Raw genomic sequence first — 72,089 nt, 5'->3', positions numbered from 1 at the left:
ATCCCTTGCCCATGGTCACCCATGTATTAAGTGTTAGAGCTGTAACAATGTAGTACTTACACATTCAGAGAGAATTACAGATCTTCCTACTGTGTGTGCCTAAATTCCTTCATTTGGTTCAGTGGGATCTTTCCAAGTAATTATGGCAAGAGGGTATTCTCAACACAGAATATAAATGTGCCTCCAGCTTTGTATGCACTCATTGAACCTTTGCTGGGTCTGGATGCTATTCTTGGCTGAGGCAGCTGCTTATATCATCCAATGGTAGAAGAGCTGGCATTTCCTCCAATTAGCAGAATTCTGTCCTCATTTAGAAGGTCCAGAAGGTCTCTTGTGCAGACAGGCCACAGCGTGTGATTGACAGTGGTTAAAATTAGGACAGGGTGTTTTCCTCCCATGCATTGATGCAAAAAGACTTTTGTCTAAGTTACTCAACATTGACTTCTGCTGAGAGGCTCATAAGCAACCTAGAGGTACCTGGCCAATAATTTGAAAAGCAAGTGTAGGTGTACTTTTCTTTCTGCCATAGATGTATCCTCCAAAAGTGATGTGCTTCTGCCTACTGAATTTCACTTGAGTAGTATTTCAAATGCATGAGGTCAGTCATTTAAAGAAATCCTTTGATGAATCCTTTTGTAAAGAATCATTCGAGCTTCAAGTATTTATTGAATGCCTGCTATGTGAAAGGCTCTGTGCAAGGCTCTATGGGAGATACAGAGGCTTATAAAACAAAGTCCTTTCCCTTAAGAAGCTTACCATTGTCATAATGGCATAGTGGAAGGAGCCCTGGGTTTAGACTTTTCATTAGAACATTTCAAATTGAGTTCTGGTTTTTGTTTTTGTTTTTGTTTTTTGGCCTCGTGCTCTCTCTGTGTGACTTTGGGCAAGTCATTTATATTTTAGGCCTCAATCTCCTCATCCGTAAAATGTGCAAATTGTTTGCACTATCCACCTCTCAGAATTATTATAAAGAAAGCACTTTGTAAATACCAAAACTGCAGAAATGTGAGTTGTTAGTGTTGTATTATATTTGTACAGGCAGGGCTGTGCTGGTAAATGTCCAGCAACTCACTCTCTAGAAAAAAAACACGTATGCAGGACTCACATTTAAGCTTACTCTGCATTGTTAACATTTTCTCCATCACTTTCTCAGTCTAGACAATCAGCGAAACAATAAATCAAGCCCTGATTTGTAGCATTTGCTGATTTCCAAGGCTCACACTGAAAATTTGAGCAATTGGCTGGGCGAGCCCTGCTAGCTCCAGCTCATCTTGGGTACATGTGACTTCTTTGATGCAGAAGCTCCCGGTGAGCAGGCTCCCTCTACCAATGCAGATCAGCAGCTGTTCTGCAATATTATTTTAGAGATAGCCAGTATGTGTCAGTATCAAGACTTGAACTCAAGACTTCCCAACTCCAAGGGACAGCTTTCTATCTGCTACTACCCTTTCTTACTATTATTAGTTGTTGTATAGTAGTAGCCATTGTTGTCATGGTAGAATATGGTCAATTTAGGGATACTAGCCTGTAGTATTTCCAAAAATGCTCTGCATATAGTAGACTCTTAATAGCTACTTGTTTAATTGTTGGTAGAACAAAAAGGCAACTATTTTTTGTTTTGTGAGGCAATTGGGGTTAAGTGACTTGCCTAGGGTCAGTCACACAGCTAGTAAATATCATGTGTCTGAGGCTGGATTTGAACTCCTCCTGACTACAGGGCCATGCCCTATCCACTGCACCACCTGGCTGCCCCAAAAAGGCAACTATTAATCAAAAGCAGTCTATAATTACCATATGAGTACTATAGACAAGTAATATAGGAGTTTAGGGAAGGGGACTAAAATTATGTACTGAGGTAATCAGGGAGGGCTTCATGGAGGAGGTGGGATTTAAGTTGGTCCTTGAAGAATGAATGATAGCTCAATAAACAGAGAGGATAGTATTCCAGTTGAGAGAACCAACATGAAAAAAAATGTGGAGAGAAGAAAGCATGAGGGTGAGTTTGGAGAATACTGAAGGGAACAATTTGGCTGGGAAAAATTTGGTTCTTGTAGGGGAGTAGTGAGGCGTAGGGCTAGAAGAGTACTTTGGAGACAAATTACAGAGGATCTTGAATGTCAGGATAAGGTATCTGAACATTATTTGGCCAGGGAGTCATTGCAGATTTTTGAGTAAGAGGGGGACAGAATTTAATCCTTTCCCTCCTCTCCTTTCTTCTCTTCTTCCCTTCTCATTCCTCCCTGTCACTCCCTACAAATTCTGCTACATTGAATGTTACTCTACATGCTTCACTCGATGTGCATCATCTCCAGGCACGGACCATGCAGTTTCTGCTACTGGCATTAGGTGAAGAGTTTGGCCACGAGGCTCTTGATAATGCTTTTTCAGTTCAAAAGCTAGAGGCAGCTGTATCAGCCATGGACCAGTAAAAGGCCTTCCTTTGTGTATGCGTGTGTGTGGGGGAGGGGCAGAGCAAGGGAGATGGCAGGGAGAAGACAGAAGGGGAGAGGAGCTGGAGTGGAAAGTCACTGTTTTCTCTCCCCCCTTTACAGAGTGGCTTGTCTTATGTCTTTCAGAATCTTGGCCTGAGAGCCCCTGATGACAGCTTCTTTAGAATATAGAATAGACCATGGTCTTCCTCCTAGGAAGGTATTGCCCTCAGGCTTAATGTTTGCCTTGTACTAGATGATGTGGTCTCTGGGCTTGGGGTCTCTTTGGACAATTTCACTCTAGATCACAGTGAGCATACTGTTTACCTACTATTTTAATTGCTGAAAATAGACTATAAAGCACAGGGCAATTAGTTGCCACAGTGAATAGAGTGCTGAGCCTAGAGTCAGGAAGACTCCTTTTCCTGAATTCAAATCTGGCCTCAGACACTTACTAGCTGTGTGACCTTGGGCAAATCACTTACCTCTGTTTGCCTCAGTTTCCTCACCTGTAAAATGCTCGGCAGAAGGAAATGGCAGACCACTCCAGTATCTTTGCCAAGAAAACCTGTAGTCTGAAACAACTGAACAACAATAACAAAAAACTACAAGCTCAGAAGGACCATTTGCCAAATAGCTGTCAAATAGCTTTGAGGTTCGGGATTCCCCATTTTACTGACTTCTGATCTCCTCTGTTCTTTGATGTAAATGAAGAGTAGGGAAAAGAGATAGAGATATACTTCAGCTCAATGGACAAGGTCATCTTCACTGCTCCCTCCAAAGTTGCCAATGACATCTTAATTGACAAATCCAATGACCTCTTCTCCATCCTTAATTCTCTTTGACCTCTCTGTAGCCTTCGACACTTGATAATCAGCAGATCAACAATTGTTCTCAACCTTCTTCTTGATATTCTCTTCTCTCTAGGCTTTTAGGACACCGCTTTCTCTTTGTTCCCTTCTACCTATCAGATAACTCCTCATCAGTCTCCTTTTCTGGATCCTCATTCAGATCTTATCCTCTAACCATAAAGATCCCACAGTGTTCTGTCCTGGGCCTTCTTCTCTCTCTATTCTACTTCACTTAGTGATCTCACCAGCAACCATGGATTGAATTATCTTTTCTCTGCTGATGACTCAAACCTACTTATTTTGCCCCAACTTCTCTGTTGACCTCCAACCTTGAATCTCTGTTGCAAACTTGCAAATTATTAGACATCTTGACCTGGATGTGCAGTGAACATCTTAGACTCATGTCCAAAACTGAACTCTGAATACTGTTGAGGTCACCACCATCCTCCTAGTATCCCAGGCTGCAACCTAGGTGTCATTCTCAGCTCTTCACTATCTCTCACCCTCCATATTCAATCTGTTTTCCAAGGCCTGTTGGTTTCACCTTTGTAACATCTCTGGAATATATTCTTTTCTCTCCTTTGATTACTGTGACCATTTTGGTGGTGTTATCTTCCCCCTTGGGTTGTGAATTCCTTGAGGACGGGGGCTTTCTTTTGCTTCTTTTTGTCCCTCGTGCCTTATCACAGTTCCTGACACACAGTAGGCATTTAATAAATGTTTGTTGATTGATTGTTGCAGGCCCTCATCACCTCACTTTTGGACTACTGCAATAGTCTGCTAGTGGGCCTGCCTCAAATCTATCCTCCATTCAGCCATCAAAGTGATTTTTCTAAAGCTCAGGTCCAACCACATCACCTCCTCTCCAATTCAACACACTCTAGTGTCTCCCTATTCCTCCAAATACAAAATCCTCTGGTGTTCAAAGTTCTTCATAACTTAACCACCCTCTACCTTTCCATTTTTCTTACACTTTACTCTCTGTTAGCTACTTTTTGATACAGTGATGTTGGCTTCCCGGAAGTTCCATGAATAAGACATTCCATTTTTTGGCTCTGGGCATTTTCTCTGGCTGTCTCCCTTGGCTGGAATGCTCTCCCTTCTGATCTCCACCTCCTAGCTTCCTTTAAGTACCAATTAAAAGCCCACCTTTTCCAGGAAGCCTTTCCCAATTCCTCTTAGTTCTGGTGACTTCTATCTTTTAAAATTATGTTCTCTTTATCCCGTACACAGCTTATTTGTATATACCTGTCTTGCTGTCTCCTCCAATAGATTGTGAGTTCCTTGAGAACATGGACTGTTTCTTGCCTTTTTTTTTAAATTCCCAGATACAAAGCACATAGTAGATACTTAATAAATGTTTATTGACTGACTTACTGCTTAGTCATATTCTTGATCTTTCTTGTGCAAAATATGGCCAGCCCAAACCTAAAATCTTTGTGCAGTCTTACATTATATTATACTCATTTTGCAGATGAGGAAACTAATGCTCAGAGAAGTGAATCGACTTTCCTAAGGTCCCACAACTTGTAAACTTGTGGGATAGTATTTGAGCTTAAGGCTGATCATTCTCTCTGCCTCTCTGTGCTGCATGTCTTTATAGCTTGCAAACTATAAGGAGTAATAGGAATGTGACTCATTTAAAAAAAAATTCTATTCCTATAGTATATTAGAATTTAAAACAATAATCACAATAGCTCATTTCTGTAACATTGTGTCATATAGAATAACAATGCTAATTGAACACGTTTACATAGAATTTACATACATTTCCTTTTTTTGCTTCTTACAATAGCCCAGTGAGGTAGGGAGACTATTATTTTCTTAATTTCATAGATGAGGAAACTAAAGGCTGCAGAAGGTAAATGACTTACCCAGAGTCATGGGGCTGGTAAGCAGTAGAGACAGTCATCTCAGAGTTCTGTCAATTGACTGATTCCAAAGTATGCTAGTTTCTCAGTTCTACATTATTATTATTATTATTATTGTTATTATTATTATTATTATTGTTATTGCTACGATTACTACAATAACAAAAACTGCCTTTTCCTCATTCATATTGTTATCTAGGTTTCCTTAATATGTGTGAGGACCATTCTCATAAAGATTTTTTGGAGACAGATCAATTAATCAGTCAAATCAAGTACCTCCTTTGTGCTAGGCACTGTGCATGTAGTGTATGGTGAAATCCTTGGTCACCTTTTTGGGTAATCACTGCATGTGGTCTCTTCCAATTCTTTTCAAAATTTTCCTTCTTTGAGTTATCTTGAAAATTTGATTATCAGTGCCTTTAAAATTACATTGTCTACAACATGGATTTCTTCTGTGTCTATTTACTCAGGGCCATCCATTCTTCCCATATTCATCTTCTTAAGGGCTTTTTCTGCTTCTTAAATTAAACATCAGGCACTGAAGTGCTAGAAGCCAAATGTGATCATTCCACTCTCATTGATAATGAGAAAAAATAACTGAAGAAACACTGACAATTCTACTCCATTCAATGCCAATTTGTTGCCTTCTTTCCAGTTTCAGCCACACATGATCTCAGGGTGACTCAGCTTACCTAGTTGGATTTCATATCAAAGCAGATATTTCTTCTTCTCTACTGCTTTTCACTATAACAGGAGGCAATATTGCTCATGTATCATGTCACCTGGGCTTTTTCCTATAGGGTCATTCTGAAGGTAGTAATATTTAAGACCATGCTTTGATTATATACACATTAGAAAAAACAAAGTGGATTAAAGACAGCACAGCTTTTAGGAAATTTAAGGATGATACCTAAAATGAAGTGGGTAGATTTCATTAGACAATTGGATTTCTCTTTGTGTCCTTGTATCTTTTTGTATCTGTGCATTGTGTTTTTGTCTGCCAAATAAATAAAGGTTATTTTGGAGGGGGATAGGAAAAGAGAAGCAAAATCAAAGTTATGTTTTTGCCCTTTTTTTCCTCTGTTGATCATTATCCTACTCTGCCCAAGTAGCAGTCTTTTCCCTTCTGTAACAACAGAAATAACAATTGTTAGAGAACACAATGGGCTTAGGAGTATGTGCTCTTTTCCTCTCCACTAAGGGGCTCCTCTTAGCACTGGTTCTATGAAGTGTAGATCAAGTTCAGTCCTGTGGGAGCTGCCCCCTAAAGGGAAGTATCAGGACCTTTTTCTCACACTCTTTGGCTCTTTATACCCCAACGACATAGTTCTGGGAAAAATTCTTAAAGCTTAGATTTGGTTCACATCTAGGGAGGGAGGAATATGAGGGTACTCAATGCACAATGTAAATCAGGTATAGGAGGGCTACTTGTTTCATCAGCCATTTTAAATGCCTAATAAAAGACACAAGTGACCATTAATAATGATTTAAACAAGCATCAGTAATAGCTTAATTGCTGTAGTATTTTCCTAAAAGGTTGATAGTAAAAACACAAAAACACAAAACAATTTGGGGGACCATAAATAAACATTTTACTTTCACATCAGCTCTGCATTATCTAAACTATTCCCTCTAGCTCCAAAACTTTGGGCAACTCAGCCCAGGGGGTTGGGCTTATCCTCTTGCTTGTGGTCATCCTGTCCAAGAAATAAGCTCCACGTATAGTGTAATTGGCACTGACTGGGTGATTTTAGAGCACCCAACCTCTCAAACTCACCTGATTAACTCCAAGGCTGGAGATGTCTACCATGGGGTTGCTTTTTAGTCACCTATATTCAGGAAAGAAATACAAAGCAGAAGAGGAAGCTAGGGCTTTGAGAACTGAGACTGGGATTGCTTCATTCTAAAGTGCCTGAGTCCTTCCATACTGACCCAGCACAGGTGGCTGACAAAAAATAGGGCAGTAGAGAATATATTCCTCTTACAGATATCTTTTGAAAATCTTAGGTAGATTACAGAGCAATTAATAGAATGTTAATATTCACAGGGCTTTTGAGTCAGCCTCTTCACTTTACAGATTGGGAAACAGGCTCAGAGAGGTGAGATGGCTTGTCTAGATTTACATAGCTAATTAATGGCAGAGACAGAACAATACTGACTTGTAACAAGGGGATGCAAACATATTTTTCTTCTTCCTCTCTTCCTATACTCCATAGCTGTAGATATCATTTGACTGAGATGTGGGACTTTAGTTGGAAGAATGGGATGATGGGACTTTCAGGTTCTGGGGCTTTGTGAACTTTTTATTTGGCAAAGCTACAGGCTACTTCAAACTTGTTCTAAGGAGAGACGTAAAAGTAACCTTTCCTTTTTCTTCTTATCCACCTCAGTTCCCTAGGGTAATCATAATACCATATGATAAGTTATATAATAGCATCCAGGCTTGAACACAAAGCTCTAGATCTAGTTACAACCTGGAAATAAAAATAACAATAATAACGGTGGAAACTGCAGTGTGTCACTGCAGGTCACAAAAATTTAACACCAAGTTACATAGAAAAGATAGTTAAGATTATGTAACCAGAAGCTTTCTATTTTTCTTCAACTGACAGATGACAAAAAATCCCTCTACTACAAATACAGAACTCAGAGTGTCCCTGAAAATTCAACAAATATTTATGTATTAGAACTGGAGCATCATTATAGACAGACAGAGCAAGGTTGCCCATAACTGCATGAATTAACACTGATCCATAAAAATTTAAGAACACTGTATCAATGTCACCACATTGTGACCTCCAAACTACATGGCACAAAAAGCATTTAAAATATATAGAGATAAAGTAAAAAACTAAAATAGTGTTGGATCAGAATTGGGTCCATATCATCCCCACCATCCTGTCTGCAATTGGACTTCTTCCTAAGATGCTTTTGATGAGTCTACAGAAGATGAGCTTACATTTTAATACTCTTATTTCATTGGAAAGTGTGGCCATTTTTCTACTTGTGTAATAGTTTACACAATAAAATAATAGCAGGATAGTGACTTGTACCAGGACCATTTCTATCTGACTTCCATAAAAACACAACCAGGTAATCATTACCAAGATACAATATCTAGGAAGACACGACCTGGTTGCTAGAATTATGCGTTAGAAGCTGGCTATATGTCATGCACTGACAGACAACAATCCCCATGCAATAAATGAGGACTTGTACAGCAAAATGTCTTGGAAAAATCAACTAATAAACTGTACAGGAAATGGAACATCGTTGCAGACCAAATTGTTGCCCACAGCAGCCTGGTCTTGATATTAATCCATTAAAAAAAAGAACATTTTATAGATGTTCATCAGCTACTCTACTTGGTTTCAACTCCATGAACATCATCATGCCTCCCCCTGGATATGATCAACACCTGAAATTTCAGCATGTCGGAGATTGATTCCGAATTGAAACTCATCTTCTCCCCAACACCCTCAGTTGTCTCTCCCCTCTGACTGGAGAGCTGGAAGGCAGAGTAAAGCCTATAAAGGCCTACCTTTATAGAGGTTTCAAACCATTCCAGTTAACTTCATTTACTATCAACTGCTAAGTTTCCAGTCCATGAAAATCATACCTCTGCATTGGGTACCCTCTGGGGGGCCCTGTCCCTCCTCTCTCCCCACTCCCCTTCAGCTTTCTTTTCTCTATTGTCTTTCCTCATTAGGTTATAAGCTCATTGAAGGCAAGAACTGTCTTCCTTTTTCCTATTGTACCCCCAGCACTTAGCATAGTGCCTGGCACATAGTAGGTGCTTAATAAATGTTTATTGACTATGATTATATGATATCATATCACATATATGAATAAGAATATTTATATCACCTATTTTATGTAGTACCTCAGAATTGGACAGTAAGGAGGTTCCCACCTATTGGAGAATGGCTAAAAAAATTATGCTTTTTCATTGTAATAGAATATTATTATGCCATAAAAAATGATGAAATGGATAATTTCAGAGGAGAATGAGAAGACCATTATGAATTGATGGAGGGTAAAGTAAGTAGAACTGGGAGAACAATTTATGCAGTGATAAGAGCATTAAGGAGAAAAACAACTTTCAAAGACTTTAGAATTCTGATCAGTTCAATTAAATTAGAATTAAACCATGTGTACAGAGGACTAAAGAGTGAACACACATCTGTCTCCTACTAGAGAGATGATAGACTGAACATGAAGATTGAGACACTCATATTCACATTTTTGCATATAGCTAATGTGGGTTCTTTTTCCTGGGCTGTGTGTATTTATTATGAGGGCTTTTTTTTTTTTTGGTGAGGCAATCAGGGTTAAGTGACTTGCCCAGGGTCACACAGCTAGTAAGTATCACGTGTCTGAGGCCGGATTTGAATTCAGGTCCTCCTGACTCCAGGGCCTCTATCCACTGCGCCACCTAGCTGCCCCTATTTTTCATTTTTTATTGTTTGTTTTTTTGGGGGGAAGTAGGAGGGAGAGATAATAAATGCTTATAAAAATAAATAATTTTAAAAATCATCTTAGAATAGGATGTGCTACACATTATCCTCATCACCCTGTCTGCTGATGAAGTTGTACTGAGGATGCTTTCAGCAAGCCCACAGAAGATAAACTTAAATCTTAATAATTTTACTCAACTACAAAAAGCAGTTACTTTATCCATCCAAGGAATAGTCCAGAGAACTTAAGGATAATGGCAAGATAATGGCTTGTGCCAGGACCATTTCTGAACTATGATGAATAAGATGAGAATGATTTTCTGAAATAATAATAACAATATCCATTATTGATTATAGTTTACTTTTATATAGTCTTTAATGGTTTAAAATGCTTCATATGGATTTTTTATACATACAATTGTGCTTAGTAATAGTTAATAATATCATATATCTATGTGGTTTACTATGTGGCCTCAAGAAAATTTCTTTTAACCATTCAGGGCCCAAGTTCTCCAATTTATAAAATGAGGGAGTTGGATTAAGATCACCTCTTAAGGTCCTTCGCAGTCCTCATGTTCTGTAATCTGAGTAACTTAAGTTTTAGCAATAATAATTAGGATTTATATAGGACTTTAAAGTTTGCCAAACACTTTACAAATATTCTCATTTTATCTTCACAACCTTGAAAGGTAGGTGCTATTGTTATTCTTATTTTACAGGTGAGGAAATTGAGGCAGACTGGTTAAATGACTTGCCCAAGGTCATGTAGTTAGTAAATAGGACAGATTTGAATTCAGGTCTTCCTGACTCCAGGCACAGTGCCCTGTCTACTTCTCTACCTAGCTGCTTCCCTTAACAAGCTGATGAGGAGGGTAGTATAAGTATTATTATCACCACACTAGTGTCACATTAATAGCAGCCAGTGTTTTGGCTGATGAAGGTTCTGTTAGTCCCATTACCCTGGCTAATGGCTCTGTCATCTGAATAGGAGCCCCCCCCCCCCGACATACGCACATATCATCATGATTCTTTCTGGGGGAGGTCAGACTGAAGAGCTAAGTGAAAGGATGCCTTTGGAGGTCCTCGTGGTTTATAGACTCTCAGTGTAGGAGATCAATTAGCTTAGCTCCCATGGTTGCCATGGCTTTTTGAATCATTTGGAAGTTCATGGAAATCCTTAGATGGGACAGGGAAAGGAATTGTGTCACATTTTGAGGCAGTACTACAGAAGAGCCTTCCTAATGGCATCATGGAGTGGTTAGGATAAAAGGCAGTATGACCCTGCAGGGTCTGATATCATCATATTTAAGAAGAAGGAAAACAAGGAAAAAGAGAAAGAAAAATAACCTAACAAGTCAAGCTTCTCTGCCTTTCAAGGCTGTATGTATTTCCAGATGACTATAGCTGTGAACAGCTCCCTTCATCATGAATGTCACATCACGTGGAGGCCCCAGCCCTAAAGATGCTATAACAGGGTCAGGAGAGTCACTGGGGAGAAGAAGATAGTGCTGTGGAATCTGTGAGTCATTCTCTAGCTATTTTCTAGTCATCATTAGAAAACAAAATGTTAGCTGGAAGGGACCTGGAAAATCTCTTAAGTGAATTAAACAAAGCGAAATCATTGAGCAAACAAATTAGCCACACCCCTGAGGTTGTACGTAGTTAAACATGGTGAATTCAGTTTGAAGGAGTCCAAGCTTAGAAGTGCTTTGTGGAGGACACCCTTGAGAAGAATATTTCCTTCTCTCCCACTTTTCTCCACTCCCATACATTGGCTTTGGTGTCTAGCAGCAATCTTGTCCCAAGGGAGATTCCCTATCCTATGATTCAAATAATTCTGTTTAAGAGTTTGAGGCACATCTGAGGGAGCAGAAACACACATTCCAGATAGACATAGATACAGAAAGGTAGTCACTTATGGCTGAAGCTGCTTTGAGGAACGGGATCCATGGAGAAGAGAGATGGCTAAATAAAGAAACAAATACCAGGAACCTAGGCAAGCAATCCACTGAATTGAGATGCTGAATCCAAGGTGCATGACTTGTGGGAGCACTGTATGCAGAAACAAAGTAATTCCAGGCCATGAAGTGCCAAGAGTCATGATCTGCATTTGGCACACGTCTATTCTATAAAATTATCTCACTACCACTGTACTCTAAGTTTAAACCCACTATTTCCATAGATGTCGTATATACTTTTGGGAAAGTATACTCTGGGTTTATGGGGGTAATATTTTGTAGACATTCTTACAATGTCATTAGTAAATACCTTTGCTAAGACCTAAATGTGGCTACTGGCTGATTGTTAATAAGAAACACATTGGTTGGGGTTCATGAGTTATAGTGTTAGGAGTTCATACACACAGGATTATGCCTAGAATCAAAGCAGCAGGTCAGTCTCTGTAGACCCAACCTGTGAGTACAAGAGCAATTTGGGGAAATAGCCCAGAGAGGCTGCTTCAAATATTTCTACCATGCCTTGAGTTTTACAGTGTTCTTTCCTTACAACAATTTTGAGAGGTAAGTAATGCAAGGACTGTTATCCACATTTTACAGATGAAAAAATGCAGGCTCAGAAAAGAGAAGTAATCTGGACTAAACCACATAGCTACTAAGTGAGGGATTATAGAATTTTAACCCAAGACTTCTAATTCAAAGTCCAACTGTCCACTACAAGGAACATAGAATGTCAGAGATAGAAAGGACTTTAAAGACCACCTAATTTAACCCTTTCATTTTATAGAGGAGTAAATCAAAGTCTAGTGAGAAAGACAATTTGTTCAAGTTCTGATCATAGACTCATAGAGTGAATTGAAAGAAGCTTTAGATATCATCGAGTTGGAAAATGCTGGATTTAAAGGAGGAAGACATGAGTTCAAAACCTACTTATTATCTTTATGACTGGGTGAGTCATTTAGCATCTCTGGGACACATTTTTCTCATATACTAAGTTATATATAAAGTAGAAGTGAGGTCAGGGTTGGACTAGTTGATTTCTAAAGTCCCTGTAAATGCTTAATCCTAGGATCCTCATTTACATTTATAGAATATAAGCTCCCTGGGGGCAGGACTTTTAATTTTTTTGTCTCTGTATCTCTAGTACCTAGCACACTGCCTGGCACATAGTAGGTGCTTAATAAATGTTGTTGATTAAATGATTTTATATATAAGGAAAGTAAGACCTAGAAGATTTAAAGTGACTTGTGCATGATCACATAGTCATAGAATCTCAAAGCTGGAACAAGGTTAGAGGTCATCTACCCATAGTTGATGTGAGTGGTCATCTAGTCTGTACTTCAATAATGGGAACTCATTACCTCCTGAGGCAGTCCACTCCACTTTAAAATTCAAATTGCTAGGGGATTTTCGTTATGTAGAGCTAAAATCTGTTTCTCTGCAACTTACAACCATTGTTGTAACCAACTTACAACCCAGTTCTGCCATAATCCATAAGTGAGCATTTATTAAGTGCCTACTATATGCCAGGCACTGTGCTAGGCACAAGGGATGTAAATACAACAATCAAAAATCTCTTGGCCATGGTCCTGCACAACTAAGGGCAGGGCTTGGACTAGAACTCAGGTCTCCCAAATTCCACTCTGTCACTCTTCTCCCACATCTTGCTCTCTTATTAGTTTAATAGAATGGTGATCTCACTTGTGGCTAATCAAAAGACTTCCTGTATTTGCTCATCCAAAAAACAGGGAAGGAAAAGTTTGGAGAGAATTTATAATACCATTGAAATACCCAGGCTGCAGGGGCTTCCTGGAGAGGAGAATAGAAAGTTAATATTTAGCTGAATTAGAATGAACATGTTTCAGTGGGGAAACAGAGCTCAGATATTTTGCTCAGTGTGACCAGAATTCCCCAAAGGTGGTTGGAACAGATGATGTCACCATGGATGGTTTGGGCCAAATGGAGAGCAAGAATCCCAAGGAGCCATCTTTTGCTTTTTCTTCTGATCCAATACCTTCCAGACACACGGACCTCCTCTAATATTAATGAGGCTGCCACTTGGAAAAGTGATTCTAAGATATACCCTGGCCTTTGATTTCACAAAGCTGTTTCCACTGCCTCTAGCTAACTGTGTTTTCAATAATAAATTTGAGGAAGAATCTTGGTTGACTTGGACTTGCTTAGATCTGCCTTAATTAGGGTGTTTGAAAAGTGCTCTCCTAGGCTTGGAAAGCTGTTGGCTTCTCTGACATGAAACAGTTGAACTGACCACAGCAGCTTCATAATCTTCACTCAGACTGCATTTCTCCTTTTAACTCTATCATCAACAACAACAATGTTTAATACTACATTAGCCTTTTATATTCTTCAAAGTCTCAAAGCCCTTTGGTCTTCACAAAACCACTATGAGGTTTGCAGGTCTGATATTACTAACATATTTTGTAGACAAGGAACTAAGGTTTACAGAGATGGAGTGATTCACCTAGTGAAACTGAGACCTGGGAAAGACCTTAGCTTAAAAAGGCCAAGGTCTCCCACTGCATCCAGGGCCATCTCCAGTCATACTGATCTATATCTTGTTACTGGACCCAGATAGCTCTGGAGGAGAAAGTGAGGCTGATGACTTTGCATAGCCTTCCCTTACTTAGATCCAATTCACTTGCATGTCATGGCATCACTTCCCTGATGCCATGGTTCTCTTTGAGGAGGAAGGACAAACAACAACAACAACAACATGAGGTTTGCAGGTCTGATATTATTAATCATATTTTATAGACAAGGGGCTAAAGCTAACAGAAATGCAGTGATTTGCCCCAGGTCATATAGTCCTGGTATCTTTTGCCTTTTTTATATTTATTTTTTTCAGATACCAAACCTAACTAATACTGTCTTTAAAAATATCCTTTGAACATGAAGTCAGAAATTAAAGTCTGCCCAATCTTTGGTAACCAAGTCCTTACTTTGAGGTGATTTTGAGGTAGGGCTGTCCAAAGGTAAAGATAAGATATATCAAGAGGATGGTAAGGGGAGTGAAATTGGATTGCTTTAATTGAAGATCACTAATTAATATTGATAACATTTCTCTTTCACCATCTTCTGTGTAAAAAGGAGGGTGGGAGGGGAGAGAGAAAAAATGAGGGCATAATAGAGGGAAACTTAAATAACAATCATTACTGTGAATGTGAATAGGATGAACTCACATATAAAGCAGAAAAGGGCAACAATGGATTAGAAAACACACTCCACCAATATGTTTATAGGAAGCACCCTTGAAACAGAAAGATTTATGGGTTTTTTTGTTTTTGTTTTTTTGCTTTTTGGTGAGACAATTGGGGTTAGGTGACTTGCCCATGGTCACACAGCTAGCACGTGTCAAGTGTCTCCATCTGGATTTGAACTCAGGTCCTCCTGACTCCAAGGCAGGAGCTCTATCCACTGTGCCACCTAGCTGCTCCAAAACAGAAAGATTTATGCAGAGACAAAAGGAAGAGCTGGAGCAAAATTTGTTATGCTTCAGAAAGACTCAAAAAGCAAGGATAGCAATCATGATTTCAGCCAAGGTTACTGTAAAAACAGACATAGTAAAAAGATACAGTGATCTTATATTCTGCATAAAGGCACTATAGACAAATAGTATTATTTCACACACACACACACACACACACACACACACATGAATGGCATCACACCTAAGTACTTAAAGGAAAAGTTAGTTGAATAACAGGAGACATAGAAATCAAAACAGTCGCAGTTGGGGTCCTCATTATGCTCCTCTTAGACCTAGACAAATCTAAAAAGAAGAAAGAAATTGAGGCAGTTTTAGAAAAGATAGCTATAACTAACATCATGTGGCTACTGAGTGAAGATGACAAAGCATATACATATAATTCAGCTGTTCATAATACCTTTACAAAAATTGACTATGCACGTAAAAACCTCATAAAAATTCAGAAAAATAGAAATATCCAGTATAACTTTTGCCAATTGCAACACAAAAATTATAATCAATAAAAGGGATTTGAAGAAAGGATTCAAACTTAGAGACTAATTTAATCCTAAAGAATTTGTGAGTAAAAGAACAAATTATAGAAATAATAAATAATGTTTTCAAACAAGATGACAATGAGGAGACAATATACCAACAATTTTGGGATGCAGCAAAAGCTGTCATGAGGGGAAAATTTACCTCCAAGCATTTTCATCACAAAAAGAGAGAAAGAACACATCAACCCTTTATCACCACTGCTACTGCATTCAGATTCCTTACTTCCAGCATCTATTATCTCTTTTTTCCAGGGTAGATATGAAGCTTCTTGAGTTTTAAGCAGGATCAAAAATTTGTTCAAATCATTTTATAAACCTTAAAGCACAATAGAATCATAGGGCTCATAGATTTGAAGTTGGAAAGGACCTTTTGATTATTTAATCACTTAATAAACATTTATTAAGCACCTAGAATATGCTAGGCACTGTACTAAGCATTTGAGGGAAAAGATAATTCTAATTCTAAAAAAATGTCACAATCTACTGGGGAATACAACAAACAAACAAACAAATACATACGAACAAGCTACATATAGGATAAATAGGAAATAATTAAAATAAGGAAGGAGCTAGAATTAAGAGAGGTGGGAAAAAGTTCCTGGAGAAAATAGGATTTTAATTGGGCTTTGAAGGAATACAAGGAATCCAGTAGGCATAGAAAAAGAGGGAGAGCATTCCAGGCATGAGGAATAGCCAGAGAAAATTCCCAGAGCTGAGGGTTAGAGTGTCTTGTTCCAGGAACAGCAAGATCAGTGTCACTGAACTGAAGGGTACATGGCAGGGAGTAATGTGGAAGAAGACTAGAAAGGTAGAGGGGTGGGGCTATGTGTGAAAGGTTTTGAACGCCAAATAGAGAATTTTGTATTTGATCCTGGAGATAACAAGGAGCCATTAGAGTTTATTGATTATGGGGGATGGTGGAATGTTGACATGTTTGTACTTTAGAAAAATCACTCTGGCAGCTGAATGGAGGATGGATGAATTAGGGAGAAACCCAAGACAGACAGATCCACCAGCAGGTTATTGCAAAAGTCCAAGCATGAGTTGCTGAGGGCCTGTGCCAAGGCAGTAACAATATCAGAGGAGGGAAGGGGGCATGTTAAAGAGTTTGCAAAGATTAATTCAATAGGAGTTGGCAACAGATTGAATACAGGAAGTGAGAAATAGTGAGGAGTTGAGGATGACACGTATCTTGCTAGCCTGAGGGATTGGAAGCACTGTGTTGCTTTCAACATTAATAAAGAATTTTGGAGCAGAGGAGTTAAGAATAATGAGTTCAGTTTTGGACATGTTCAGTTTAAGATGTCTACTGGGTATCCAGAGGCAGAGTCGTCTGATAGGTAGGAGGAGAACTAGGAGAGAGTGGTGTTCCAAAAACCTAGAGAGAATAGATATCAAGGACAATAGGGTGATTAGCAGTGTCAAAAACTGCAGAGAGGTCAAGAAGGATGAGGATTGAGAAAAGGCTATTGGGTATGACAATTAAGAGATCATTGACAACTTTGGAGACAGCAATTTCAGTGGGATGATGAGGTTGGAAGCTAGATTGGAAGAGGTTGAGAAGTGAGTGAAAGGAGAGAAATTGGAGGCACTTATTTGTAGACAGCCTTTTCAAGACAAAATGTAGAGGAGATATAGGACAATAGTTAGTGAGAATGGAAGGATCAAGTGAAGGTTTTTGAAGATGAGGGGAGATATAGGGATATTTGTAAGCAATAGGGAAGGAGCCAGTAGAAAGGGAGAGATTGAAGATAAATGACAATGTAAGGATGACACAGAGAGAAATCTATTGGAAAAGATGAGATGGAATGGGATCACTTGTACAGGCAGTGAGATAGGCTTTGGTAAAGAGTAAGGCCACCTGTGATATGGGACAGGGGTGAAAGGGGAGATAGTGGCAAAAGTCATCTGAGTAATACCAGTTTAGGAAAAGGGACAAAAGGGAGCTCATGGTGAATGACTTAATTTTTAAAAATAAAATATGAGACAAGGTTCTTGGCTGAGAAGGTGGGGGTCAGGAAAGCCTGGGAGGTTTGAGGGGCGATAAAAATATTTGGATGTGGATATTGGGATAGTGAGTTAGTAAGAAGTATAGAAGGATTGCCTAGAGGCAGTGGGAGCCCAGCTGAGGTTGTGTAACAAATTCATAATGGACCCATTTTACACAGTTGTATGATTTTCTCCACCTACATTCAACAGCATGTGTGTAAGGGCAAAGGTGGTGGATGGTGGGAGTGATCCAAAGTTGAAGCTTAGCAGGGTACAATCAATAATATGATAAGGTGGCCAGGAGCTCAAGAGAAAAGGATAATGTACAGTTGAACTGATTCATCAAGTGGTCAAGATTGGGAAAAGAGGAGAGAGTGACTAGGGCAGGGGAGATGGCCTGGTAGAAAGCTGATACATTGAGGGATTGGAGGTCAGGTATGGACTAAGAATAGGGTTTGGTAAGGGAAGGCAGAGGATGAGGTAGAAAGCCAATAGATGATGGTGAGATAAGGGGATTTTTGGAATTCTTGAATGTGAGTTGGTACATTGGTATGATAAATTAGAAAAAAAGTTATTTACCGATGATGAAGTTGAGGTCAGAGAGGTTATTTGACTTGCTCAAAGTCACAAAGGTAGTAACTGGTAGAGCTAGGTCTTCCAATTTTTAATCTAGTTCCCTTTTCATCATATTATTCTACTTCCTAAATGTAAGAGATTGTTATTATCCCATTCTCATCTTTTTTAGTGAAGTTCATATAAAAATGATCCTGAGGCAAGTTTCAATACTGATATTATTCTTTAGTAGTTAATATCCTGTGTACTATTGCATAAGTGAGTAAAATAGCTATATTTTTAATTGAATAAGCATATTGAGATATGGTTTGATCTTTAGGATACTTAGTAAAAGCATCTTTAGTACAACTCCAGTTGTAGATAATATGTATGAGATGTACTTTATCCTGTTTGCATAAGAATTTTATTTCTTGTGATAGGTTTCTATATTTTGAAAGCTTTTTGTTTAATGTAGTCTAGAAAGAATGAATATTTGGTAAGGTGACATCTCTTAAAAATGTTTTAAAATTTTATGGATCAATATTATAGTTAAGGGATCATGGGCAACAACTTGGTTATTCTGTCGGTCAACTAGCATTTATTAAATGCTTGCTTTATGCCAAGCACTGTGCTAAGCAGTGGTCTATCATGATACTATGGTTTGAAGTCTTTATTTGTAGTTCATGAATTTGTTACATCAGCTCATGAAAGATAATGAGCTTCTGATGTATAATTTTAGTTAATAGGTTATGTCTTGCGAGGTATTCAGTAGTGCTAAAATTTTTACAGTCTATGGTGATGCATTGTATAGTTTCTAACATTTCATTTCATCGATTTCTTGCATTTCCTTTTCTGTATTTATCATTAAATACAGGGGCTTAAGGATAACTTCTTTGTAATTTCTGGTGGCATTGATCTGTTTCTGAATTGTCACCTTAAACCTTCTATTTCCATAAACAAATCCACATGACTCAGTCATCTATTTGATACCTCTTTGTTGATATAGTGTTGGCTCAGCTCATGTGGACACTGACCATGGAGTCCCTTTAAACTCCGCTCTTGGATGTAAGCCATTTCATAGGCTCTATTGAGAGATAAATCACTTTCCATTACATCTGACAAATCTGATGGTGAGTACCTATTATTAGACTTTACCTCTGCTTAGAGAAGTGACATCTGCTTTCCAAATGTATTTTTGTAAGTTTCTACCTGTTTATCATATGCTCTGAGAATGTCTATCAATCCTCTTCCTTTTTCTTGGCAAGCATAAATTTCTCTATATCTGCCTTAGGGTGATGGGTTCTGTGTTTCATTAATATTGTATGGACTTATGTTAGGATGGTTTCCAAATCTGTTATGGACTATTTTATAATTCTGAAAATGGAAATGTAGACTAGTATTGCATACTTGTCAATTGTCTGAAATTTATTCTTCCAAGTAAGCATTGATTTCAGGATGCCAACAAGTCTCTTAACATATTCAATCACAGCTTTCTGCTTGATAGCTTTCTGCTTGATGTGTCTTGCCTGGAGGATACCAAGGTATTTAAAAGTGGTGACTTTTTTCATTGATTCATTTTGATCTCTGTATATAAACTCCAAGTCTTCAGTCTCTACATTTCCTTGACATAGGTTAAGAATTTTATACTTACCTAGTGCAAACAAAATCTTGATATTATTGGAGAGAGATCCCATAAAATAAAGGAGTGGCTTAATGTGTTTTTTGGTGGAACTATATAACTTGAAGTCATTCATGTACATCAAATGATTGATAAGAGGTTTCATTTGTCTCTCTCCTTAACTTGGAAGCCATTTTTAGTTTTATTTAGGAGACGTGATAATGAATTTAAAGGTAGGCAGAATTATAATGGGCTTAAATTGTATCTCTGAAAAATACTTCATTAGTTGTTCTGAACATTATTATATTGGTGGTGTGTTTTAAATGGAGAATGGTTTCCCAGGTGGCCAACAAGTGCTCTAGTATTCTCACTATACCTTAATCTACTTATGTATTTGCATATATATAAATAAGTCAGGAATGTGGAACTAAGTCAAAGGCTATGTGAGCATCAATAAAAGTGTGTAAATATTTCATTATTTTTGAACAATTTGTCACTAATTACCAAATTGATCCTAAGCTGCTCTTGTATTTGCCTGGGACTTTTTAGCCCATTGCTAAATGGGCTTGCTTCTCAATGGGATTGCTTCTCAATCAATATATTATTTTATTTTAGGTGTTAATAGGGTTCTTTTATGATATAAGTTGTGAATGCTTTCTATAAAGTACATAAAAGCATAACTGACCTATATAGACATCACTGGTATTATTTAGTAGTGATATGTGATGTCTTCTGTTAAGAAAGGTGGGATCAGGCTTACATTTGAGAAGAAGCTCATAAAGCATCTTCATAGTAATTTGTGCATCACCATGAAGGTCTTGAACTAATAATTGTAGATCTTATCTGGTTCCACAACTTCTCTGTTTTGTAGAAAAGCTAGTATACACTCATATGACATAACTGTTCTGTATTTCATTGTGTCAGTAGCACTTAGGTTGTTTCTCATTTGATCCAACATTTATTCTTGTTGTTTAGGGATTCTTTTTCCTTCTTTACAAGTTTTTCCTCTCCTCTAATTTCTTTGCTTCTTAAGAATCTGAAGTGAAATTTTAAATTAATGTTGTTTATTTTGTTGTTTATACTGATATGGTTTCTTTGTATTAGGGAAAAGGGAATGAATATTTACTAGGTGCCTACTATATGTCAAGTACTTTGTAAATATTAACTCATTTGGTCTTCACAACAGCCCTATGAGGTAGATGCTATTATTATGTCTATTTTACATTTGAAGAAAATGAAGTTGAGTTGTCCACAGTCACATGGCTATTACATGTATGAGGCTGGATAAATGAAAGGATGGATTTGAGTTCAAGTCTTCTTGATTCCACTTACTGGCTAGCTGACTAATCAATTGCTTTAATCTTTTGATTTTTACTTTCAATTGTAGATTAAAGGAAACTTCAGTTTGTCAAATATTTTTCTTTTCCAGATTCCCAAACATTTCTTTTTTGTTGACTTTCATTGGTTGCTGTAGGGTTCAAGTTTTCCATTGCATGTACCAATTAGGTATGGAAATATTCTTCTAAAATTGTTCCAAAGAAATTTAATAGGCTTCTTCAGTCATTTCTACCATGATAGTGTGTAAGTCAAATCCTGAGGTATATTCTGTGATAGCTCAATCTATCTTCCTCTGGTCTTTACTGTGGCAACAGCTGCTGAATATATTTGTACCCAATGTTTGTGCTTTCTGTCAGATTTTTAAAAATGTTCTTTTAAAATGTGAATTAGAAAGCCACCAACAAATATGAACCTTTACGTATCCAAAGAAGAAAAGGAAGAGGGGATTATATATGAAACTTAGTCTCTGTTACATACAACTTGTTTAAAAAATACATATCAAATTTAAGATTAATTAATCTTCAGATTAATACTCACATTACTCTCCTTGTCCATGTCCCCTTCTGAATTTCCTTGTGCTCTCTTTTGTGTATTTTGTTTTTGGTGAGGCAATTGGGGTTAAGTGACTTGCCAGAGTCACACAGCTAGTGAGTGTTACTCGTCTGAGGCTGGATTTGAACGCAGGTCCTCCTGACTCCAGGGCCAGTGCTCTATTTGCTGCGCCACTCAACTGCCCTCTTCTGTGTATTTTTAAAGGTTTCACTGATGCTTTCTTCTTCCTTCCTTCCTTCCCTCCTTCCCTCTTTCCTTCCTTCCTTCCTTCCCTCCTTCCTTCCTTCCTTCCTTCCTTCCTTCCTTCCTTCCTTCCTTCCTTCCTTCCTTCCTTCCTTCCTTCCTTCCTTCCTTCCTTCCCTCTTTCTCCTTCCCCCTCTTCTTTCTTTCTTCCTTCTTTCCTTCCTTTCTTTTCTTTCTTTCCACTATCATTACTCTCTACTCTTCTCTACAATTCTTCCACATTCTACAATGAAAGCCTTACTCTGTAACAAATAAGTATAGCCAAGCAAAACAATTTGTGTTATGTTGGTCATGTCTTAAAAAGACACACACACACACACACACACACACACACACACACACACACACACACACACCCATTCTGTATCTCTACTTCACTCTCAAGAGGTAGGAGGTGTTTTATCACCAGTTTGATGAAGACATGATTGGTCATTACATTGTTCTGAGTTCATAAATCTTTCAAAGTTATTTTTCTTTACCATGATGTTACAATTATATAAATATATATATTATGGTTCTGTTTTCTTCACTCTTTATCAGTTCATACATCTATTTCTAGGTTTATGTGAATCTATCACTTTCATAATTTGTCATACAGGAATAATATTCCATTATATTTCTATACCATCATTTGTTAAGCTATTCCCTAATTAATGGACACTCTTTTAACTTCCATTCTAATCATTGGTAGCACTAGACTCCATTTCTCCATTATTGCAAGGTTCCTACCAGTCCTTAATAGCTCCTGTAATGGTTTTAGGGCGCATGCTGTTCCCTCTCGCCATCACTTTGACTGGCATTTTCTTGCTTTACTATTGTACCATTTATTGCATGAATGATGAGTTGGACTTTGAGGAAGTGGTTATCATTATCATTATTAAGGAAAAAAAGAGTACTGCAATTGCATAGAGGAAAAAAGAGAATCATAGCACTAATGAGGCTAACCTGACAAGTGTGTGACTTCAGTGCTGATGTTTTTTTTTTCTTTTTAAATGTACTCTGGTCTAGTTTGTCCCTCAGATATGTGATCGTGTTGGTTGCATGACTTTTACTATTTTCTCTAGATTGGTGTCCGGAGCTCCAGCCATCAATTGCTCCTAACCTATTAATCCTGCCACCCCTCTTCCTTATCCTCCTTTTCCATCCCCTGATAATAGTATTCCTTTCTCCTAGTACCCTCTGCCCAGAATCTGGTTCCTTGTAATTTAGTTTATTGGTACATTGTGGAATATATTTTTAAAAATAACTTTTTGTTAATTTTGTTAAATGTTTCCTAATAACATGTGAAAAATTAAAATTTTGAGTTTTAAATTCTTTCCCTCCTTCCCCCAGCCCTTGAGAAGGCAAGCAACACACACACACACACACACACACACACACACACACACACACACACACACACATATATGAAGTCATTCAAAATATATTTCCATATTAGTCATGTTGAAAAAGAAAACTAAAACATAATGCAAGGATCAAAGACAACTGCAAAAGACTCATGATAGAAATGCTGTCCACATCCAGAAAAAGAATTATGGAGTCTAAATGCAAATCGAAGCATATTAACTGCTCTCTCTCTCTCTCTCTCTCTCTCTCTCTCTCTCTCTCTCTCTCTCTTTTTGTTTCTTCTTTCTCGTGGTTTCTCCCATCGGTTCTAATTCTTCTTTACAACGTGACTAACGTGAAAATAGGTTTAATATGAATGCATATGTTGAACCTGTATCAATTTACATGCAGTCTTGGGGTGGGAGAGGGGAGAGATGGGGAAAAATTTGGAACTCAAAATCTTATGGAAGTGAATGTTGAAAATAAAAATAAATGAATTTGTTATTAAAAAAAACCTAAAACACACAAGAAAAATAAAGTTAAAAAATATTCTTTAGTCTCCACTCAGAGTTTATCAGTTCTCTCTCTGAAGGTGGATGGCATTTTTTTAAAAAATCATATGTCCTTCGGAATTGTCTTGAATCATTGTCTTGATCAGAATAGCTGTCTTTCACAGTTGATTAGCTTTATAATATTGCTATTATGTGTACAATATTCATAAATCTTTAAAAGTTATTTTTCTTTATCATGATGTGGTAGTTGCATAAATATTTCTCCTGGTTCTACTCACTTCACTCTGAATCTATCCATGTAAATCTTCCTAGGTTTTTCTGAAATCACGCTGCTCATCATTTCTTATAGTACAGTAGTATTTCATTACAATCATATACTTTGTTCAGCCATTTACCAATTGATGGGCATCTCCTCAAATTTCAATTCTTTGCTACTACAAAAAGAGCTACTATAAATATTTTTGTACAACCAGGTCTTTTCCCCTTTTCTTTGATCTCCTTGTGATACAGAACTAATAGTAGTATTTCTGGGTCAAAGGGTATGCACAGTTTTATAGTCCTTTAAGTATAGTTTCAAATTGTTCTCCAGAATGGTTTGACTAGTTTACAACTCCACCAACTGTACATTAATGTCCCATTTTTTCCACATCCTCCCCAGCATTTGTCATTTTCCTTTTCTGTCACATTAACCAACCTGATAGGTATGAGGTGGTATCTCAGAGTTGTTTTCATTTACATTTCTCTTATTATTAGTGGGGCAGTTAGGTGGTGCAGTGGACAGAGTGCCAGCCCTGGAGTTAGGAGGACCTGAGTTCAAATCTGGCCTCAGATGCTTGCTAGCTCTGTGACTTTGGGCAACGGTTTGACCCAGTTCCTCATCTTTAAAATGATTTGGAGAAGAATATGACAAATCACTCCAGTATCTTTGCCAAGAAAACTCCAGATGAAGTCACAAAGACATAATTGAATAACGAATTATTAGTAATTTAGAGCATTTTTTTCATGTTGCTATTGATAGCTTTTATTTCTTCTTCTGAAAACTGCCTGTTCATATCCTTTGACCCTTATCAATTGAGGAATGACTCTTATTTTATATATTTGGCTCAGTTCCCTATATTTTGAAAAGATGAAAAGTTTCTCTTTATCAGAGAAACTTGCTGTGACATCCCCTCCCCCCAGTTTCCTGTTTTCCTTCTAACTTTGGCTGCATTAGTTTTGTTTGTGGAAAAACCTTTTAATTACATGTAATCAAAATTATCCATTTTCCTCCCCAGTTCTCTCTTTCTCTTGTTTGGTCATAAACTGTTCTCTTCTCCATTGTGGAGTATTTTTAGACAACTGGGAATTATCATTAGGATATAGTTGAGCTTAAGTACTTTGCCCATAAATTCCTATGTGATCACTAACTGTTTTCTTGCCTACATCATCAACCCTTCTCACTCTGGGAGTGGAACCCAATGTAAAACATAGACATATCATGCCAGAATTAACATAAGCAATTTCCTAAAACCACTGACCCCTTCCTCAAAGTGCACATGTGCATACACACACACACATACACCTCAAAAGCAAAAAAACACCCTGCTCTTTTTTTTTAATCTTTAAGAATTCATAAATCCATAGCAGGCTTGGGTACAAGTATAGCCTAACTCAAGAGTATAAAGGAAATTGTTTCTATAAAGGGCAAAGCAGCTTGGGTCAGGGGAAGGAGAAAAATTTAGGATATTGAAAAAAATATTTCTTCATTCCTCATATGAAGAATGAGGGAGAGTGTATTGGTGGGTGGAAGAAGAAAGGGTTGACACTGAGTTTGTATAAGAAATAAGGGAGGTTGGAAAGAGGTAAGTAGTTATATATTCATTAGGTAGGTTTCTCTTCTACAAAATAAGGGGATTGGACTAGATGATTCCTAAATTCCTTTATAGCTCTTTTGTTGTTGTTCAGTCACGTCTAAATCTTTGTGATTCTATTTGGGGTTTTGTTGGCAAAGATGCTAGAGTGCTTTGCCATTTCCTTCTCCAGCTCATTTTACAGATGAGGAAACTGGCAAACAAGGTTAAGTGACTTGCACAAGGTCACACAGCTAGTAAGGATCTGAGGCTGGATTTGTACTGAAGTCTTTCTGACTCTAGCACCAGTGCACCATGTAGCTGCCTGGAATAGCTCTAGAATTCTATAATCCTTTCTAATTATATAATCTCTCTATTAGGCTCCGTCTCTACCCTCCAACAGTAGCACTTGCGTGGGCCTGCCCTTTTATAGGCAGTTTTTCCCATTAAAAACTAACTGGTTTTGTATCTCATTCTTACAAGGGCCTCACTAACTGACAAATTAATCTGTTAAATCATTTTTCTCTCAGGTGTAGATAAAATTGGCTGGCCAATTAGCTTCCATATGACACCTGAATTTTAACAGGGACCTTCATGACCTTAACTTAACTTAAAGGAGTGACTAAAGTTGAATATTTCAGGTCTACAATAGGGCCTGGGATAGACTAGAATAGAGGTGCTTTCATAATTCCTCAAATCACAACAGGGACTAGCTCAGATTGCAACTTCCTAATGAAGCCACAAATGGATTACAAATGCCGTCTGGAAAACTGATCCTTTTTGTTTACCTCCTAAATCTTGAAGTGCTTCCTCATTTCTTTTATATGGGATGGGGGTCAGAGGTGTAAGGGACCTTAGAGAAGGGCACCTAGTGCAACCCTTTCATTTTGTGGATGAGGAAACATGCAAACCTAGAGAAATTAAATAATTTGCCTAAGGTATGCACAGGTAGTAAGCAACAGAATTCAGATATGAACTTAGGTCTTAGAATAACTCAATTCCATCTCCATTGTGTCAATGTTAACAGTAATAATAATAATTAATAATAATAATAACAACTAACATTTATATAACACTTTCAGATCGACAAAGTGCTTAATGTATAGTTTTATTCCATTCTCACAACAACCCTGTGAGATAGGTGTTATTATTATCCTCTTTTTACAGATGGAGAAATGGAGATGGCAAGAACTGAAGTGATTTATCTGGAATCACGCAGTTGAGTGTCTGACGCAGGATTCAAACTCAGGTCTCCTTGAGTTTAAACCTGGTACTTTACCTATGATGCCACCTACCTGTTTCAATCTTTGCCTGTATGCTTAGCTCTCACTTATGTAATAGGGACGGGCACATACCCAGAATATCGCGTAGGGTGTCCCTTCATGTGGAGAAGCTGGGGAGCCTGCCTCTTGAATGTTTACAGAAACTACTTGGAGAGACCATGGAGCATGCATAGACATTGTGCAACTGGGTTTTGGTTTGCCAATCATGTGAAAAGTGACAGCCTCTTTGATTGGTTGCAGTGATGGAAACAGAACTGAAAGTCCCTTTATCAAGATCTTTGGCCATTGATTCTTTTTGTGTGACTCTTTCACCAATGATGTTTGATGAGAGACAATCTTATAAAGGAAGGGAGGCCTTCATCCTTTTTCTCTCTGAGGCTGAAATGCAGGCCTGAAATACAAACAAACATTGATCCCTTAACTCACCATTTATTTTAGGTGAAGAGATTGGAGACTGACTTTGTGAGTTTCAAAAAACTCAGCAAAGTAAACATTATGGCATCTTGGCATCTCAGTGTCCAAGAGTCTAAGTGGTTTTACAACCAGCTCAGCATCAATACCCTTTGAGAGGTGGTGAAGTAGATGGAGTGCTGGCCCTGAAGTTAGGAAGACTTATCTTCCTGAGTTCAAGCCTGACCTCAGACATTTACCAGTTGTTTGACCCTGATCAGGTCACTTAACCCTGTTTGCCTCAGTTTCCTCATCTGTAAAATGAGTCAGAGAAGGAAATGGCAAACCACTCCGGTATCTTTCCCAAAAAAATCCCAAATGGGGTCACAGAGAGTTGGACACAACTGAACAACAACAGAGTAACAACATTTGAGATCCAGCTCAGTGGGACCTGAGATAAGAACTTATCACATAGTTATTCAGTATCAGGATGTGAACTTGGTAGAACCAATGTTATATGGGAATTGATCTCAGAGTGAGTTCACTCTCCCCAGAGACCAAGACAGGATAGAGGAGAGTATGCTCCTAAGGTATTATGGTAGAAATGTTTGTACTTTTCTTCTCCTTGTATCTTCAAAATAAATATCCCTTTTCTGAAAGCTAATTGTTGTTTAGTGGTTAAATGGAACTGGAATACTAGTCACTGACTTCTAACAGTGAGAGAAACCTAACTTGTGTGAACTTAGGCTGATGGCTTTAGAGAAAAACACACCCCAAATCTTTCAGGGGACTCATAGAATCCCAAGGGCTAGATGTAGCAGCCTGTCGAGGGAAGAGTAAATGGGAACGTACTTGCTGCATCTATCTAGTGAGAAAGTTCAGTCATACTAGGCCCTTTCCCATGTGGCTGTAATGACTAACGAATCAGTCAAGCATTGCAACCTCCTGAGCACAAAAGGAGTATCAACAACTCCTGCTTGGGCCCTTATGAAGTTTATTCATGATTAGTATTTTCAAAGGCACCTACGGTCTCTTTTTTCTAGATTGGCGAACCAGTTCCCTTTGCACTCCTATGTACAAAGTGATGTAAGCCCAATGATTAGGACCCATTCGGATAAGTCTGTACTCTTTGCAGAACTAATCGGCCCCTACATGGACCTTGTGCTCAGGTCTTCCATTAGGACAAAGGGGAAACTGGGCCCATGTCATATACTGGCACACATCCTTATTCTATCATTTAAAAAAATTGAGCACAAGCTATTTCTTCCTTAAATCCAAAGAGACTATGACATTGGAGCAAGCATCTCTTACAGTTTCTGTTTCTTAAAGATGGAAGTCATCAATGAAATTGACAAATGGGAAGAAAGCATTAGCAGATTGGAAATTCAAGGATGTGGGTGGCAACAAAAGTCAGTTTCAGGAATACTGAGATATAATTAACAGTTGGGGATCTGGGCACTTCCTGGAGTAGGGGCTACCACCACCATCATTAGTAGCCACATTTACATGGTGGGGATTATTATCTCCATTTTATAGGTGAGAAAACTGAGGTTCAGGTTTCCCACAGTTGCAGAGCCCATGAGGGTCACAGGTATGACTAAAATCTAGTTCTTTTGACTCCCAGTCCAGTAGTATAGTCTGTAATGTCTTGTTGAAATATAGTGTCAGCCTTTGCTCCTTCCAGAATGGATGTTATCTGCTGAACAGTGTGGTATTGCATATTAGGGACCAAAATCTGCTTGCAAGGAGCAAAAAAAAAAACAACCAACCCTGTTATTTATAGCTAAAATGTATATGGGGAAGCTCTGTCAGTTTTCTGAATTACTGACAGTTGCAGAAATGTTGATACAAAATCTTTATAAGACTGCCCAGATGTTCAATATTAAACAAGCATCTGTTTTGAATAAAAGACTTTTTTTCTCTCTCTCTTCTTTCTTCACTCCTCCCCCTCTTCCCCCCACTCCTTATAGATCGGTGTGCAGGCTGGAGACAATTGTCGTGGCTAGAGTTTTATTTAGCTCTTGAACACGGCTGTCCATAGTGTCAAAAATGCACCAAAAAAATAACCCTAGGAAAGGTTAATAATGGCCTTTCTGGTGTCATATTCTCCACTTTATGTGTTGTGGTAATTATTATCATTAGAGCTGTAAGAATGTCTAGTTATCTTTCTTAATCACACACTATAAAGAAGTGCTTCTGAACACATATCTATTATTTAATCAAAATTTCACAGTTATTGGCATTCATGCTCTACAAGGGCTGTGTTTATTTTCTGTTTGCAAGGGGGAACAGAGCCTCCCAGAAGAGAGGGGGACCTTCGTCCATGCCTACTTTAATCACTGTCATATCATGTGACAATCTGTGCTATTAATATCAGAGACGACTAATACATGTTATTACTTCTTGTTTCCCCTGTACTTTTTGCACTCTAGGAAAGCACTTTTATTAACAAATAAAGGAGAAAAAAAATTGCATGGTAGCTGAACTCTGCTGCTATGCCTGGAGCATGCCCTGGCTAGGCTAGGCCCCAGGCTTCCAGGATGTGCCATTTCTAGGGGTGATGGATTGGGGTGGGTCGTCAGGGTTAGTCTGGGTGATCTGTGTTGACAATTTTGGGACATCCCTGAATCAAGCATAACCCTCAAGAGACTACTGCTCCTTTGGGAGAAGATAGCTTCAGCACTTTAGCTTCTTCCTTCTATGGAGAACCATGTGGAGGAAGGTGTTAAAATTATTAGTTGAAGCCACCTGCTTGTTTTTGGTCTCTCTTTACTAGGATCTGGAATTCTAGGTGGCTAGGTGGTTCGGTGAATAGAACACTAAGCCTAAAGTAAAAAAAGACCTAGGTTCAAATCTAGCCCTAGACACTTAACTAGTTGAGTGACTCTGGGCAAGTCACTTTCCCCTGTTTGCCTCAGTTTCCTCATCTGTAAAATGGGGATGATAATTGTACCTACTTCCCAGGGTTGTTGTGAGGATCCAATGGGTGATATCTGTAAAGTACTTAGCATAGTGTCTGGTACATATTAAGCGCTCTTATTATGTTAGCTAATGCTATTATCTCTCACATGTTCTCAGCAGCACATGTATAGGAGCAAAGTCAGTGGATGGTGGGAGTGATTCAGGGCTGGGGTTTGGCAGGCCAAGATCAGGGGTAGGATAAGGTCAAGGAGGGAGTGCCTTCCAAGCATAAAGGGGAATCTGTATAAAGGCCTGGAGATGGGAGCTGGAATACCAAGTACAGGTAATAGCTAGTAGTCACTGGATCGTACAATCATTAATTTAAGGCCGAAAAGTATCTTAGAGGTTATATAGTCCAGTCACCTCATCTTATAGGTGGAGAAACTGAATCTTAGAGAGAGAAGGAGTCACATTTTTGAGTAAAGAAATTATGCAGTCATACTTGTGCCTCCAGAATAGTATTTTGGTAATTGTGTGGAGGATGAATTGAAGAGGTGAGAGATTAGTTTCTACACACACCATACAGCTAATATATGGAAGGCACTGTGGTGGAGGGGCAAAATCATAAGTATTTAATCAGAAGATTCTTATATTTGAGTCTAAGCTTGTTGTTAATATTTGGACACATCCTTTTACCTCTTAGGACCTCAGTTTGCTTATCTGTAAAATACGTCTGCCTATCTCACAGTGTTGTCAAAAGGATCTTTGGTAGATTCATGATTTCATCAGTATAGGTATTCCTTCCATTGATGAACACAGCAACAATTCTCTTCTTGTGAAATTCTTATTTATGACTTTTCATTATTTCTTTTTGAAATTAAATTTTAATTTTTCAATGAATGAAAGTCTGTTTTGTTTCCCTTTCACCTCCCCTGCTCTAGTTGAAAAAGAAAAAAATCCCTAGAAAAAATATACATGAACAAAAAACCTTTCTGATATGGTCATGTCTAAATATACATATCTCTAAGCCTGCACCCTGAGTCCAGCATCTCCATCAGGAGGTGGGTAGCATGCTTTAGAATGAGTCATTTGGAATCATGATTGGTCATTACATTTGTGGAATTCTTAAATATTTCAAAATTATTTGTCTTTAAAATGTTGTTACTATATGAATTGTTCCCATAGTTCTGTTCATTTTACTTTGCATCGATTCATACAAATTTTCCCACATTTCTCTGAAACTGTCTCCTTCATAATTTCTTATAGTTCGGTAGTATTACATTACATCATATGCCATAATTTGTCCAGTCATTCCCCAAATGATGAGTGTTTCTTAGTTTCCATTTCTTACCACCACAAAAATAGATTCTAGAAATATATTTGGGGTTTTGTTTTTTTGTTTTTTGTTTTTTTTTTGTTAGACAATTAGGGTTAAATGACTTTCCCAGGGTCACACAACTAGTAAGTATCAAGTGTTTGGTCTGAGGCCAGTTTCGAACTCAGGTCCTCCTGACTTCAGGGCCCATGCCCTATCCACTGCACTACCTAGCTGCCTCTTAGAAATATATTTGTATGCATTTCTTTGCTATATGGACCTAGTTATGATATTACTGAGTAAAAGAGTAGGTGCAGTTAGTAACTGGCACAGGTCCAAATTGCTTTCCAAAATGGCTATACCATATGAGATCCACCAACACCCTATTAGTGAGTCAGCTTTCCCAAAGCACCTCCAATATTCATCATTTTTCATTTTTGTCAACTTTGTCAATCTCCTAGGCATGCAATAGAAAGTCATAGTTGCTTCAATATGCATTTCTGTAATTAGAAAGCTAACTTTTTATATTCTTTCACACTAGTACTCAAATTGAAGCCTAAACTCTGGCCTGTCAGAGCAACAGGAGACAAAGCCAGCCACCATATCTTACTACACAAGGAGACAGAGCTTGGTCATCTATGCTTGTTTAGAGACTTCTAAGAGGCCTAAAGTCAACATCACAGCAGTTTGCTGTGGAGCTATAGGAAGAGACAAAGTAGGGGCACCACCAGCATCCTGTGCCAGAGGCATGTTAGGAGACAAAGCCAGTGAAACAAGCAGGTAACTCATACATCAGGACCCCATGAAGAGGTCTGAAGTCAGAACTATTATTGATGCCATCAGAAGAGAGAGAGCTGTCATAACAATAAGGCAGCCCCAGCTCAGGGGTCCTTGCAGGAAGACAATAACCAACCCAATTTATAATATCCAATGGAAGCCTGTCAGGACCACAATAGGAGATGGAGCCAGACCATGTTGGAGTTTGTGCAAGAAGAAGGGGCAGAGGGAAGAGGAAAGGAAAAAGCATCTATTAAGTGCTTACTACGTACCAAGCACCGTATTAAGTACTTTACAAATTTTATCTTATTTGGTCCTCACAACAATCATGGGAGATAAGTGCTATTATTATCTTATTTTACAGATAAGGAAGCTGAGGAAGAGGTTAAGTGACTTGCCCATGGTCACATAGCTAGTATGTATCTGAGATGGGATTTGAACTCGTCTTCCTAACTCCAGGCTCAGTGCTATATCTACTGTTCCTGAAGCTGACACCTATTTTGGGCCAACAGGAGACAGATCCAGAAGCCAAGGATCCTAGCAGAGGTTAGGGCTCGTTCCTAGCTAACTGATCCAGAACTACAGTGACAGTGACATCCAGTCTACAGAGGAACCAAGCAGGGCCTAATCTACCATAATCAAAAGTGCAGGCAAGATTTGAGTCTGGCTGTAGCACAAAGTCCTAATCCAGAAGCTGAAGTAACAATATGAGTAAATAGAAAAAAATGCCAGACGCTATGAAGAAATACTTTGCCTATGAGGCAATCTCAGAAAGAAAGAGTACTTCTATAAGGTACTCATTTAGTACTTTATAAGATGTAAGCAGAAGCTCAGAGAATAGAATGGCTTGGCCACAAAGATTCCAAGAGTGGCTAGAAGAAAAGAAACAAGCAATTAAAAAATAAAATTAAAAGTGGAATTAGAGCTCTTGGGAAAAAAAGTCAAGGAAAATAGGTAGTTTAAAAGAAAAAGTGACAAACATCACCTAGGTAGGAAACTCCCTGAAAAATAGAATGGGTCAGACAGGTCTCAATGATTCCATGAGGCAACAAAAATATTAAAATAAATTTGATGGATTGAAAAAAATGAAGAAAATTTAAGTTATTTACTGTCAAAAAAGTGTTGAGCAGGACAATAAATAAAGGAGTGATAATTTAAGATTCATTAAATTCCCTGAAAATTGTGACCAAACAAAAAACCTGGATACCATATTTCAAAAAGACATTAAAGAAAACTACTCAGTAGTTCATTAGAACCCACGACAAAAGTGAAAATAGAAAAAATAGATAACTTCCTAAAAGAAACTTCAAATTGAAAATACTCAGGAATGTCATAGCCAAGATCTAAAGCTTTTAAATCAGAGAAAATACTTCAAACATCTAGAAAGAAAAAGAATACCTAAAAAAAAACCTGAAGAAAAATTAAATTGGATCAGAATTATGCAGCAAAATGATAATAATTTGAAACCTTAACATAATCTTTTCAGAACTAGAGAAATCTACCCCTGCTCTTAAATAAATATGAAAGAAGTTCAGGACCTGAATTGAGTTTTAGAAAAGTTGAATATGTGACAGATCTCTGGTAAGTACTGAATGAGAACTGAAAGGAATATACATATATCTCAGCTGTTCATGTCATTTTTACAAAAATTAACCATGCACCAGAACATTAAAGCATCATAAACAAAAGGAGAAAAGTAGAATTATTAAGTATATCTTTTACTGATGCCAACACAAAAATGATAATTAATAAATGACATTTGTAGCATATTCAAATTTAAATGCAAACTAAATAATTTAACCAGAAATAATTAGTGGATTAAAGAATAAGCATGGAAATAATTGCACTAAGGAAAATGACAGCAACTGAGACAGTATATCAAAACTTTTTTGTTTGCTTGTTTTTTGGTTTTAGGCAATTGGGGTTAAGTGACTTGCCCAGGGTCACAAAGCTAGTAAGTGTCAAATGTTTGGTCTGAGGTCACATTTGAGCTCAGGTCCTCCTGACTCTAGGGCTGGCACTCTATCCACTGCACCTCTTAGCTGCCCCTATATCAAAGCTTTTGAGATAAATCTGAAGCAGTACGTAGGGGCAAGTTAATAGGAAAAGAATATCAATGAATTAGAAAAGGAACAAATAAAAAATCCTAACTAACCACAAAATGGATATTCTAAGGTCAGTGAAGAGATAAATAAAATTTTTAAAAAACTATTGAATTGATCACTAAACTTAGGAGTTGGTTGCTTTAAGAAAAACTTGTCAAATAGACAAATTGTCAACTAGTCTGTCTTTAAAAAGAAGGATAAGACCAAATTGCCAATATGAAAAAGAAAAAAAGAACTCACAAGAAATGAAAGGGAAATAAAAGAAATTATTGGCCCAATTAGAAAATGATGACAAATGGAATGAATGAATATTCATAAAAATATAAAGTATGGTACCCAGGTTATTAGAAAAATAAGTAACTTAAATAACTTAATCTAAAAAGAAAGAAATTAAATAAGCCATAAAGGAACTACCCAAGAAAAGAAAAGAAAAAAAAACCCACACCACAAAGCCAGATGGATTTTCAAGTGAATTCTATCACACTTTCAAAGAACAATTAATTCCAATTATACATAAATTATCAGAAAAATAGGGAAATATAAAATCTTACTAAACTTCATCTATGAGATAAATATCCTGATATCTAACCTAGGGAAGGATGTCAGAGAAAGAAAAATATAGACCAATATTTCTAATGAATATTGTTGCAAAAATGTTGAATTAAATATTGGCAAGGATTCTACAGCTACACATTAAAAACTTATGTTCTCTGTCTAAGACAAAAAAAAAGAAATTGAAGGAATAAACAAAAAAGAAAATTAATTCTTTTGAAGATAGTATAATAATTTACTTAAAGGACTCTAGAAATTTAAAAATTAATGACTATCAATAAATTCAATTAAGTAACAAGACATAAAATAAGCCACCTGCAAAAGTCACCAATACACATATTTCGTATGTGTATATACCCATATGTATTATTATTATTTTTAACAAGACTCAGCAGAAAGAGCAGAAGAAATTCCATTTAAAATTTCTGTAAATACAGAAATTATTTGGTATTCCACTTGCCAAGACACATGCAGAAGTTATATAAATACAACTACAAAATAGTATTTACAGAAATAGAGAGACAAATAATTAGAGAGGAATTAATTCCTCATGATTGGGTCATACTACTATATTCAAAATAGCAATACTAGCTAAATTAATTTAGATTCAGTGTCATACCAATCAAACAAAGATTATTTTATAGAACTAGATAAGATTATAACAAGATGCACCTAGAGGAATAATAAATCAAGAAAAGTAGGGAAAATAATGCACCCATGCAGTTGGTGGGGCTAATCCACTTGGTTTAACCATTCTGGAAAGTAATTTAGCACCCTACCCAGAAATTCACTGAAATGTGCATATCTTTTGATACCACTACTAGATTTATATTCCAGAGTTCAAAGACAGGTGGAAAGGAGCCATACCTAAAAGAATATTCAAAGCAGCATTTTTTATGAAACAAAAATTTGAAATAAAGTGAGTGCCTATAAATTGGGGAATGCATGAATAAATTATGGTATATGGATGTAATAAATTATTACTGCAACATAAGAAATAAGGAAAAGAATGGATTTAGAGAAGCCTTGGAAGACTTGTATGTACTAATGTAAAATGAAGAGGCCAGAAAAAGAGAATTATTTATACAATTACCAAATCATTGTAAAGCAAAACAGCTTTAAAAGACTGATGATGATGATGGATTAGAGTTACAGAATATGACATATTTTCAGACAAAACCAGTACAACATAAATTTATTCTGATTAACTATACTTACAGCTAAGTCCCAGTTACTAAATGAATGATGAATCTCTTGAAGTGATTTATTTGAATTTGCACTGAATGTTTCCTTTGGGCTGGAATGATTACCATGTTTTACATAATTATAAGGCAATTCTTTTCCTTTTGTTCAGTTTTGGGACCAGCCCAGTCTTTCTTCAGTTCTTGTCTAAGATGTATGTTGATGCACTAGCTCATCAGAATTTTGGCAATATGTATTTCTCATCCACTTTCTTTTTCCAGTGTGAATTGTTAGATTTACCTCTTTCATCTTGTTATCAATTTAACTGAGGGGGACTTGAAATATCCAGAATTTGGTGTCATTAGTTCAGTATTACCTTCAAATAGAAAGGAAGGAAGAAAGGGAGGGAAGGGAAAAAAAGAAATAAAGAAGAAATAAAGGAAGAAAAGAAGGAAGGAGGAAAGAAAGGAAGAATAAAGACAATAATTTGTTATCTACTATTACCAGGTACTGTGCTAAATGCTTTACAAATATTATCTCATTTGATACTCAGAACAAAGCTATGAATATTTAAGTAGGAGCATTTTAAAAACTTCATCATTAATAGGAAATTCTTCTTTTGTGTGGACAAAGCACCCTTCAAAGAAACCAGAAATTACCTTAGGTAAATATTGGCAAAGATCATTGAGAAGTAGAAAAGTTACCTTACTATCCCTGTTACTCTTGCTAAATTGGTGAATGGCCATTAATACTGTTGTCAGGGAAGTTTAGAGTGCCACAAAAGAGTAGGTGGCAAATGATAATGAAATTGATACTTAGAAAGGAAACTCAAAGAAAATGGCTAGTTTTGTTGTGAGAAGCCAGTATGAAGACTCCATATACATGGTGAGGAACAAATGAGATAATGTATGTATTGTGAAGTAGTACTTTTTTAATCGTTAAAAACACTTATTATATACCAGGCAGAGTACTAATGGCTAGGGATACAAATAAAATATATATGCAAAACTTCAAAGGGGAATATGAATTGGTCTCAGACCCAAAAAGCCTTCCTGTAAGAGCTCAGAAAGGATTTTGGGAATGAAATAAGAGAAGTAGAAGAAAAGTTGGGAAAAGAAATGAGAACTATGCAAGGGAGAGCCAACAGCTTGGAAATGGAAGGACAAAAATTGACCAGTGAAAACAATTCTTTAAAAAATACAATTGGCCAAATGGAAAAAAAATCCATGAAGGAAAACAACTCCTTAGAAAATAGAATTGGTCAAATGGAAAACAAGGTACAAAAGCTAACTGAAGAAAATAATTGCTTAAAAATTAGAATTGGGCCAGTGGAAGCTAATGACTCTATAAGATATCAGGAATCAGTCAAACAAAATGAAAAAACATGAAAAAAATAGAATAAAATGTAAAATACCTCATTGGAAAAAAACAGCTGACCTGGAAAAATAGATACAGGAGAGAATTTAAGAATTATTAGGCTACCTGAAAGCCACAGTAAAAAAAAAAAAAGAGCTTGGACAGCATCTTTCAGGAAATAATCAATAAAAACTGCCCTGATTTCCTAGAACCAGAAGGTAAAATAGTCATTGAAAGAATCCACTGATTACCTCTTGAAAGAGTTCCAAAAATGAAAACTCCAAGGAATATTGTAGCCAAATTCCAGAATTATCAGGTCAAGGAGAAAATACTATCAGCAACCAGAAAAAATCCAATTCAAATATCAAGGAGCCACAGTCAGGATTACATAGGACTTAGCAGCTTCTATATTAAAGAATCAGGAGGGCTTGGAATATGATATTCCAAAAGGCAAAAGAGCTTAGATTACAATCAAGAATCAACTACCTAGTAAAATTGAGCATAATCTTTCAGAGGAAAAGATGGATATTCAATGAAATAGGGGACTTTCAAACTTTCCTGATGAAAAGCCCAGAGTTGAACAGAAAATTTAATCTTCAAATACAAGATTCAAGAGTAGCATAAAAAGGTAAACAGCAAAGAAAAAAACCATGTTATTCAATAAGGTTAAATTGCTTACCTCCCTACATGGGAAAATGATACTTGTAATTTTTGAGAACTATGTCTCTATTAGGGTAGTTAGAAGGGGTATACATAGACAGAGGGTATAGGTATAAGTTGATTTTAATGTGATATAAAAACATTTAAGAGGTAAAAAAAAAGATTGTACTGGGAGAAGAGGAAAGGGGGAGGCAGAATAGGGTAAATTATACAAAGAGGCACAAAATACCTATTACAATAGAGGGAAAGAAACTGGAGTCTTTATGCTTATCAAACAGTAGATTATTATAGTAATTTACTACTGTGTCTTGTGTGCTACTATAATAAAAATGACAATTCTACCAAAATTAATTTACTTATTCGGTGCCATACCAATAAAACTATCAAAAATTACTTTATAGAGCTAGAAATAATGACCAAATTCATCTGAAATATAAAGGATATCAAGGGAGCTAATGAAAAAAAATGCAAAGTAAGGTGGCTTAGCCATACCAGATCTAAAACTATATCATGAAGTGGCAATCATCAAAACTGTTTGGTACTGGCTAAGAAATACAGTGGTGGATCAGTGGAGTAGTTTAGGTATGCAAGATGCAGTACTCAATGACTATAGTAATCTACTGTTTGATAAACTCAAAGACTCCAGCTTCTGGAATAAGAATGCACTATTTAACAAAAACTGCTGGGAAAACTGGAAATGTAGTATGGCAGAAACTAGGCATAGACCAACATCTCATATTGTATACCAAGATAAGGTCAAAATGGGTAAATGATTTAGACATAGGCAAATTAGGAGATCAAGGAATAGTTTGCCTGTCAGATCTGTGGAGAAGGGAAGAATTTATGACCAAACAAGAGACAGAGAACATTATGAAATGCAAAATGGTAAATTTTGATTAACTTAATTAAAAGGTTTTTGCATAAACAAAGCCAATGCAACCAAGATTAGAAGGAAATTAGAAAGCTGAGAAACCATTTTTAAAGCCAGTATTTCTGATAAATGCCTCATTTCTCAAATACACAGAGAACTGATGCAGATCTAAAAGAATACAAGTCATTCCCCAATTGATAAATGGTCAAAGGATATGAACAGACAGTCTTTGGATAAAGAAATTAAAGGTATCTGGAGTCATATTAAAAAATGTTTTAAATCACAATTGGTTAGAGAAATGCAAATTAACATAACTCGGAGGTACCATACCACACCTATTGGCTAATGTGACAAAAAAGGAAAATGTAATGTTGGAGAAGATGTGGAAAAATTGGAACATTAATGCATTGTTGGTGGAGTTGTGAACTGATCCAACCATTTTGGAGAGCAATTTGGAGCTATGCCCAAAGAACTATTAAACTATGCATACCTTTTGATCCAGCAATACCACTACTAAGTCTGTATCTCAAAGACATCATAAAAATGGGGAAAAGGATCCATATGTACAAAAATATTTATAGCAGCTCTTTTTGTGGCAAAGAATTGAAAATTGAGGGGATACCCATCAATTGGGAAATGGCTAAACAAGTTGTGGCATATAAATGGAATGGAATACTATTGTGCTATAAGAAATGATGAGCAGGCAGATTTAACACGAACTGATGCTGAGTGAAGTGAGCAGAACCAGGAGAACGTTATGCACAGTAGCAACAACATTTTGTGATGATCAATCATAATAGTCTTAGCTCTTCTCAGCAATGCAATGATCCAAGACAATTCCAAATGACTTGTGATGGAAAATGCTATCCATGTTCGGAGAAAGAACTATGGAGTCTGAATGTGTATCAAAGCATACTATTTTCATTTTTTTTGTTTTTTCTTTTTCATGGTTTTTCCCTTTTGTTCTTCTTTCTTAACATGACTAATATGGAAATATGATTAATGTGATTGTATATGTATAACCTATACCAAATTGCTTGCTGTCTTGGGGAGGAGGGAGGAGAGAGAGGGAGAGAGAAAAATAAGGAACTCATAAAAATGAATGCTGAAAACTATATGCATAATTGAAAAAAAAATGCTATTAAGTGGAAAAAAAGTCTGTTTTGCTTCTGACCATTACTCTTTATTACCACCACTTTCTCTTATCCCCCTCTCTTCCTACTTCTCTGATTAGTAAGATAGATTGCTATACCCAATTGAGTGTATATATACATTCTTTCTGTGAACCAATTCAGATAAGAGTGAGGTCCAATTATTGCATGTCTCCCCACCATTTCCCCCTCCACTGTAAATGCTATTCCTTTTATTATCTTTTATGTGAGATAATTTTCCCCAATCTTCCTCTGCATTCTCTTCTCCTAGTGCATCCGTCTTTCTCATCCATACATTTTAAAAAGATTATCCCAACATAATCACTTCACTCCTGTGTCCTTTGTCTATGTAGACTCTTTCTAACTGCCCTAATAATGATAAAGTTCTTAGGAGTTATATATATCATCTTCCCATATTCCACTGTAAACAGTTTAACCTTTTAAGTCCCTTATGTTTTTTATTTCATTTACTTTTTAGTATCTTGAGTCTTGTGTTTGAAAGTCATATTTTCTATTTAATCTCTGGTCTTTTCATCAGGAATGCTTGAAAGTCCTCTATTTCATTATATATTTATTTCCTCCTTGAAGGATTATACTCAGGTTTTCTGGGTAGATAATTCTTGGTTGTGATCCTAGCTTTTATACCTTCCAGAATATCATATTCCAAGCCCTCTACTCCTTTAATGTCTTGACTGTTGCTGCATGCCATTTAAATTATTCCTTTCTGACTACTTGAAGTATTTTCTTTTTGACCCCAAAGTTCTGGAATTTGGCTATAATATTCCTGGGAGTTTTCATTTGGTGATCTCTTTCAGGGGATTACTGGTGGATTCTTTCAACGTCTATTTTACCCTCTGATTCTAGGATATTGGGACAGTTTTCTTTTATAATTTCTGAAAATATGATGTCTGGGCTTTTCTTTGATCTTGGCTTTCAGGTAGTCAAATAATTTTTAAATTACTTCTCTGTGATCTGTTGTCCATGTTAGTTATTTTTCTGATGAGATATTTCACATTTTCTTCTTTTTTCAATCTTTTGATTTTGTTTTATTGTTTCTTGATGTCTTATGGAATCATTAACTTTCACTTGCCTAATTCTAATTCTTAAGGAACTATTTTCTTCAGTGAACTTTTATACCCTTTTTTTCCATTGGCCAATTTAATTTTTTTAAAGTGTTATTTTCTTCAGTTTTTTTTGTGCCTCTTTTACCACACTGTTTTCCCCATCATTTTCTTGCATCACTTTCATTTCTTTCCCCAATTTTTCTTCTATGACACTTATTTGATTTTTAAAATAATTTTTTAGCTCTTACAGGAATTATTTCTTTTCTTTTCTTTTTTTTTGCTGGGCAATGGGGTTAAATGACTTGCCCAGGGTCACACAGCTAGTAAGTGTCAAGTGTCTGAGGCCAGATTTGAACTCACATTTTTTCCCTTTGAGGCTTTGCTTGTAGCTGTTTTGAAATTCCTGTCTTCTTCTGAATTTGTCTTGGTCTTCTCTGTCACCATAGTAACTTTTTATGGTCAGGTTCTTTTTTTTTTGTTTGTTTCATTTCATTTTGTTTTTTATTTTTGCTCACTTCCACCCACTTTCTCCTTCCCCCCCCCCAGCCTATTGTTTCACTTTGAACTTTATGTTAAAATTAAGCTCTAACACTAGGGTGTACTGTCACAAGCTTCAGGATTTTTTTCACTGCTGTTTTTAGAGTTTATTCTGGGAGTTTGGATTTTTTTTTTTGGTGTTCCCAAGGTGGTGTGATCTAGGAGAGGTGTGATCACTGCTCTTCTGGTCTGGGATCTGGTGATTATGCAGGAAGGGCCCCTGATCCCTTGGGAGAGCAAGTGATACTGCTTCTCAGGAATCTTTATCCCTTGTGATTGAATGTGTTGCTGCTTCTCAGGGTCTCTGCTTCCTTGTGACTGAAAATATTCCTTTCTGCCCTGGAACTGTGACTTGAAAGTGGGTATGGTGATGGGGTTGCCAAACAATGCCCTGTCTCATGCCCAGTGCTAGCATAAAGGTCCCCTGTAATGTCTTTCTGACTTGTTGCCAGATCCCCTTACTATCTTTGGCTTGAAAGCTCCCTAAAGCTACTGTTGCCACCTCCAAGACCCATAACTCATGTTGCTTCCATGTGGGCTGTGGGCCACCACCCACTCCAGTGACAGACCTCTCCTTCTGACCTCTTAAGTTGTCTTGGGCTGGAAAAATATCTCACTCCAGCCTTTTATTGGCACTCCAGAATTTGATTTGAGGAATTGTTTTAAAGTTGTTTGGAGGGGAATGGCTTGGCTTGGCTGCTTTCCTATACTTTGCCATCTTTGCTCACTAGTACATAAGTTTTATCTCTATTCAAATATTATATATCTGTGATCATTAGCAGAATCCTAAGGGAATGGGAAATTAGAACATATTTTTGATGAAGGGAGAGAGAAAACTCCAGAAGACAGGACATTTGCTTGAGGAGAGAGCAAGTGTGGAATCCCTCAGAACATGTTTTTAAAAAAATTGGGGATGTAGAAGGAGAAAGAAGCAATGGGAAAAGGAGGTGGAGTTTACTGAGGATAAATTTTGTTAGGGACCAATTCCCTCAATGCTCAGGGTTGGGGAGAGCAGGGAGTCAGTGCAACATTTTACAAAAATGCTTGCCTTGAGCCATACCCACTCTAATAGATTACTGAAAACAGGATGAACTGGTACAGCTGGAAAGTACCTTAGACACTGGATTTCCAACAACTGCATTTTGTATATGAGGACTCTGAGGTCTGGGCAGATAAGGTGACTTGCTCCAATTCGCACATCTAATCATGGGGAAATCTAGGACTAGGAATCAGGTATCCTGATTCCCCAGGCCAGTGCTTTTCCCAGTATACCCCAATTGTTGAGATATTTCAGATGAAAGTGGGATGTTTTTTGCTCATAATTATCTAGATAACTGCCGTCTTGCTTCATTTCCTGCTGTTTAAAGATGCCTTTGAAGAAAAGCAAACTCCAAATTTTAAAGAATAAATCATATTTTATTGATTTGTATTTGTATTGAGTGAACATATAGTTCTCTGAATACAAATGTTCCACTTTATGTGAATGCAATTATAATGACCTCTAGTCTATATATGTTGGACAAGATTTTTTTTCCCATTTGCTTTTCCATACTAAAAGGGAACTAAGAGGTGCTCTAGGGGTTTAAGGTTTGGTAACAAAATCTCTATTTTGTATTTCTTATCCCGCTGGCAAGTTCAGAACTGAGGGATTTTTAAATGTTTGGAAAGAGGTCTTGAAATGTACTGATTCACTCAGTTTTATGCTTTAAGTTAGGCTGTTCATTCAATCTACCTCATCCTTATAATTTTTTAATGAACTAAAGAAAAATGATCAAATTGCAGTGTGAGGCAAAGAGAAACCTGAGTGCAGACCACATAGTTTTGCTTCAGTGACACTAAGAATGAAAAAACAAACTCCACTCAACATAAGGATGTAGCTTGATCCCCACATCTCCACCTACCCAATCTTTCATACTGCATAGTGCTCTCATCCCTTGATTGTTTCCCCTGCTTCTCAAGCCTCACTTCTCTTTCTTGTTCTCCCAATGTTTCAAGCACTACCTCCCAACTGTCAACATGTAAAAAATTCTTAATGATGCAAACTCAGGTTGCCATGGTAACTAATTTCCTTGTCTAGGTGGTAGCAGACCTACTGTCTGGGCTGCCAGTGAAATTTAGAATAATTTCTCTTTTCTTTTAAAATTAAGGAACTTGCTCAAAGTATTCCACTGTGTTTTTCTCTGCTCTCTGAAGAATAATCTTCTCAAACTCTGAAATATCAAGTTACTGCAATTCTTTGATGCCTTTTATGGTTTCCTTTCCCACCAGCATATTATACTAACTAGCACTTATATAGTATTTTAGGGTTTGCAAAACTTTTTACACATGTTATCATTTTTGATCTTCACAGCAGCCCTGCAAGGTAGGTACTATTATTAGGCCCATTTTACAGAGGAGGAAATTGAGGACAAAAGAGCTTAAGTTACTTGCTTAAAGGTCACACAATTGATTAGGAAGTAACTGAGGGAGAAGTTGAACTCAGATCTTCCTAACTTCAAGTCCAGCACTCTACCCACTGTGCTATGTAGCTGCCTTTCATATGAACCTGTCCCCCCCCGAAAAATAAAAATGACGTTTTATTTCTCATTTACTAGCATGCCAAATGTTTCCTATGAAACTTAGTCTTATTTGCTATAGTATTTCCCTTTCTCTGTTAGTTGCTTTTGACTTTCAATTTTTTTTTAATTAAGTTTCTTTCTTGGCTCTGGATAAAAGTTATTGTGAGAGTTTCTCCCTTTGAGCTATGAAATGAGAGCATAGGAGTGAAACTCTAGAGTCCTGACCATTACCAAACTGGGTATTAAACTTAGACAATGTCTTTTAACCATCCTAGAGCTCAATCTGTTCATTTGTAAAATTAAAGGCTTAGGCAAAGTGATCTCTTCCAGCACTGAAATTCTATGTTATGTGATTCCAGGGTCATTTTTATCTCTGACATTCTCTGTTGTGTGACCACAGTGCTTTTGTTTTTCCAGATCTGGGATTCTAGTTTCTATGATTCCATGGTCACTTCAGCTCTGATATTTTATGTGCTATATCCCCTAGGTGTTTTACAGGTTTGATAATTCATGATATGTAACTATGAGGTTCCTCCTAGCTCTAAAATTCTATGCACTATACTATAATTTACTTTCCAGATCAGACATTTTATGTTCTATGCATGGAATCTATAAATGGTTTTCAGTGAAATAGTGAGTTCTCCATCACTGGAATTGTTCCAACAGAGGTTCATTTACCAACTGGGAGCTTGGTTTAGGAAAGTTCTATTGATGTTAGGAACATTACTAGAATATCATGTCAGAAAAATTATACTGGATAACTTGACCAAAGACCAAGACAAATAGAACTCAGAGGCATCAATAAGAACATGGTCCAGTAAGCTAAGAGGTCCCAGCTAACATGAAACAAGGAAAGACAGGTAGGGGTTGGAGTAACTGAGAGTGATTGCTCTATATCCATGTGCTTTAGGAATATCAACATGGCAGCTGTGTGGAGAATGAATTGGATAACAGAGAGATTAGAGGCAGAAGACCCTATGAGGAAGCTATGGCAATAGTCCTGGTAAGAGATGATGACTTTCACAAATTTTTCTCCTTTTGTAGTTCAGGTCTTTCTCCTACTCCTTCTCACATACACATTTCTCTTAGGAAGACCAGAAGTGGATGGCTAATGCATTTTCTGTGCGTTTTTCTTCCAGGCCAAATATCCCCAGTTCTTTCAGCCAATCTTTTTTTTTTTTTGTAATGAAAAATATTTTCCTCATAAGCTTGAAATGCAGTGATCTTAGTGATAGAAGATAATAAGGAGATGAACCACAGGTAGGGAATCTAGCCAAGTAGAAGTACTACATATTAAAGCAGTTTTATAAATTTGTTTCTCAGAATGAAGCAAATATAAAACATTTTGGCTTCTTCCAGAATGCTGGAGAACACTTGGGGATAAAGAGACAACACCTTCAATTGTCCTTGCTATTCTACTTACTCAACTATTTGTCATTTCTGCCTCTGAGTATTCTGTCATTTTTGTGATTTCTGCATCATATCTCTCAACATATCCTCTCCTTTTTTCCTCCATTGCCACCACTTTAGCATGGATCTTCATCATCACCTGGATGGACTATTCTAATAGCTTCCTAGCATGTCCTCTGACTTCTCTTCTCTTCCTCCTCTAACCATATCACTGCCAGACTAGCCTTCCACATGTATAGATCTAGTCATGTCACGCCTTTGCTCAAAAATCAACAGTTGCTCTTTATTTGTTGGAAGCAAATCTCAAAATCCTTTGCCTACCATTCAAGGCTCTTCACAGTCTGATGTTACCCTATGTGTACTTATGTAATATGTGCCTTGTATGTAATTACACATGCTCATTGATGAACATGTATATATTCGCATGTTTTGAGTATGTACAACTGTTATTTTCTTAATAATTGCAATTAATTATAATTAATAAACATTAATGATTTATTTCTGCCACTCACAGTAAACACACAAGATAAGAAATAGATACAGGAGAGTATAAAGTGTCACTGAGCCTCTTCAGTGACCACAAGTCTAAATTATATGCAGGATGTATCACATATATCAGAGAAGTACATGCATATTAATAGAACACAAGCAAATATGCATAACAGCAAGCAAAAATTAAGCAATAATAAGATTGCTAGGCCTGCAGAAGCAGCAAGATATGCACACATGAACAAACCACAAAATTATGCACATCTAACAGACTAACATTGTTATAATGCATGCATGAAACTAACAAAAAGCGTGAACGAAGAAGAAAATATGCATGTATTAAATGCTTACTGTGTGCCAGGCATTATGCCAGAAATTATTTATTGTTAATAATTATTAAGAAAATAATAATACAAACCTACTCAAAACATGCAAACATGTAGATTGTATCAGTGAACATATGCAATTACATGCAAGGCATACATCATGTGGATAAATATTAGCATTATTGTCAAGCTACATATGTAACCCAAACCTTTTCACTCCTCTCCCAGTCAAGAGATACAGTGGTTTGTGAATATCTGCAGTTTCTTCATCCTCAGAGATTCACTGTAAAAGTCAATAGGTGGATATAGTTTCTGCCTAAACATCAGCAGGTAGGAGGTACAGATGTTGGCATCATTCCTTTTGCAGTTGTATGTGTCAATTAGAAAATCCACATGTCATCTAACTAAAATTTTTCTTCTGGTCTCAATGTTCCTAGCATCATCATTGTGTGTGTGTGTGTATGTGTGTGTGTGTGCGTGTGCGTGTGTGTATTTCTCGACTTTTTTGATGCCTGTCAAAACTAGTCAAGTCAAGGCATTTGTTAAGCACTTAGTATGTGGCAGACACTGGTAGCACATAATGCATGTCTCTGGCACAGACAGCCATGTGCTGGAGATACAAAGAAAAGCAAAAATGATCCTAGGTCTTAAGGAGTTCATAACGCAATGGAGGAAACAACAAGAGAAACAATTGGCATAAACCAGATGTATACAGGACAAATTGAATGTAATCTCAGAGGGAAGGTACAAACATTAAGAAAAATCAGGAAAGGCTTTTTGTAGAAGGTAGAATTTTAGCTGAGACCTGAAGCCAAGGAAGCCAGTAGGTAGGTTGGTCTGAGTGGCCTTGACAGGAATATACCAAGAAATATTTCTCCCACAACACTTTAACAACCATTAAAGCTTCTTGGTTCCTAATTGGGCATGCCTGTGCAAATCTTGTGAAATTTTTAATCATTATCAGTATATATGGCTATGTGATCTTACTATCCCTTTAAAGAGATAAATAAAGAAAAAGTTCCATGGAGTTGCTAGAATTTATATTCACAAGATACGTAGCAGAAAACACTCTCCCTCTTCATTTCTACATTCTGGCCTCCCTCATTTCCTTCAAGTCTCAGCTAAAATCTCTGCTACAATAAATTTTTCCTAGGCCCCCTTAAGGCTAGTGTCTTCCCTTTGAGATTAACATATATAAATATATATGTATATATATGCATATATACATACACACACACACACATATATATATTTATATCGTGTGTGTATATCTTTGTGCATAGCCATTTGCACGTTCTTTCCCCCATTAGATTGTGAGCTCATTGAAGGTAGGGACTGTTTTTGCCTTTTTTTTTAATCTCTAGCACTTCGCACAGTGTCTGGAACATAGTAGGTGCTTGATAAATAAATGCTTATTGACTTGACAAATTAATAGTGTTTTTCTTTGCTAGCAATGAATATACGTCTCAATTTTTTGGGTGATATTGGCAGCCAATTGGGGCCAGTAGAACCTGTTTCCTACTAGCTCTAGGGCCCTTGCCTGACCCATATGTTCAAAATCATCATGTAGAGTCTTCGTAGCCATAGAGCAATATGCCCTGGGTAGTACCAGCTGCTTCCTGGTAAGATGTATGGAATCAGTGACAGTCCAATACGGTACTTCATTGTGCAACTGAACTTCTGCCATTGTCTTGACAATAAGGTGCCTTCAAGGGACTGGCACTTGAATCCTTTGGCATCAATGCCTCAGTTCTTGGGCTGTATCACTTCATGCAGTCCTTCATCAGCCATCTGCTCTCACTTCCAGTCAGCCTCAGACAACTGCAGCAAAGGAGGATGATTCAATAAAGCAAAGTTCATATATGCTTCTGGCATACTGATTGTGGAAGTACCAGACTTCCAAGTGTGCTGCTTGTAATCTGACTCTTGGGGATCACCTATAAGTTTTACTCCTTCTTTAGACATCACCATAGCTTCAAAACTACAATGCTAGTTAGACAGGGCATCTCCATCTATTTTGGTCTTCTTTGGACAAGTGTGAATTTGGACAAGTTGGCTAGTGTGGGTCCTTACCTCTGGAAAGCAGGATCTCACTCAGCACTATTCACAATATAAGTTGGTGTATTGTTATCAGTTCACACTTGTAACTTTATTCCATTCATATACTGATTCTTTGAACTTATGAAGGACAGCATACTTCAAAGTCAAGGATCCCAGCTTGTGTATGGGGTAACCAATCTCATTACTGCCCAAGCTTCTACTGGAAAATGCTACTATTTTCCGACGACCATTATTGTCTTAGAACAGGACTGTTTTCAAGCCTTCTAAGCTGGCATCTGTATATAAGGCAAAAGGTTTGCTTGGGTCTGCATAGGTCAATACCAGTGCATGTGTGGGGAAACTAGCCAAGTCTTTGAAAATTTGAGCCTCCATTGGTTTTCAAAGGGCTTTATGAGTTTTAAGACAAATCAACTTCTCTGTTTCTGGTTCTCTTTAGTCATATATATTTAAGAAAGAATATTCAGTGGCAAAGCAATAGCATCATAGTTCCTAACAAATTTGCGATAATAATCACAAAATCCTAGAAACATTTTTAAATATTGAAGGTTCTTTGGATGTGGCCAAATCAAGAGTGTTTCTATTTTCTCTGAGTTGGTACTCAAACCTGATTGCAATGCTATGTGATCTATCTACTTAACAGAAGCTCTCCAAAACTAGTACTTGGCAATTGACATTTTGGACCATTTCCCTCTAACCAATCCAACATTTTCATCACTTCTGTCTCATGTTCTTCTAGGGACTTCTCAAATACAAGGATGTCATAAAGGTATACCAACACGTGGAGGTAGTTCATATCTCCAACTACTTTCTCCATCAGTTTTTGGAAGGTGGCAGGCATCTCACTTGGACAAAACTCAAACTGGTAAAATCTAACTGGGAAGATAGAATCAGTTTTCTCCTTGTCATTTTCTGATGTAAGGATCTGATAGTTGTCACTTTGCAAGTCCAACACTGAAAGCTACTGACTACCTAACAGACAGTCCAGGGCATCTTGAAATCTTTGCATGATGTTCTGGTCAAATTTTATTCTTTTGTTCAAAGTCTGATAGTCCACACAATACATATATTTACATTCTTCTTTGATACCACCACTATACGTGATGCATGTAGACATCTAACTATAATACTTGTTGCAAGATCTAGCGGGCTAGAATATTGTATCGTCTCTCTTCATTAAGAGTCCCTTTTTACCAACCATATGCTCTGGACTCATAAACATGGTTGGAAAAGGGGAAATCTGGCCTCTAATGAAAGGGTTTTATGCTTCTACCACAAGGCCTTGGGGAAGGTTCACTTAAACTTAAGTTTTTGGCTCATGTCTCTCCAAAGCAAGAAATTAAAAGGAACTCAACATACAATGTAAGTCAGGCATGGGACAGGCATTTATTTCATACACAAAAAAGAAATGGTATACACAGAAAACTCTTACCAACTTGCATTAAGAGAAAGGCAAACAAAATCCAGCAACTTACTAATATACTCAGTGCATATTGACAAAAATTTAAACAAGTCAACCAAGGGGCAGTACTAATTATTTCTATGTTCTCCTGGGAGGTTGAGGCTTAGACATTGGAACTAGGAATAACTTGTAGAACTGCTGAAGATATATCATGTCATTTCCCTTTATTTCTGCCACGTCCGTGCTCCAGATCTATATCTTCTAGCAATCCAGGCTAAAGCTTTGGACCAGTCCCTCGTTGGTAATGATCTTCTAAAATGCAGAAACTCCCTTTGCTGCTAGTTAGCTCCAACTGATGGACTCAAGATCTCTAATCTCATGAATTCAAGGGATTGCTGCCAAGAGCTGATTTGTCCATCTCCAGATCACTGTTTGATCATCTATGATCAAGGGAAGAAATGCAAAGTAGAAGAGGCAGCTGGAGGTTTGGATTCAAATTTGCCTGCTTTAGTCCTCCTGCCCTGACTGTCATTCACTAGACATCATCAAAAGCCCAGGATGGATGAAAGAGGTGATTAGCCTCTATCCCTATCCTTCCAGCAGGAAGCTCAAAGGATATTTATGTGCTTTGTGGCCATAAATAAAAAGAGACAATCAAGGTCACATCGTGTTGAATGGTCAATAAGGGAGTAGCTGAGTCACACAGGGCTGACCAAGAGTATACTCAAAGTGCCCAAGCACTGAACTACCACTTGTGCTCAGTTAGAAACAGATAGGGGAACTCTGTGAATGCTTTATTCAGCTCTTCATTACCTTTGCAGTGTTTTAGTGATTGTATAAAAAGCTCTCCTATTCCAGCTCCCTTCCCTCTGTATCAGTTGAAACAATTATTCTCAGATTTCCCTGAATTTGTCCCTTTCAAATATTATCATATGTTCACATAAAATAATTTGCTTAGTTAGTCCTTGCTCGATGGGCTCTCCCTTTGTTTCTAATTTTTTACTACAACAAAAATGCCACTCTCAATATTTTTGTGCACATTAGTCCTTTGTTCTCTCTCTTTGATTACCTAGAAGTTGTTGTTGTTCATCCTTCATTCTCAAAGAGGGCCTATGACATCACTCAGGTGATATCTTGACTTACCAGCAAATTGGATTTAAATGAGGCAGAGCTGTGCAAAGTCATTAGCCTCACTCTGTCCTTCAGAATCATCACAAGCCAGTAGCAGGACAAAAGTCAAGATGATTGGTGATGGCCCAAGATGCAGTGGGTGACCTTGGCCTTTCTAAATTCAGGTCTTTCCCAGGTCTCAGTTTGTCAGAGGCAACACCCATTCAAAGGCTAAGGGCTAGGTGAGAATTGAGACAAGAGATGGCCTAATTTACCAGCACAAAAGATGTTAGTCTGGGAGAGAAACACTCCCTCAAAGTTTCTGGCCAGAAGAGAAAACAATTGCTATTTATACTCATTCTGAGCCAGCAAAATCTAAACAATGAACCACAGAGGCTCGGGCTGGGGACTATTATTGATCATTTGATGAAAGCCAGGATGATTTGTATTTAAAGGCTAGCCAAGTGCTCCATTTGGGCCACAGTGGGCTTTTTGAAGGCCAGTTTTTTCAGAGCTGTATTTTAAGAAATCATAAAAGAAAACTGCACAAAACAAAAAATAAGTTGTCCCAATTTTCATAAAAAGAAATAATAATCATCTTAAATTAATTAATTAAAAACCCCCTAGCCTCCAAGCCCCAAAATATACTACAAAATATTAGTGACCAAATTTATATTCCTATGAACAGAGCATCTCTATGTAAGAGTATAGTCCTCCAAATGGAGACGGGAACCCCATATTGCAAGGGAGGGAAGGAGGAGGAGGAGGAAGAGGAGAAGAAGAAGAAGAAGAAGAAGAAGAAGAAGAAGAAGAAGAAGAAGAAGAAGAAGAAGAAGAAGAAGAAGAAGAAGAAGAAGAAGAAGGAGGAGGGAGGAGGAGGAGGAGGAGGAGGAGAAGGAGAAAAAGAAAAATAGTAGCATCACCCAACTTCTGCTCAAATTGTCAGGTTGGGTCCCCAGAAGGCAGTTACTCCTCCTCTCAGGGTTCTAGCGATAATTCTCAAACTCAAGACTCAGGTCTTGAGTGCCAAATGCAGTAGTCCCCATTGACAGTTACCCAATAGTTTCAATTAATTTTTACCAAAAGTATTTGCTCAGGTAACATGGTAAAGACAGTAAACAGCAAATGTTCTCCTAGAAACCTGGTTCATTCCTTCCCACAGAGAGACAGAGCGTTCATGGGAGTCATAAGCTTAAACTTAGATCATAATAATAGTGAGGCACAAGTATAAGAAATGTGTGACAAAAGTTTAATTCACAACACATGTTCTGGAAGTTCTTCTTTTGTATAGAGACCTCATGCAGGCTCTTTGTTATTGTTCACCCTTCATTCATAAAGATGACAAATGACATCATGAGGGTGATGTCTTAACTTGCACATAAATTGGATTTAAGTAAGGCAGAGCTGCAAAGTTGTATTATTGGGCTAGAGAATTTCTAGTTGTAATACCAACTTGGTTTCTAGAACCATTAAACTAAATGGGCCAGTTCCCACAACAGACATCAATGTGCCTCTCTTCCCATAGCACATCACCGACCATCATTTTCCTTTTTTTATCATATTTGCAATCTGATGAGTGTGAGGTAGAACCTTAGAAGTGTTTTTGTTTGTACTTCTCTAAGTATTAGTGATTTGGAATATTAATTAGAAGTTCTTTAATCATACATGTTCAGTGATCATCTTGACTCTTTTTACCACCTATCATGCTATGCTCTCTAGTTCTAACTGCATATGGTAGATATTCTATGAATTTTCATGTAAAGAGGGGAGAGGTCAGGAGTCTCCACTGGCTGTCCTTGTGCTATTTCCTGGTATCATGGAAAGAATGTTAGATTTGGTTTCAGGATCTGGTTTTGGCTCCTGGTTCAGTCACTATGCATATGATATTGGACAAATTTCCTAACCTCTCTAAGCCCTCAGTTTTCTCATCTGTAAAATGAAGGAATTGGACTAGATGACTTCCAAAGATCTAAATCTATCCTCCCAAGAACAATATGGAGGTGAGACCATAGTGCTTTGTACAACATTTGCTTCACATTGCCTGGGGAAAGTCATTGGCTCAGGGTGTGACAGAGCAAAGACAAATACACTATTAAAAAGCTGGAAAAAAAAGTAAATTAGTTCAGTCCCTTCATTTTATATAGGAAGAAAATGTAGCCTGGGAAGACAAGTGGCTTGTTCAATGTTAGTAGGCAGGTTGGGGATACTGCACTTGAACCCAGATCTTCAATTCAGTTTAATTCAATAAGCATTAAATGCTGGGCTAAGTAGTTTTGGTTTTTCATATTTGAGGCAATGAAGATTTTTGAGTGGAAGAGTGACATGGTCATACCTGTGCCTAAGGAGTGACTATTTTGACAACAGTATAATGGGCAGGGAAAGACTAAAAATAGGAAGGCTAATTAGCAGCTGGTTTCTAGTCCAATGCTCTTTTCATTATATCACACTACCGAATGCCATATCTGATTCTCACATCTGTGACTCTAGTAAGGATCTAAATAACTAACTGCTTGTCATTGTGGTTATTGGGATCGAATCTCAGTTCCAATATCTGACCTTATTACCTTATCTTTTTCTTTCCTTTCTGCAGAGGAGAGTCTACTGGTTTAGGAGCCAGGAGACCAGGGTTCTAGTACCAGATCCAGATCTGCTACTTGTAAATCATATAGCTTTGGGAAAATCACTTTCCTCACCTATTAAATGTTTCTTCATCCATTAATCCCTACTCTGTCTTCCTGCTATGTGAAAGTGCTTGGTATGACTGAGAGAGACCTACATGGAGTCAGTGGCCCTGGGCTCAAACCTCCCTTCTGACGCTTGCTACCAACATGGCCCTCAGCAAGCTCTCTTTACCTCTCTGAGCTTCTGTTGCCTCAGGTAAAATGAAGGGATTGGACTAAATGGTCTCTGACATCTCATCTAGCTCCAGACTTATTTGGATTTGAAATAATATTGGACTTATTAGTAAGTAGGTTACTGGCATGGCAGCAACATGATATTGTAGTAGGAAGCATGGAGGTGTCATTTGGATTTTAGTATCTGCTCTGTTTCTCACCATTGATAAGAAGGAGGCAAGCTGCTGTTTCCTCTTTCTGCGCCTCATTTTTGTCATCTGTAAAGTGAGGAGGATTGATTAAGTGCTCTCTAAATTCCCCTCCAGCTAGAAATGTTAACAGAAAACTGACAATATGGAATCCCTGCACATCCCTGATTTAGGAAAAGTTCGGAATGAATCAGAGCACTAACAATTGGGCTCTTAAGCCTGCTAAAACTAGCAAGTACCATGCACCTTCTTGCAATGTGTGTCCCCAAAACCGGAGAAATTCAATTAAATTCAGATAACCTTCACATTTGCCACATAACTCCCACATTCATAACCAGACCCCTGAACCTTCTGAGGTTTGCCCAGCACTAGTTTCACTCTCTTTTATCTCCCCCTCCATCTACTGAGATAAATTAAGGTCTCTGAGGATAATTTTTCCTTTTGAGCCTTTTCAGACCCCCCAAGCAAAGCTGATTTATACAGCATCCTCGGAGGTTAAAGAATGGGCTTGAAACCTTGAATAGAAACAGAAAGTATATCTATTTAGTTGGAGTGTTTCCTCTCCAGTTCATTCACATTAGGCATCAATAATGCTCGCTGAACAATACAAACAATGAAAGAGTCTAGGGAACATCAATGCAGAAGGCAAAGTTATTTACAGAGAGTCAAGGTCTTTCTATGATAGTGTAAGAACACTCTGATAACGATGATAAAGCACTTAGAAGTAATGATGCACTTAAAAGTACAGATGAAGCGCTTTTAATTTATTTGATAAAGAGAAAACTGAAGTGGGCAGCTTCAGCAAAACATACACCTCTGTCCTTAACTCATGCAGAGTGGCTGATCTAAGAGCACACACACCACAGCAGACGGTATCCATCGCAACAAAAGACCCTTTTAAAGATACAGAAGCTGAACTTAGGCAACCTCCCCTCCCCTTAAATGGGAGAGATTTCTTATTAAAATACTATTTGGGAAGCAAAGCATCCCACTGACGTTTTAAAGATTTACAAGCCTGGAAGTGAAACAAAAGAATAAGACCCAAATGGTGGTGGTGGCCTTGGCTACCTCACCTAAGAGGTACCATATTATAAAAAGCCTATATGGTGCAGTGAAAAATCATTCCAGAATATTTTATTGGAATCCCTCCTTTGTACTGTCATGTCCTTCTTTGTATTATATTTATTTGGGTGAGTCAATGTGACTTACCTTATTGTAGCTTATAAGCTTACCAAGGGTGGCAATGATGCAGTTTTTAGCCTTTGTATCACCATTGCCCAACACATTAACTTGCTGTGCTTTAATATATCAAATTCAAGGGATCTGGGATCTCATTCATGTGGGTATTCCCTCTATCTGTGCAAACTGTCATCCATCCTTGCTTTCTCCTCCTATATAATTCTTATACATAGACAGAGACATCGAAAGACCTTATAAGACAAACGACACAACACAATACAACATTATGTGGATACCAGTCAACCCATCTGTAATGTCCTACTTTTGCTACACCCATATACATTTCCTGAGTGATGTTTCTTAGGCAACTGGTGCCCATAATATATGGTTTTTTTTTTCATTGATTTTGGAGTCACCAGCAACTTTGAGTTTGAATTTAGGTGTTTCAAGATTTATAGTTATATTGCATCACCAGGAGAAGACGGGTGTTAAAAAGATAGAATTTTGTGTTTGTTGAACTCAACTGAATGGAAGTAGAATTACCTAGATTTGAGCCCAGGGTTGGCCACTTTCTATACGTGTGGCCTTTAGAAAGTTATCAGTTTCTGAGCTCTGGTTTCGTCATCAGAAGTACATGGTCTTTGCCATTGAAGGGATTAAGACGTAGGAGGGGACATACATCAAGAGTGTCAGTGTCATTTAGTGAAATGAAGGTTGGATTTGGGGCCAAAGGACCTGAGTTTGAATTCTGCCTCTGCTACTAACCCTGTTTGACTTTGGACAAATCAATCTCTCCAATTCTCAATTTTCTCGTCTGTAAAATAATGGGTTTGGACAAAATGATCTCTAATGTCTCTTCTCTAAATCTCTAAGAAGTTGAATAATTGTATCTATATTACTATCTCACAGAATTGTGGTGAGAGTTAACTGAGTTAATGCGTACAGTAACTAATCTTTGGTGCTTTAAGATTTACAAAGCACCTTCCTCACAATAGCTCCATGAAAGTGCTCCATAAATGAGATATATTATTACTAGTTGAAAGACCATTGTGTTTGGTGTTAGGAAACTTGATTTTTAAGATAATGTCTGCCTCTACTTTGCTATGTGACCTTGGATAAGTTGCTCATCCTCCGTGGATCTCAGCTTACTCATCTGTAAAATTGGAATAAAAATTCTGTAGTACTTAGAGAATTATAAAATTTCAGATGTGAATGGGACTTCATATGGCATTTAGTCAAATCTACACAACATTACGAATATCATGTTCATCAACAAGAGTGCATTAAATCTCTACCAGGAATATACCACTTACTGTGGCTGACCATTTCACTTTTGGACAGCTCGAATTGTCAGTCTTGCCAGGTGGAGATTTGGATATAGACTGTATGCAAGATTTAGGATTACTAGAGCAAACATACCAACTTCTACCTCTCACTACTGCTGGTTTGTTTCTTTGTTTAATCTCTCTGGATTAACAAGCATCTAGTGTATTGATATTTCAGATATTATTAAAATGCACAAAGTTTTTCTCTAATTGGCATTCCCCCATCATAGTCTGAGATGAGAAGAATCTCCTCTCCCTTTTAGGGTTGGCTTCTCTCTCAATCCCCAACTATGCACATATAGGCTTAGATATAAATCACAGTTAATGGTAATAGTCATTAAAAACAGTTTCAAGTAATACAGAAATGACAATAAGCACTAAATATAAGGTATAGCAAGCTGTGATAGGACTGAGATGGAATTGAAACACTTTTTTTTTTCCTGAATCTCTTTCCCATCCCCATCACCAAACTCTTCTTCCCACCAGTAAGAGGGAAAACTGGAAATGAAATCAATGGCCTAGTTCCCAGTCAGCTCTTCACCACCTGATGAGGGCTCTCCCTTCCTTAATGAATGTTCCACATCACAAGGTATCACTTCTATTTTCTTGCCCTGATTTCTATTTTAGTATAGTATCTAAGCTCTAAGCTCCCTGATAGATTGGCAGGAGATCCTTGGTCCTGCTGTGTGGCTTCTCTTCCCCTTGTCTTCATGACTTACTTGTGTAAGGAAGTTCTCCCCAAGTTTAAAAAAAAAACCCAGAGCCTTGGGAAACTCTGGGTAATGCCTGTATGAGCAAGACTCTATGGCAATAATCCTGGGGATTACTGGAAATCTTTCCTTATGTCAAACCAAAACATACTTCCCTATAACTTCCACTTATTATTCCTAATGCTGCCCTTTTGGCCAAAACTGAACAAGTATCTTCTCTCTTCCACCTGACAACTGTTCAAATACTTGAAGAAATCTATCACTTCCCCTTCCCCCCCTCCTACTAAGTCTTTTTTTTTATAAGTGAAACATCCCTAGTTCATTCAGCCATTCATTCATATATTGACTAGCAGCTGTTCAATGAACCTAGAGATCCATGATAGAGTTCCTTTAAAAACTGTTTAGTGGGATTGAACATGAATGAACTTCTCTTCCCTGACCCAATGCTATATCAGGATTGTATCATCCTAACAGGTCTTCTTGTCTCTACTTTCTCTCCACTTTGACCTATCCTATACACTACTGCCAGACTAAATTTTTCTTATTTAAAGATGTGGTCATATTATGACTTTGGCTCAAAAATCTTCAAGTGTTCTCTGTGTCCTACTAAATAAAGTTCTCACTCCTTTGTTTGGCCTTCAAGGACCTCAGCAATATGACATCATCCTACTTTTGTCTGAATCACCTTGATCTCTTTTCCATATGCTATGCACCAGAAAATCAAATTATTCTCTGTTCTGTTGCTGTCTACCTCCTTGCCCTGTGGATGGAATGCTCTCTGTCTCCCTACTGAATTCCAGCCCATTCTTTATGACCCAGTTCAATTGTTCCTATCTCTATGCAGCCTTCCTGGACACCCCTTGACCAATAAGACCTTCTCTTCTCAGACATCACATCCCACTTTGTTTGTACTTTTCTCATATGCACTTATCATATATCATTCTATGTTATGATTATCCATATTTATGTCTTGGTTACCCATGAAATTGCTAGTTTCACAAAGGAAGGACCACTTCTTATATAAACCCTTCAACCTCCCCCAACCCCCAGTACTAAGCATTGTGCTTTGTATTAACAAATGCTTAAACGATTGGCTTCAAGTACCCTTACTCTTCTGGTTTCCCTCCTCTAGATGCACTACAGTTTGTCAAAATCCCTTCTAAAATGGGATGCCCAGAACTGAAAATAATACTCCAGGTGTGTTGTGACTAGGACTGAGTGAAAGGCAGTTGATTCTCACTTTTCCCTCTGTGGGCACCATGCCCCTATGAAAGCAGCCTAAGATCATATGAACTTTTGGTGCTTCCATGTCACATTACTGACTCATCTTGAGTTTCTAGGCCATCAGGACTTCTTTGAAATGAACTACTCATGTCAACCTAATCCTGTGTTTCATTTTATTTTTGCACCTAATTATAAGTAGCTTCATTACTCAGTGAATTATATCCCAGAAAGAACTGGAAGATATGGGAGAGAAACCATAGGATGGAGAATGGTGTCTTTATTTTCAAAAAAGGGAAGAGGATGGAGCCTATGAATTTTAAGCTAGTGAAATTGCAAGTAAAATTTCAGAATAGCTTTAGCATATTGGATAACCTAATTCAGGTGACACCTCTAGTATACTGGCCATGTGACTCTGGGCACAGCAGTAAACCGTACAGTGTCAGGCAACTCTCTATGGCTACAAATTGCAGCCCAAGTACTGATCTGCATTGGTAGGGGAAGTGTCCTCACTGGGTATCTCCCTACACTCATGAAATCATAGATTCAGGTCTGATCAATAAAAGATGATTCATAAACACCTAAGACATGGCACATTAATCTGTATTGATAAGAAAGAAAAAAATGAATGAATTGAGTCTGCAACTTTAAAAAATTAGAAAAAGAACAAATTAACAAACCAATAGGAAGCAGAAACTGGGAAATAGTTAAAATTAGAGAAAAGATCATTGGAATATATTTTTAAGATAAGAAAACAATTGAAATGAATAAATAAATCCAAGGCCTGCTTTTAAAAAAAAAGACTTACACCATTGCTAAATGATTAGAAAATCTAATTTAAGAAAAGACCATCAATCCAAACCACCAAGATTATTAATGAGAAAGAAGAGATCATAAACCAGGGCAAAAGAAAGGAGAAATAGTATCAGAGATTATTATGCAGAGCTCTGTGTCAACAAATTTGAGAAACAAAAAAAGATTATTATCTCTGAAGTATGAAATACCAAAACTAACCCCAAAAGTGGGCTGGATAAATAGAAAAATTTCAGAATGAAAAATAAGATAGATCATTAAAAAGCTGACCTGTAAAAAGAGACTGGGCCTATAACAATTAACAGGCAAAGTATACCAAACTTTTAAGAAACAATGAACTCGTTATATTTTATAAATTGTTTTAAAGCAAAAAGGAAAATACAGGGAGTCAAAAAAAATCTTAGTGCAGTGTTGAACTATTAAAGTTTAAAAGAGCACCAAGGCTTTTTGGACACCCTGCATAAGGCTACCTATCTTTTTATATAAGACAAATGAAGTATAGATCCCTCAACTGAACAAAGACAAAACTGGAAAAGATCCTTAATGAACACTGATGTAAAAATCCTAAGTATTCACAAGTAGGATATAGTAGTTCATTAAAAACAAACAAACAAATGAAAAAAATATTATAACTAAGTAGGATTTTTACAAATGAAATAGAAGGATGGTTTAATAGCAGGAAAGCAACCCCTGTAATAAACTTTAATAACAGCAAGAAAAAAAAAATTATATGATGATATTTGAGCTAGAAAATGCCTTTGAGAAAATACAGTACTTTAAAAATGTAGGAATGGAAAGATCATTTCATAATTATACAAATATTCATATATTTGAAACCATGAGTTAATATTACATATATAACATATGTATGAAAAACATGAGAAGTATTCTCATTAAAACAAGTTTATATAGGGATGTCCACTCTCACTACTCTTATTTAATATGGTTATAGAAATCTTAAAAGAAGTGAAAAAGAAATTAAAGGAATAATCCCTGGCAATGAAATAGTGAATACATCTCCATCTGCAGATGGTATGATTGTATACCAAGAAAACCCAAAGACAGTCAACAAAAAAATTAATGGAGCTAATAAATGGCTTAAGTAAAGTAGGAGGATTCAAGATAAAATCACAAAAATAATTTGCATTTCTTTAGATTGCCACCAAGAAATAAGAAAAACTGATGAAAGAGAAATATTCTCTACAATAATGACAAACTAATGAATATTTGGACATTAATTTATTAAGGAATCCAACAACCTAGAAAAAGGTAATTTAAAAAATATTTTGACAGAAATCAAGGATGAACTAAACAAATGAAGGGATAACCACAGGTCATGTTTCGGTGGAGCAAATATAGTAAAAATGTCAACATTTACCAAACTAACTTGCAGATTTAATGCAATGCAATCAAAATGTCAAGTGGTCATTTAATAGAATTAGATAAATTCATGCAAAATTAATGGGAAAAATATGATGAGAATATTTTAAAAAAACTATGAAGAAGAAAAGTGGCTAGAGGAAACACTAAACCCCATTTCAAATTGATCTTGAAAATAATAATTATCAAGGTATCTAGTACTTGAAAAATAATAGAGAAATAGATCAATAGAACAAAATAAAGAGCCAAGGAATAGAATCTAATGTATTTAAGTAATTAGTGTTTGATAAAGCCAAACTTAATGTTGTTTTTTTTTCTTTTTAGGCAATTGGGGTTTAGTGACTTGCCTAGAGTCACACAGCTAATAAGTGTCAAATGTTTGGTCTGAGGCCAGATTTGAACTCAGGTCCTCCTGACTTCAGGGCTGGTGCTTTATCCACTGTGCCACCTAACTGCCCCTCAATAAAGCGAAACTTAGAAAATGTTTGGGAATGGAGTCATTTAGTAAAAGTTATCGAGGAAAAAAGACAGATGTGTTGCAAAAAATGAATCTGGAACCATAGCTCACACTGTACATCAAAATGAACTCTTCCTGGATTAGCAAAGAAACATATTTGTTTCAACTATTGAGGGTTTGACTGTTCTATCAATTGAGACAATATAAGCAACCAATGGGTTTCATTAATGTAAAGATAAAAGGATTTTGTGTGGCCATAAGCAACATCTCTAAAATTAAAAGATTGTATTGGACAAAAGCATTTTCAGTAAATATATCATATAAAAGTTCTCTGTCAGAATGTAAGTTCATTGATAATAGGGCTCTTTTATTCATTATACTTTTATCCTCCATGTCTAGCACAATGCCTGGCGTAGAGATGGTACTTGAGTGCTTTTTTATTGATTGACATTCAGAACTTATAAGGAACTTGTGCATATATATGAGACTAATAATTTTCACTTCTCTTTAGATCAATGGTCAAAGGATATGAACAGACAATGTTTGAAGTAGAAATTACAAACTTTTCATAAATGTGTGAAAATGGATAGCCAAATTTCCTAATAATCAGAGAAATGCATATCAAGGTAACTTCTAGGCACTCCCTACTAAAATAGAAGAAAAGCAAAAAAAATGATAAAATCTAACTTTGGGATCATTGTTATTGTTGTTGTTGTTCATCCTTCATTCTCAAAGATGGCTGAGACACCAGGGAGGTGATGCCATGCCATGAAAGTGATTCGGATTTAAATGAGGAAGAGCTGTGCAAAGTCATCAGCCTCACTTTCTCCTCTGGAGCCATCTTGGTCCAGTGGCAAAATATACATCAGGATGACTAGAGATGGCTGTGGATACAGTGGGAGACCTTGGCCTTTTCAAGCTGAGGTCTTTTCCAGGTCTCAGTTTGAGTGAGATGATACACATTCAGTGATTAAGGCTGGGTGAGAAATGAGGCAAAGAATGGCTTCTTTGACCTAGTTTAAAAAAATCAATGTGGGAGGGGAAGACCCTCAGAGTTTCTGGCCAAAACAGAAGCAATTCCTATTTACATTCACTTTGAGCCATCTAGTCCTATAAAATGAGCACTTCCTTTCCTTTTCTTTTCCTTCTTCCTCTCCCTCTGTCTGCCCTTCCTTACCTGTGGGTGCTCTGCCCAAAGGAATGTGAATTTTGATTGCTGAAACCTCAAAAGATAGGTTTATGGGCTAGATTTCTTTCTTAAGGACCACGGCTTAAACCCAGTTCACTTTGGCTCTCATTGACTGGCCAACAATAGGTCCCAGCCCAAACTCTGGGATAAAAGTCTGAAGAAGTATATAGGGATCTCACACAAATCTCAAAGGTTAAGAGTCATTTATCAATAAAGTAGTCAAAAATATGAACAGTTCTCCCTTCCCCCCATCAAATGTAAGATAGCATCTGAAAAATTGTACAAGGTCACTAATAATATTAGAGAAATGCAAATTAAAACAATCCTGAAGTATCACATCCATCAAATTAATGTACACCTCACACCCATAAAATTAGCTGACATCTCTCTATAGACAGAAAAATGCAAAGATTCAGCTTCAGATATATCTGAGAGGGGACATAGAACACATAACACAAAACACAAGCATTTTCTTGACTTGTTAAGTGTTTGGCAATTCATTTGGCTTTACCTTGTTAAATGATACTCTTTTTTGTATCTTTATTTGATTATTGGATTTGGCAGATGGTTATCCAGTTTACGATAACAAAAATTAAATGACATTAATAAAGCCTGGCTAAACTCTTTTCTCTTTTTTTGACAAGGTCATTAAGCTGCTATGTTGGGGGAAATCCAGACACAGTTTACCTAAATTTTTGCAAATCATTTGGTAGTCTTGCCTGCTATTTGTATAGATAAAATGGACAATTGTGGGCTAGATGATAAGATAGATAGATTTGGAACTGTTTGAATGATTGGACCCAAAGAGACATTAGTTATTAATGTTTTGACATTGACTTGGAAGGAGGCGTCCAAGAGATCTGTACTTGTTACTGTATTGTTCAGTGCTGTTGTTGTTGTTGTTTTTAATCAATGACTTGGATAAAGGCATCTATAGCATACTTAGCTACATTTCCAGATGACATAAAGCTTGGAAGGATATTAAAAAAAATGATTGACAGAGTTAGAATTAAAAAAAGTAACAGGTTGACTTATAAGATGGAATTTGATTGGGATATTTTGAAAGTGCCCCCTACCCCTGATAATTTTTTAAAATTTCTAATCTATATCAACCCTCTCTCAATCTCTATCTCTCCCTTTCTCTCTCAATATTTACATGTTTTTCCATCCAATAGAGTGCTAGACTGGGAGTCTAGAAGACCTGTGGGAGAGACAGGATGTGTCAGGTGAGTCAAATAAATGCTACTTATCTCGACTTTCACCTCCTATTAGACCCCAGCGGATATAGCCCAGGACCCCGAAATCAAAAGCTCTGGGAGTAGCAGAGCCCCTAGACTTTCAAACATGGTAGAACTACGAGCTCTGCTTCCAGCATTGCCCCGCATCCCACATTGAGGGAAGCAATCTCTGTGTAGAAGGTACTCAGCTTCCTCACTGTGGCCAACAACAACCCCTGACCAACTATCACCAAAGGGCAGGTAAGTCCAAGAGCTCCAGAAATGGCCATGGCTCCCAAACCACTGGTCATTTCACCACTGAGCCTTCAGCTGGGCCCCTATAGCTGTCACTCAAAGAACCACTCCTCTATGGAGCTTCAACTTGGCAATTACTTCTGTAGGTATTAAATCTACCTCCTCCTGAATAAACACAATGACTAAAGACTTTTAAAAAAAGTCCTCTGCATCAAAGTCCTGGCACTATCAAATCACTCAACATAAGAAATAGATGTAATTTTGTAGCCAAGAGTAGAAAAAATGAAGAAAATTGGAGAAAAACTTTGAAAGACAATCTCTCAGATAGGATGTGATTGGGTTGGAATATTGCTGTGGTATAGGAAATTATGAACTAGTTGATTTAGAAAAACATGGAAAGACTTGAACTTATGAAGGATGATGCTATCTACCTTCAGAGAAACAGATGATAGGAGGAAATAAGCATAGTATACATATGTGTGTATGTGTGTATATGTATATATGTGTATGTATATGTATATATATCCATGCTTAATTGCAGCCTTTTAAAAAAAAATTTTTTTTAGGCAATTGGGGTTAAGCGACTTGCCCAGGGTCACACAGCTAGTAAGTGTTATATGTCTGAGGCTGGATTTGAACTCAGGTCCTCCTGACTTCAAGGCTGATGTTCTATCCACTACGCCACCTAGCTGCCCCTAATTGTAGCCTTCTTTAGGGTGGTGGGGGGAGGTAGGGGAAAAATAAAGTAAAAAGTGCACAGCAGGGAACAAAAGGAAACCAGTAAGGAAGTAAAGAAAATCTGGGTAGCTTTGAAAACAATGTGTAGTATTTATTCCAAAGGTTTTCTTGACATGGAAATTTATTGTTTTATATTAAATCATCTCTTATGATCTGCTGTGTACATGGCAATGGTTTTCTTTCCTTTTCTTGTTCTGTAGTTAAGTTTAAAATAAAAAAAATTACCCAAAAAAGAAAGAGGGAAAAAAAGAAATAGATATAATTTTATCAGTTGAAATGACATTAAAGAAGTTGAATTATGATCTGCTTTACTGTTGCACTCTAAGTACCATGGGCCCTTTTTATCTGATTTGCAGCGGAAACATCCTATGTGTATTGCTTTCCCTATTAGAATGTGAACGCCTTAGCAGAAGGGACTATCTCTTCTGTTCTATTGCACCCCTCCTCCCTCCAGCATTTAGCACAGTGTTTTGCACATAGTAAGTGCTTAATAAATGTTTTTTTATGCATTCATTCATATTTTGCCACAGACGCTTAAATCACTGACCTCATTTCAACAGTCTTCTAACTCTGAAAGTTGCCTTGAACGTGTAGCCCCCTCCCCCAATTGGTGAATCTCTCCCAGACCCTCCATTTTGAGGAAGTATCCAAGCCAACCATACTCGTTTGTTCACTCCTCTTTGAGTTCTGCTCCTGACTCTCCAGACTTCTCCAACATGACCACATGTAATTTTCCTTCTTCCTTTGCTTCCCACTTTTCAGCTCTTTTATGTGTTGTATTTCCCCAGTAGATTGTAAACTACTTGAGGGCAGAGACTGTCTTTCTTTTTGCTTGTATTTGTACTTCTAGTGCTTAGCATAGTACCTGGCATATATAAGTGCTTAATAAATGTTCACTGGGGGCCGCTAGGTGGCGCAGTGGATAGAGCACTGGCCCTGGAGTCAGGAGGACCTGAGTTCAAATTTCGCCTCAGACACATATGTCCTAGCCGTGTGACTCTGGGCAAGTCACTTAACCCCAATTGCCTCACTTAAAATAAATAAATAAATGTTCATTGATTTGATTTGCCTCTCTTGGCCTTTGTTTCTTTATCTTTAAAATAGAAATAATAATAATTATTATTATTAATAAAATTGTAGTACCTGACTGGGTTGTTGTGAAAATCAAATTAAATAATATGTCTAGCACAGTGGCTAGCTAGATATTACTTGGCTGAGGCCATAAAGGAAGATGATCTTCACCAATTCCTATCATTTACCTGCCACCACAATTTGAGAACTTGAGCTGAACTTTGAAAGAAGCTTGGGATTACAAGAGACAGAGGTGAGGAGGAATGGCATTCTTGACCTGGAGGACAGTTTATGCAAAGGCATGAAGATGGGAGATGGAGCATTGTGTGTGGGGAACAGGTAGACCCCATTTGGCTAGAATGCAGAGTGCATGAAAAGGAGCAATGTTTAATAAGCCCAGAAAGAGAGCCTGAAGCCAGACTGCAAAGGACTTTAAAAGCTGGTGGAGGAGTTTGTGTTTTATCTTAAAGGCAATAAGATCATGATATCATAAATTTAAAGTCGGAAGTAACTTTGGAAGTCTTCTATTCAATTGCCTTCAAGGCATCCAGCCATCAAGTTCAATTATCTTATTTTACAGGCCAAGGAAATGAAGTGCAGAGAGGTTGAGTGACTTGCCCAAGGTCACAGAAAAGCAAAAAAAGGTCAGTTTTTGAAATCACATCTTCTGGCTCCAAACTCAGGACTCTTTTTTCCACAATACCACACGGTAGGGAGTCATTGAAGTTTCTTGAGCAAGGGAGTGACATGGTCGGATTGGTGCTTTAGAAATATCAGTTTGACAGCTATGTGAAGGATGGATTGGACAGGAAGGTTAATTAGTATCTATTGACTAGTGCAAGAGAATGATGATGAAATGGTTGTCACGGGAGTGAAGAGAAATGTAAGACTCACTTCTGATTGGCTATGTAGAGTGAGGAAGAGTGAGGAATTGAGGAGGAGAGGCAACATAGTACAGTTGAAAACTATCAGAAGATCTTTGTCCAAAGCACAATGCTGCTACTTTTTACCTTTGTGACTATGAGCGTGTCATTTAACCTCTCTGGGCCTCAGTTTCCTCATCTGTAAAATGAGGAGGTTAGAGTAGTTGGCCTCGAAGGTGATTTCCAGCTTTAAATCCATGATTCTTGATTGAGGTTGAGGATGCAAGTGAAACTAGAAGGATGTTGCTGTCCTTTACAACATAGGGAAGTTAGGGAAGTTTGGAAGAGAGATGAGCTTTGGGGGAGGATAATGGTCCTATTTTGGAGATACCTATAGGCCATCTGTTTTGAAATGTTCAATAGACAGTTGGTGATGCAGGACTGGGACTTAGGAGAGAGACTAAGCCTGGAGATATACATTTAGGGACTAACTGCAGAGAGATGATAAGCAAATCCATGGAAGTTGATCAAAATCACCCAAAGAGAGAGTATAGAGAGAAAGCAAGAGAACCCAGAACAGAATATTGGAGTTATATCCATCATTAGAAGGTGTGATTTGAATGCTTCTCTAACAGAGGAGACTGAGAAGGAGACATTAGACAGGGAGGAGTTGAAGTGGAGCATTGGTCCCAAAAATCTGGGGAAGAGAATATCTAGGAGGTGGGACTAGTGTCCAATGTCAAATGTAGCTGAGAGGTGAAGAGGAATGGCTGAAGGGAAGACCATTGGATTGAATGATAAAGCATTGGATTCAGAGATAGACAACTTGAGTTCAAATCTTGATTCTGCCACAGCTATCTGTATGATATGTGGGTCACTTCACTTACCTTGGCATCAGTTTCCTCATCTATAAAATGGGGACAATTGGAATCAATAGACCCTGAGGTCCCTTTTGGCTGTAAATATATGATCTTATACTTTTGAAGTTTTAATCAGAAGCTATATTGCAAGGGACTGAGAAAAGAGTGCAAGGGAATGAGAAAGTAGAGGCAATGAGTGAAGACAGCTTTTCCTAGCTGTGACAGGAAGGAGAGATTTTCAGTTACCATGAAAGGAAGGGGAGATAAAATAATAGCTCACATTTTTATAGTGCTTACTACGCGCCAGGTAATGTGCTAAGAGCTTTACAAATATTATCTCATTTGATCCTCATAACAATCCTGCAAAGTAGGGACTAGTATTAACCCATTTTACAGATGAGGAAACTGAGATAAACAGAGGCTAAATGATTGCCCAAGGTCACACAGCTAGTAAGTATCTGAGACCAGATTTGAACTCCAGACTTCCTGACTCTGGGCCTAGAACTCTATCCACTGTTCCACCCGTCTGCCTATAGAGCTAGGTTGAGGGGGATGGTAGGGTTAGAGAAATATTTTTTCCAAGGCTGGGGAAGATCTGGGCATGTTTACAGGAACAAAGGAGGGAACCAGTTAATAAGGACGTATTGAAAATTTAGGGAGACAGGAAAGATAATCAAAAGAGCAAAATCCTGGAGAAGATATGAGAGAATGGAATCAAAGACATAAGTAAAGGGGTTGGTTTAGGCAAAGAAAAGAGCTCCTGCCAGGTATGGTGGCACACATTGATAATCCCTACTACCAGGAGTCTGAAGCTGGTAAATTGTTTGAGCTCAGGACTTCTGAACTGCAGTAGGTTAAGCTGATCAGGTGTCCACACTGGTACCAATATGGTGAGCTTTTAGAAGTGGGGAGCCTCCAGGAGGGAAACTGGTCCAGGCCAGCAGTGGAATAGGTCCCACAATCATCAGTAGTGGGATTGAGCCTGTGATTGGCTGCTGCACTTCTACCTTGGGCAATGGGAAGGGGGTGGAGAGAGACAGATAGACAGATAAACACAGACACAGAGACGCACAGAGACAGACAGACACAGAGAAAGACACACACACAGAGACAGAGTCAGACATAGAAAGAGCCAGAGTTGGGGGGGTAGGGAGGGAGGGAGAGGGAAAGAAGGAGAGAAGAAGGAAGGAAGGAAGAAAGGAAGGAAGGAAGGAGAGAGGGTAGAAATAAGTAAGAAAGGAAAGAAGGAAAGAAGAAAAGAAGGAAGGAAAGAAGGAAGGAAGGAAAAGAGCTACTTCCTCCTCTGAGAGTGGAACAAAGGGGTATAAAGTCAAGGGGATTTGATGTATATAACTGGGGGAAATAAGGAGTTCACCATAAATGGTCTCAATGGTTTTTTTTTTCAGTGAATCATGAGGTGAAGTCCTCTGCTGAGAGGAAGTAGAGAAAGAGCGGCATAGGTGGCTTGAGGAAAGAAAAGAAGGATTAGAACAGGAGCTGTGGGGGAGTGCAATTGAAAGTCAATCAGGGAAGAGTAAAAAGATTAGTGTGCTGCAGTGAGGATAAAAGCAAATTTTTAGTGGACCCAGGCAGCTCAGTTCTGTGTTTTCCTTTGGGTATATGTATAGAAGCAGAAGAGGCAGTAATGGTGGGAATCCAAGGCTAGGGTTTAGAAAGGGATGACAAACATTCTGATACTATGTTCACCAGCCCAACATTTATCTTATTTTCATCCTTAGTTACCTTCCCTTACTTTCAGTTTCCTTACATTCAAGTGTGCCATTTACAACCTGTTCCTGAAAAGATGATGGGCAAGCAACCTCTGAACTAAAGCCTCCTTGGCCCTCTGGGAAAAGTGACTCTGAACAATAGTCCAACAGTCAGCCCCAAGCCTGGGTCAAATTGCTTTGGTGTGGCCTTCTAGTCTAACATTCCTGGGAGTTCTTTCATGGGGTCCTTGAGGTCAAAACCAATTTCATAATACTAAGACATTATTTGACTTTTAAGATACTCCCCTCTTTCTTACCTTCTCAATGGGTCGGGGAGAGGGCAGAGTAGGGAGAAAATTTGGAACAGAAAATAAAAAAAAAAATTAAAAAAAATTCGTCTGTTTTCCAAGTATATATCTGCATGAAACCAGATTTTCTTTATGTACTTTAACCAAAACAACATATTGCAACAAATTGAATGCAGAAGCAGATCAGAGAATCCAGCTGTCTTCTATTAAGCCATACAGTTAAAGATATTTGCAAAACTATACAAAACAATGCCACTTCTCACTAATTTTGTTTTGTTTTGAAGAATAGTTATTTGTCATAAAAACATGTTAGTTACATCAGCATGAACTGAGTATTATTTTAAATAAGTTAATAAATGAATATTATAAAATTTATCCGTTTTAATTTCTAATAAACATCAATAGATGTAACCCACATAAGCAACATCTTTTTGGAGTCTTCTATAATTTTGAGATTGTAAATAAGTCTTCAATAATTTTTAAGAGGGTAAAGGGGTTCTGAGACCAAAAAGAACCATTGTTTCAGATGCTGTTCAAAGGCTTCCTCTCTAGGTAAGTTGACATATCCCCCTAAAATAGCTATAAATGGACCCCCTCTACTAATACTGCCTGAAGTGTAGCCTCTTTCCCAGTCCAAGACCATGAATCAATTAATGTTCGTTTGCTGACTGAGTGGGTGTTTCATTCCTCATCTATCCTCTCTCATCTTTTGTAGTCCAATAAGGGACTTTCTTTTCAATGAGGGACCTCATCTTATTTATTGAGTCTTCTAGCCAGAATCAGTGGGTTTATCAAAGTAATTTCCAAGTGCCCTTATCTCTTCAGATAGCTAAGAAAGCTATAGTTTCAGGCAGCCCACAGAAGACACAAGACAGTAGCCACTAGGAACAGAGCTGGGAATTATGAGCTGGCATGCTCATAAAACTTGCTCGCCTTTTGATTCTCTCATTTCTTTTGTTATTTAAAAAAAATTTATTTACTTATTTTTAATTTTCATCATGCACTTCCAGAAGATTTTGAGTTCCAAATTTTCTCCCCATACTTCCTCTCTCCCCCCTCCCAAAGATGGCATGCAATTTGATATAGGTTCTATGTATGCATTCGTATTAAACCTATTTTCACATTAGTCATGTTGTAAAGAAGGATTAGAACCAATGGGAGAAACTGTGAGAAAGAAGAAACAAAAAAAAAAGAAGAAAAGAGAGAGAGCAAATAGTATGCTTCGATCTGCATTGACTCCATAGGTTCTTTTTCTGAATAGGGACTGCATTTTCCATCATGAGTCTTTTGGAGTTCTCTTAGATCCTTGCATTGCTAAGAAGAGATAAGTCTATCAAAGTTAGTGACAACACAATGTGGCTGTTATTGTGTACACTGTTCTCCTGGTTCTGCTCTCTTCACTCAGCATCAATTCATGTAAATCTTTCCAGGTTTTTCTGAAATCTGCCTGCTCATCATTTCTTATAGCACAATAGTATTCCATTACATTCATATACCACAACCTTCTCAGCCATTCCCCAATTGATGGCCATCCCCTCAATTTCCAATTCTTGGCCACCACAAAAAGAGCTGCTATAAATATTTTTGTACGTGTAGGTCCTTTCCTTATTTTTATGATCTCTTTGGGATACAGATCTTGCAGCAGAATTGCTTTACAAAGGGTATACACAGTTTTATAGCCCTTTGGGCTACAAATTCCAAATTTGCTCTCCAGAATGGTTGGATCAGTTCACAACTCCACTAACAATGCATTAGTGTTCCAATTTTCCCACATCTTCTCCAGCATGTATCATTTTCCTGTTTTGTCATGTTAGCCAAATCTGATAGGTGTGATGCAGTACCTCAGAGTTGTTTTGATTTGCATTTCTCTAATCAATTGTGATTTGAAGCATTTTTTTGTATGACTATAGATGGCTTTAATTTCTTCTTCTGAAAACTGCCTATTCATATCCTTTGACCATTTATCAATTTGGGAATGACTTGTATTCTTATAAATTTGACTCAGTTCTCTATATATTTTAGAAATGAGGTTTTTATCAGAAACACTGGTTGTAAAAAGTTTTCTCCTTCTCTTCTAATCTTGGTTGCATTGGCTTTGTTTGTGCAAAACCTTTTTGATTTAATGTAATGAAAATTAGCATTTTGCATTTCATAATGTTCTCTATCTCTATGGTCATAAATTCTTCCATTCTCTATAAATTTGATAGGTAAACTATTTCTTGCTCTCCAAGTTTGCTTATAGTATCAGCCTTTATATCTAAATTGTGTACTCATTTTGACTCCCTTTTCATTCTCTTAAAGTTCAGAACAGGCTTTCAGGGCAATGGTAGAAATGTCACCACATGGCTTTCTTCCATCCTCATAGTTGCCAGGCTCACACGTGCTTCCTGAGTGTCTTCTCCAGTTACTTATACCTCCTCTGAGAAGTCTGCAGTAACGTACAAAACTTTGCTGGCATTCACATCACAGCATATTGTCATTTCCCAAATCCACAGTCCTGTTGCAGGTCCATCCCTTAATTGTGTAAGAGCTTTTCACTGTGTACCAGCCCTCCAATAACTGCATAGCCATGATGGTCACCCACCCCCAACACACAATTGTGCAATGGTCTTTTCTGTATTGGTGCTTTCAGGGGGTTTGTCCTGGCTTTTGCGCTATTGGCCAAGACCTCTCTATATATGTTGTCTC

The sequence above is a fragment of the Phascolarctos cinereus genome, unplaced genomic scaffold, assembly GCF_003287225.1.
Source record: "Phascolarctos cinereus isolate Bilbo 61053 unplaced genomic scaffold, phaCin_HiC Scaffold_2;HRSCAF=192, whole genome shotgun sequence".
NCBI lineage: Eukaryota > Metazoa > Chordata > Mammalia > Diprotodontia > Phascolarctidae > Phascolarctos > Phascolarctos cinereus.
This window is presented reverse-complemented; position numbering follows the sequence as displayed.